We start from the raw sequence: 72089 nt of genomic DNA on the forward strand, positions 1-72089 counted from the left end.
TATGAAAAAAAATAGGAGGGAAAGCTTAGCCTGCGCTACGGCGGCTTGCTATTCCCAGGAAAGAAAAGAAACAAAGACAAACAAAAATGAAAACAAACATGAAATTGGTCACAGTTCACCCAGAAGGGCACAGATCCGCAGGAACTGAACAAGTGCCTTTGTCACCTGTCTATGTTGTGTGCGGCCTAGCAGCGTATAGCTAGGGAAAAGTTCGAAATCCTCAAGCGAGCGATGCGCGACCGTAGGATAAGACGATGTTGGCGGTAACGGGTGCAGTGGAGCAGCAAGTGCGGGATGTCTCCTTCAACGTGTCAGGTGGGGCAGTTGGGTGACGAAAGGTGGCCCATCTTAAAGAGGAGCAGTGGAGTCCGCGCCACATTCAGTAAGAAGCCTGTGCTGAAGCAAAGAATCTTCCTCACATCAGAGAGGCTCATTCAAATAGCCAGTACCACTTATCTTGTTTCCTCCTCTTGAAAGTCTTTGACACAACGTGGAGGTACGGAATTCTTGAAGATGTTTTTAATAGTGGGATCGAAGGGGATACGTAAAAGTGCATCGAGGATTTTCTGTCTGACCGAAATATTTCGCGTTGGGTTGGGAAATGCACTCTCAGATGTCTTCGTACAAGAAAATGGAGTTGCTAAAGGTAGTGTTTTGAGCGTCACATTCTTTGCTGGACTCTCTGGCTACTGACTAGCCCACTCTCCTCCACAATACGTTTGTTCTTACTATAGAATGTGTTTCTTTAGGTTGATGTTATAGTATATGTTTCTTAGTGGATATACTATCCACTTCTGCTATGTTACCAGCCACGTTGGGATCTCGGGGAACGAGCTATAGCTGACGCAACAGCTGAATGAGCTGTAGAAACCAAAGTGCATGTCACACATGTACCCTTTCAAAGTTACCGACCAGTGCTTAAAAAGGCCGTACTCTCGATATGGCGGGAGAGATGGGATACACAAAGACACAACAATGAATGAATGGAAGAGCTGCCACAACGAAAAGATCGGTTCTGTGAGAACACACTAACAATATTACGAATTGGGCACTCACATTTAACGCATCTTCACTTACTCCTATAGGCGAACAGCAACCAGAATGCCAACGCTGTTGTGAACCTCAAGCCATCATTCATATCCTTCTGACATGTCCATCGTACGAACCCCATCGCGTGATCCATTTCGCCATATTTTACTGACATTCCATCCCGTTTCATCCATCTCTTTTACTGGATGACCAAGCAATCGTGCCCCACATCAATGTCTTCAAGTTTTTAAAGTCCATATGGATCTCATCTTTTAGAGAAACACGCCAAGTCTACTCTTCGTAACATTTAATTCATCAGCACGAAAGTAGTCATTAAATTCACGTTCAGCACATAATCGTCATTGATTTGGCGCTCTTTAGCCTTAGCCGCCCTTGCGCCATTAAGCCATCAGATACACACACATCCCGGCAAACCTGATGGGCTCGCTTCACTGTCACCACTTCGTTACAACAGCAACATTGCGTCTGCTCGCTAAGTGAGGCGGTGGAAGATCTTCTGCATGGTTGCTTCTCGTACGTGCGATATGACAGTGCAATGAAACAACGCTGCACAGGAGACCGGTACGGACGGTCTAACACGTGCTTTGTTTTACTTCATTCATTCTTTGAAGCATACAAACCAGCGTTCGGTTTGTTGTTGCATTAGCGAAAAGGCACATACCATATGTCCCATCTTTCGGGCTTGTTTTCAATCCAAAGAGAGCAGCTTGTCGTGTTACAGGTTGGGACAAAAGTTTACGGAACAAGCGAGCGGCGTACTTTTTCATCGGTGCGACACCCTAGCGGCTGCAGGAAGCGGGTGAGTTGACTGTTTCAGATGGGTGGAAGGGTACGCTGTTAGCGACACACAGCGGTAGCTTCCACTTCCCAAACACAACCAGGCGATACCGGAACTACCGCTGTGTCTCTGGCATCGCACGCTTGCACCCCTCCGAAGCAATGAACTCACCCGCTTCCGCCAGCCGCTAGGGTGTCGTACCGACGAAAAAATACGCCGCTCGCGTGTTCCGTAAACTTTTGTCCCAACCTGTACAAACACAGAAGGCCTGTTTAATGCCTCAATAGCCTCAATTGCTTGCAGTGTTGTTCCCGTTACCGAAATGTGGTATCGCGATACCTATAGTCGTTACTTGATTAGAAAGTAACGAAGTATCGATATCGATACTTCTTTTTTAAGGTACGGAGTACCGCTACCGTTACTACTAAAAAAAAGTAACGCCATACTTTACCCGATACTTTTGCTGAATATATGAAGAAGTTGCATGAAATCTTCAACACCGAAATCTATCTTACGTGAGCACTCCATTCGTATAATAGCGAATCCAGAGAAGACAGTTTAACAACAGAAAAGCAGAATGTTTATTATGCAGCTTGGAGGCTTTGGTTGACTTTCAGTAATAGCTGGCGCTCAAAGCTTTCGTCTGTCCGCGCTAGGCCGCTAGGCGGACCAGTCACAACGAATAGAAATACAAAATATGATTGGTGAAGAAAGGGCGGGAGCACAAAAGTATTGGTATCAGGAACGATAAGCATATCGCGCTACCATAAATTTGTAAGGGAAGTACTTTTGCGATACCGCTTGGAAAAAGTATCGCGATCCGCACTTCGATACCGAAAAACAGTATGGATTACGGTAACTGCGTCAATTGTAACGCCGTTACGTACAACACTGGTTGGTTGCTTGTGCGCCATTCAAATTCCAATCATTACCATCATCATCATCATCAATTTCCTCTCACTCCTTCACGACGTAAACATGCAGAGTCGTGATGTCGCTTGCTTCAGCCAATCGCTGTAGACGATTTCAAACACAGGCGTTAAATTGCTACTAGTGGTATCACGTGCGACTTGGCGGACAGTCCCCATAGCTACGGCAGCCCAAGTACGTCACTGGCAGACTTTTAACCGGGGATTGGAACCTTACTTTTTTTTTCAGACGTTTTCAGACGTATGTTCATGATCGTTGGCTTGTATTAAATTTACCAGATCGATATTTTGGATTGGGCCGGATTCCGCCACAGCCTTTCCACGTTCGGCGCAACGGTATCCAATCCAAGTCGCAAGTCGCTTCCGCTTCCGTTCTGCTCCGCGTGCCATATACCGTGTGCGAAGTGTGTTTATTTTGTCTGCCATCACCTGTGCGCTTGGATTCTCTAGGCAGTATCGTTCGGTTTAAACCTTATGCTGCAACATGAAACAACAGCGCAGGGAACTCGTAGGTGCCACCGTTCGTAACACGCTAGGCCTACCGTATCGATCATGGCGGCTCACATGTTGAGATGCTCCCCTTCGCTAGCGTGTTTTCTAGTTATCATGAGAGTTCTATGCTTAGAAGTCGGCCCGGAACGCACATTCCCCCAGGGCGTCAGTCGTGACGTTACCCACCTCTGTGAGGCAGACAATGGCGAGCCCTTTCACCATCTACCTTTTTCGGTTCGGTTCGGGTTGAGGTTCAGGCATATTGGTTCGGTTCGGGTTCAGCTCCGCAGCAGCGCAAAATATCGGTTCGAACCGGTTCAGGAAAGTGAATTTTGAGCAGGTTGTTATTCGTTAAGAGCAAGCGCATCCTTACGATTCTCGAATAATCCAAATGTACATTCGTTGTTGTGGTCGACACATCAGTGGTTCACCAGCAACACTGTGTTACAGATCTGCATATCAGGTGTAAGGTTACGGTAGCATAGTGTACTTTCTCTGTTCACTCATCGTATACACCCTTTTACCTCCTGCTCAGGGACTAGCAGTTATTTTCCCAGCTCGAAACATTATTTACAGAATAAGATAATTATGACGAATGTTTTCAGCGCCGTTCTTCATGGCAAGTGTTCGTCAGCGGTAGCTAACGGTCACCGAACTCACAAAAACAAGAAACAGAAGCAACTTCGTAATCGCAATCGTGCCACGTAAATTACATAGCGTGCACGCTCACTGTTTGGTACAGGCCCGTTGGACCAAACGGCGCCTTCCCAAACGCGCACTCAAACGCTACTTTTTCTCATTTGGGAGCAAGAAATTTGACTCGCCATAGCACGATCTCCAACACAATTGTGTTTAGAATGCAATTTCAGCTTACATTTGGTGTCCGAAGCACCCGATGAATGACCGGTGTTACTTCAAGCGGTGAAATCGAGCACCTCCGGACCTCTAAACCGCACGACTGAATTACCGCAGTAGCTGCGAGGAGGAAATACCTCGCGCACATGGGTTGCGTCACGAAACGAATTCAGTTTCAGTTTCTTGAAACGAATCCAGTTTCGGTTTCGAATATTTTGGCAATGCGGCTCAACCCGCTGTGTGGTTCCGATTAGAGCCCTGGACCATCCGCGGATGGAAGCGGATATCCGCAAGATACTTGCGGATTCGGATGAAAATGTATCACTTCTTGCGGTGTGCGGATCAGATGCGGATGACTAGAGGTCGGATGCGGATCGGATGCGGATGTGAAAGCAGCGGATCGGTAGCGGATCGGATGCGGATATACCGCGTGCTATAACTTTTCGACCAGCAATTTATTTGTATTGTGCGCCGACAGCCAGCGCATGCTCGGGTTCACCTTTGACCATGCACGGCCAAGACGGGAGAGGAGGCATTCCGGCATCTCGAACCACGCGAGCACCGGCGAGGTAGTGTTCGACACGTTCCAGAAGTCTCTCCATATCGCGTTTGTTGAAAGGTTTACCTTTGCTTGTCGTCGTGCGACCTTCCGTGACAGCATCGAGGCATCCGATATTATACCAGCATGCTTCCTGCGGTGTTTACGCGTCCTTCGAAACGTGCGGATTTTTGCGAATCGGATGCGGATGGTGCGTTTTGCTCAGCGGATCGGATGCGGATGTAAACTGTTCTGTATGCTGCGGATGCGGATCGGACGCGGATAACGTGTGCGCGGATGCGGGTCGGACGCGGTGCCAAAAATCTCATCCGCGCAGGGCTCTAGTTCCGATCTCTGATGACGCACATTACGTCGGAACCGTTTCGCGAACCGGTGACCGTCTAATTTTTTTTTTTTTTTCGGTTGGGTTCCGGTTCAGCGAAAGATACGGGTTTTTAGGAGTTTTCGGTTCGGGTTCACTTGCGGATCCGATCCCTGCTTTTAACAACTACGTCACGTCCCTCAGGAGATCAGGCTTTGTTTACTCTGAAAAAAAAAAAACTCTCCACGTTGCGGTGATAAAGCGCGCACCGAAGAAACGGGAAATACAAGAGGGACGGAACTGAGTTATTACCCTTTACGCCATTATTACCCTTTACGTCCGCACTAACGATCTTCTCTGTAAGCCCACCCACCGCTTTCACTTTGTGGAGTCAGTCGCCAGATCTGCCATCTTCGTTTACCTTTGAACACATGAACCTTTCAATGGACATTCCTTAACGTCATTAGGGGGCATTTTTCAACCGCGTCCTATTCACCGAAACATCGGAACCATTTTAGCCGCATTTCCTTTCGCATTACTACGTCGCGAACGCTTCGACCACAAAACGTAGCTTTCTTTCAACGTTTGTGTGTAACCTTTTTTTTTTTTCATAACTGAGCAAAAGCGCATATCGGCTACTGGGTGAGCCGCACCTGTCACGGCGTTCTAAAGGTATCCACAACTAAAACTATACAACAAAACTGTCACAATATTTGAAAGCGAAACAACAACATGGACTACAGAAGCGTTTCACCGCCGTTTCAGAAGCCAGCAGAAAAAGCTGAAAGGAAAAAGGAAAGCAATCGACAGCAAATATTCGGAGCATGCGGTCGAATCTCCTGGTCACTCGCGGGGATGCTTCGCGTTATGTGAGTTGCTTTTTCCCCTCTTTCGATCGAAATGGAGTTCAGTAGTGAGACCGATCTCCACCCAAACCGTGTTGCACATAGTTGCGCTATATCAACCGCTTTTGCCGTTTGGCTATGAAAGTTTCTTTTGGAGGAAAAACGTTCTGGGTGGTATTTTGATAGCGTTATCGTGCCGCAGAAATATGTGTCCGACTGAGTCCTGCTGTGTACCGTTGTACTGCGACGTTGATTTCGAGCGCGTGTGGCTTTTCAATACGTTCCTTCCTGTGGGTGTTTGTTCTGTTAGGTGGAAGCGGTACAGTGGTTTCTCTTGGACTTCATGCTGGCAGCCATCCCAGTATGGCTGCCTGTGCTGGCGCAGTGTGTACTTTCTTAAGTATGGGGCAACCTTAGGGCAGAAGCAGGAGGTGGTACATGAAATCGCTTCTCAAAGAATTACAGGATATGTTTCAATCAGGAGCTCTTGAGACTTCCTGGTGGTCGTCAACTGTAACACTTGGTAGCTGGGGATGCAGTTCAACTGTTTCTGGTACGGCGCGTTCCTGGTTCAGCTATGGTGGTAGTTCAGCTGTCCGATATCGACCTCGTCGCCGCCGCTGCAGTTTGTTTGATGTGTAATTAGACCCAACCCGCTACAGAAGAGCCGTGAAGAAGGCCTTTTATGGCAGTTTATTTTTCTGCTAGCAAGTTGGAGATCCTGAAACCTGAGCTTAGAGTCCGCGAAGGGTCTTTGGACGAAGCGACGTCAACGTTGTACTTCGACGGCTAACTTGTTCCCTTGCAGCGCGCTCACACTTTTTTTCTCCTCGTTTTTCCAAAATATAATTCCTTCTTCGGAACGTTTCGAACTGGTACAATGTAAGTTTTTTTTTCTACTGAGAACCTGTTGAATGTTACTCGTTATATGGAGAATAGCATTCCCTATTGCCTAATGTACAGGCATTCGAATCTATTTAGTGTCTGTGTAGCCTGACGATGGAAGTGGTTTACCCTTGGTGACAAGTATAATTACGCCTCCCAGGGTATCAATGTTTTGGACAAAGATCGTGTCAATGCGCTCTGTGCATGGTCCTCATTCTTATCACACCTCGCTATGTCACCTAACCTCCCCTGATACTAGCGATTGCAGTTCCTCTATCTCAGTGAACATGATCGTCTTAAAGAGGCACTAAAAAGAATTAAAAAAAACAAGTTCACTTCAACTTACGTTACACGCTATGTTAATTTCGTACCTGTTATCATAATTCAAAACTTTGATTCCGTTACGGAGCTTACAACCGAAATTATACCGGACTCTTTCTTGCTTCGGCGCTAAGCAGTGGACGTCGTTTCAGCTCGTGCATCGGTGTTTTTAGTCCATGCTGCGCGTGCACGCGCGTACCACGCCATGGAGCAGACCCGGTGAAAAACATGGTGCGCTTTGCGAAGCGGACTGGCGTCGCTGTCCGAAGGACGCGAAGATAAATGTTGTCAGTGGAACATTCGCGAGAACTGTTGTGGGCTACAATTCAGTGAATCGGTATTGAAAAATGCAGCAGTGCGCATCATGCCGCGCATATAACGGAACGCTACGATCGGACCCGTTCCAAATCCACATGCCCACGATAGGTATGCGCGCGCTTTTCCTGCTGTCTCATTGGATGCCGCGAAACTTTGCCTCCTGGGGATAGCGTTCGTTGCAGCCAAAGACGACTCTGTTTTCATTGCGTTTTCTTCTACATGGTAGCGCTGTGTGAAATAATTTTGCTTGCATTGCACTAATTGAAACACGGACTTTCATTTGAGAGCAAGTTGATTTGCATTTTAGTGTCCCTTTAACTTGCGTGTACGCCTCGACCAAATACAGTTGAAACTTTTTTTCTGAGCAGCTCTTGTGCTGTCCCATCGACAGGACTTGCGTCACGCTAGAGTTGTCTGCAGTATCAGTGTACAGGATGGCGTCCTGTACACTTATACAGACACTGACAGGAAGAGTCAGTGATGGGCAGTACTTAGAGTGCCAATGAGATATAATTTGCGTGTGTCATGTGTGTGTGTGCGTGTGTGTATGCCTCATATTTTTCGTGGTCCCATCGCACTCATATATTATCCCACATGCACTGAGGTATGGTACCGCAACTGTTGTTATTGTTGTTGTCGCCACCAAATGGTGACACGTGCCGCTGTGCGAACTAACATTGCAATGTTAAAGGGCGAAAAAAAAAAAGACTGAAAAGCGTTGGTCTATGGAAGAGACGCAACACTCGTTCTTCGTCCCGTTTTTTGCACTTGCACATACATTGCCGTTTTTTCCTCCTCAACGTGTACAAGCTTGCCTAGGTTACTGCCCTAACTCGGTTGACAAGTGCTTTAAAGTACCATTTCCAGTACTTTGTACTTCACTTTAAGTAAACTTAAAATGTGGTACCTTATACTGTAGATCCAGTACCATTGACGCCTGGTACTTTGCAGTTTATTTACAATTTTGGGTACTTTGCCCATCACGGCAAGAGTATATCACGCAATCACTTTTCACTCCGCCATCATCATCATCATCAACAACATCATCATCATGAGGCCCACAGAAACTTTACGCGGCTTCTGTACTCGGTGCGATCTAGTACAACAGCGGCCGTCATCCAAGTCGAGATCATGTTGCCCACTTCACTTGCCTTTCTTTTGATTCTATTTTCGTTATGGATTGGCGCACTACCGCCTTACATGCTTGTGAACCATAAAACTCCGATCATCATCGTCATCATCGTCTGCTGCTCCCATTTTCACTCTACAGCTCATTAACTATGTTGATCAGGAACTAAAACGTACCGAAAACAATATGCAACGTTAATTTGACACTGCCATTTCTTTCAGTCACAGCTTCGGAACACTGAGAAAGTACTGAGAAAGTGTTCCTTCGTGATATTACAAGCACACGCATCGAAAGCCCTGACACTTTGGTCCCACTCGTTCTCCCGTTGCATCATCGCTCTAACCATTCCCAGCATTCCAAGCGAGCATATGTACCGCTCCATTGTCCTCCCCTATTGCCGTCGGAACGCCCGTCGGTCGGCTACTGCACATTCCACTCATTCGATCCGCCACTCCATCTCAAATTTAAAACGCGATTGAAGCGGTTCGCCGAAGTTGTAATTACATTTCGGCGTAATCCGAATCACCCACGATCGACGCTGCACCGCCTTCTCGAGACACTAAAGCAATTTTCCTCAGCATCGAGAAACAGACCCGCATGTGCGTCTGGGAAACATGCAAATGATGCGGCAGGCCTCCAACTCTGCCTTCTTTCCCCAGTAGTTAAGCCATTGCACCTGCGGCCTATTGCGTAGGGTATACAGCTAGCCTTTTATGTACAAGAATCCCTCGGGGCGTAGTCTGCAGCACGCGAGTTGATCTGCCCTCGTCATGGAGACAACGGCGCTGTGTGCGGAAGCGATGGTATGGGCGTATGAAGCACGCGGCTAAAGTTTCTTCGCGTTAAGAGACTTGGGAGTTGTGCCTATCCCTGCTTTTCGCGCTTCTATGAGTGTGTGTGTGTGTGAGGGCGTGCGATCGAGCTATGTAGTCGAACAAAACTTGATAGTATGCAGATGTTAGGTTCGAGTAGATTAATTTGTGTACTTTGCAACGCGTACAACTTAGCTTCGTTGGGAGGTTTTAAAATGTGGTCACTTGTACAAGTAAGTAGGCGAGCAACCGGGATTTGTAACACAAAGTTTGGAGTTTGTATCAGTTGCATGGGCCACGTTTGGGAAACGAGTCAGGGCATCGCTTATGTTTACATGACAGCAGCAGATTGCGAGAATGTACTACCTTTAGTCGTACATTCCTCAGGAACGCGTTATAATGACGCAACGTTTTCGATGAAGTCCAACGTATTGACGTTTGTGTCAGTGCACTCGATTTTGGTGTATCGTGATGATGCTGGTGGCATTCATTACAGTAATCATTTTTTATGCCATGTTAAACAATAGTTGAATAATCAATTCATAACCATTAATTCACCTTGAGCACACATTCGTCATTGATTCGGCTCTTTTTAGTGTTATAGTTGCCCTTGCGCCACTAAACGTTCAACTACACACATAGTCATTATTACATTTGGGCTCTTTAATAGTCACGTGGTTAATCATTCCAAACTGTTGGCAATAGACCACTACCGAAGAAACGTCACATTGACGTAATCATGACGTTGGTATACATAGCGAAACCGAAACTAAAACAGCTCGGACGGCAAAACACCGTACTTTTCACAAAGCTGTATTCCTTCACGAAGGTCAAGGGTCGCCTCTTTGTATTAGTGGTACACACATATGAGAGGTTACGATTTTAGTTGCTTTGGTGTTTTCATTCGCGTTCCCGGTCCACAGCGGGAAGAAAAGAAGGCTCCACCCAAGGGTTGGTTGCATTAGAGTCACTAAATAGGGGTACCGAGTATCGCATTCGTTTTCCGCGCCGGAGCCGCCGTTCAGTGTCCGCCATTGGGCCGATCGTGTCACGTGGTTTCTCCTTCCAAGAACGCCCCGTCCATGTTGAGTCCCCTCCATCCAAAACCGGTTTCCTCGGTTGTGAGCTGGCTCGACTGGGCGCTGTTCCCCGGCGGAGAAGGGGGAGGTTGGCGTCCCGTTGCTAGGCGACGCAGCCACGCCGGACACAAGATGGCGGTCTCGCTCGCCGGGGCGGCTCAGTGTCGCTACTCTATTCCCTATTTAGTGACTCTAGGTTGCCTCGTTTCGAAAGTCAACGTCGTAATCCTGTGCGGAATGTGGTTTTTCTTTTTCGACTTACGCTGTTTGTATAGAGACACCACGGGCACTCCGAGAGAATAAACTCGTGCACTTCAGAATCCTGATGATGGAAAAGCCCGGTAGCCATCTTTAGAGAGGGGTACCGAAAAGGTAGGGTTACCGGTCGAAACAAGGTCATACAACTAATAATATGTAAGGATTTACAAAAAAAAAAAAAAACTTACAATATGACAAACTATATTTAAACGTCCTGAGGCAACTACCTTCCTATATTTAAACGTGGCTTCCTTGCGACTTATTGATTTTTTTTTCTATAGTAATTCCAGTCTACCAAGTTAGCGGCGCTGTCATACCATCTAACGTAACTTCTTCGTAAACGGGGAGATGTCTATTTAGCGGAGCGATGTTCTCCATGATCATTGAAACGGCTCTGACTTTTCCTTATTTCCCGTGCTATCATGTGCACGCCAAGGTCCCCTACATGTCTACATGTCCCCTACATGTCCCCTACATGGTAAGAATCTCATCTCTTTAAAGTTAGAAGAGATTAGAAACCCTAGCTTTTACCTCTATAGCAATAACAATTTTTGAATCATGAAGCGCATATTTAAGAATAAAAAATGCACTGGGATGTCATATTTTTGCACAATTTTTTCTTAAATTCCGTGTAAGCGCCGCGAAGCAACTGTGGCTATGAGCAGCGTACGGACGTTGACAGATGGATCGGGGACAGCAGGAAGGAGTGGGGGACAGGCGGTTATATATGCGTCCTGGAGCGGACTTCAGGGGGAACTGTGCCGACATACCTCTGGAAAGTCTTCGAAAACCCCAGAGAAAACCTGAGACAGCACAGCCGGTGCCAGAATTCGAACCCGTGTCACCTCCCAGTGTCGGCGTGGAAAGCGATCATCCTAACCACTATGCTATGGGAGTTGGTTTGTGCAACAAGCTATGAAACTATGAGTACTCAGTGTGTAGCTCATCCTACGACCGACAGCGCCTTCCCCGCTCGCGATATCAAATTCCCTCACCCGAGAAGCTTGAAAGGGCTGTATCATCTAACAAATGATCATTCGCTATTTTAAAGGGCTGAACAACTTTCAAAATAGACCGTTAGGGGTCGTTACCCTGTTTCACAAGGCGTAGCTGCTGTAGTCGACGCAACGCATACATTAGAATACATTTCCAAACGTATCCCAGGGAATATAGTACCTTCGCATGACGCAGGACGTCGTTAATCATTTCCTCATTTCGTTTCGCTAAAAACGTTGCCAAAAATATTCTGAGAAAGGGTAGTCTTGCGCTAAATGAGAGCTTTAACTAAGGAACATTTCAAGTTTTAAAATGTTTAAAACAAATAATTTACCGGTGAAACGAATCTATGAAGAGATTATAAATAACTGAGGTTGCGTTATACTGTGGTGTGGCAATCGGGTATATATTGTCACGAAGCGAAATGGGTCGGCGAGTCGTCGAATAAACAGCGAACGGTTTATTAGACTACTTGGTAGCAAAACACAAGAGTGATAGCTTTCTGAACACAACTGAGTCCAAAGAATGAATGCTCCAGCTTGGAGCGCACAAGCATTTAAGCGTCGCGCCGAAAAGTCTAGAAACAGCACGTGCATTTGCCAGAGAGCAGGCGATGTGTCTGGAATCTTCTTGCTTCTTCTTCAGCACGCGCCGGGATGCGATGTACCGTTTCGTGCCTGCCCTGGAAGTTTCTCGAAGATGATTCGTGGCAATATCTAATGGTATTTCAAATGTAAAATTCTACACTACACGCAGAATGAAGCAGAATGGTAAAATAACTCGGTCCCCCCCTTCCCCCGATTGCTCTTGCATTACAACACCGGTAGGCCTCAGGCTTCAATGAATGTTTGCAGTGCCGAAAAAATTTTTTTACTGCGAAGCTGTTACACGTTGGGTTGCGTAGGTCATTCAGAGGAACTACCGCCACCTGGGGTCACCGGGCATTTTACAGCGGCAGCAGTTGACGGGAAGGCTCCAGAAGATCGCCGTGTCCGTGTGCTAAAATCCTCCTCGCCTCTGCGCTCCAGAAAGAAGGAAACCAGAGTGACAGGTGCGCGCGCAGGTGTGGAAAGGGCAAGCGGCGTTAGAGAGCGGTGTCTGCTTGCGGGACAGGAGCATCAAAAGTAAGCACACATTAGGTAGTTGTTAGCAGGGTTGCGGAGTTGCCACTCCGGAGTTGGAATTATTCTAGAAAGATTCCAGATTTATCACAGCTCGGAATGGAATTGGAATGGAATGGCGGAAACTGTCCTAGGAATGGAATGGGAATGGAAGTAGGCAGGTTTTCGCAGGAATGGAATTCGAATGGAATGGTCTGGGCGCCCCCGTGGCTGCTGGGCTAGCCAGTACGGTTACCGGTCCCTTTTCTTTTATGGATGGAATTAACGGAATGGACTGGGGCTGCCAAGCCCATTCCAGGAGTGGGAATTGGCCATACCTTTTCATTCAGAGAAACTGAAAGAAATGGAATTGGTGGCCCCATTCCGCAACCCTGGTTGTTACACATCTGAAACGTTCCACGGAAACAAAAAAAAACAAAAACAAAAAAAAAAGCTTTCAGATCGAAGACCAGCAACGTGATGCCAGCCACTGCAAATGAATCAGGTGCTTGTCGTACCCTGTTTACGGAACTGTTATCGTAAATACATTCCTCTCTGCTAAATCTCTTGCAATCCTTCTAATCCTTCTAAATTTCCCTACTGAACAGGCGTCGCATTAATTAAACAAACGACAGTGTGCAGCGTGACGCCACGTCAGGTGTGGATTCCAGGTGTGGAGGGCAATACGGCATTAAGGGATAATGTCTTTAATAACCTTGAAGGAGAGTTGAGTTGTGGGCTAGCTGGTTGTGCGTGGTGGAAGGGAGCCCCGAGGCAAGAAAAAAAACATACAAAGAGACGTTGTTGTCCTAGCTATGCACGTCTCTTCCTTGCTTCGCAATTCCCTTCCAGTAATTAATAATAACTAAATAACTGTACTCTTTGGTGCACTGCCAAACGCGTACGAAATGCGATGGCATTGCAGCAGACGAAGGGCGGTCCATGCGCTGTGACCGTAAATGAAACCGCAAACCGGACCATATAGGTCGGGATGGGCCTCGTCCAGGCAACGTGGGCGACATCACGTGAGACGCGCTGTGCAGCTACACTGAACGATCGGTGGCACATGGCCGAATGGGTAACAGCGTCCGCTCGTTGGTGGTATGGCCAAGGTAATGCGGAAGATTCGAATCCACCACCGACTGTCGACTGTATAAGGTTTTCCCAAGGTTTTCTGGCAGACTTCCTAGACGAATGACGGCACAGTTCCCCATGAAGTCAGACCAGGACGCACACCAAACCACTTCCTCCCACACTCCTTCCTGCTGTCCTCTCTCCAGCTGTTCACGTCTGTGCGGTTGGTTCGAGGCGCTAACACGGAATTTAAAAAAATCACACATTACGGAGTTTTAGCTCATCGAATGCGTTCCCCGGAAGCAAAACAAAAGTAATGTCATCGTCGCAGCCAAAATGGCTAACCTGTTGGAAATCGCAAGACCTTCCGTGGTCGTCTGTATTTTTTTGTTTTGTTTTATTATATACGTTAGTGATTTCTAGTAATATTTACTCGGGTATCGATTCTATTGTTTTTTTTTTGTCGTCTTTTTTCCCCTTAGGTGTCATCGTTATCGTTAGAACACTCTGGCGTACTGTCGCTTTTGTTTGGACTTTACACCACCGGACTTTACACCACCGGACTTTATGACCGTAGTTGTCGATGCGCCAAAAAGCTCGAATCATCATCAATAACAACAACAAATCACGTTGTGCCTGTGTAATGACATAATGCAACAGTACGAATGATGGTACTAGCATTGCGATGACTGAGATAACAAGGAGCAGCGGCGGTGACGAATACTGAGGATGATTATGCGTGTATATCATCAGCTGTATTTACTTCGCTTGTACTGCACGTCGAACACTGAAGAACGAATAACAAATCCAATTCAAGGCAACCTACCCCTCAAAGCAACAACCGCCCTTCCCAGTACCTTAACGCACAAAACGGAGCTTTTACTTCATGCGCAGAGGTTGGGAACCATACCAGAGTTAGCATACCGTTCGCTTTCCGAAAAATTAAAAAGATACAGGTATAGCGTTCAACAGCGTAGAACAAACGCTTTGATTTGTTTGCTGATATATTTCGTAGGATTCAAGGCAAGCATCGATGTATATAATATAAGCCATGAGGTACCGATCACTCATCCCAGGTACGAATCAAAAGTGCCCTCTAACAAGGAACATCACTCCCTACTGAACTGTCATGGTCAGTGTAACCTTCGTGCCGCAAAACACCACATCATCTTCGTCATCGTCATCAACAGCCATAGAAATAAATTCATTTACGACATTTTATTATTATTATTAAAACATCTCTTCGGTTGTCTCGTTCAGGGGGTTGCAATGGGTCATCTTCCATAACCACCAGCAACTTCCGCAGTATGTCCAGATTTTACCCTTGATCCTGGATCTAGACCAGGTAAAAAGACAAATATATATACAGGGTGTTGCTTTTTATCTGCAACAAATTTTCATTAAAAAGAGGGAGTTGCCTTAGGACACTTTTACTATTGTCGTTGGATTACTTGACGTGGCTGTTACTACGAAGCCATATTTTTCCGCAATTAGGGGACTAATTAGTTGAGATATTTCTATCAACTTTTTTAATTATTGACTTTAGGGAGCACATTGCAATTGCGATATTAAAGCGTCCACATCATGTGCTCGAGGCACTGATGAAGCACGAAAGTAATCACAGTGCGCGCTACAGACCTAAAGTATTTGACCGCTGTCTACTGTAAACCGCAAGTGGTCGGCAAAAGAACGTCAGCGGCGTTGATATCTCCGCCCTCACATGACGTCACAGAAAAACGTCATACGCGATGTAGGGAACCCTTATCGCGGTTTGTTTCACGATCTTTGTTTTCTATCTCTTGTTCGCTTTCTTTTCTTCCTTCATGTGTTCGGAATCGCTCACCGTATCACTCCACTCATTCTGCTGGGCACGGCTCTCATCATCCTTCTCCGGTGCGACAAGCGCTGATATGTAGCGGTGGTGCACAAAGCCCCTCGCGAGCAAAAAATAAAACAACAAAACAAAGATCGTGAAACATACCGCGAAAAGGGTTTGCCTGAATTGCGTGTGACGTCCTTCTGTGACGTTAAGTGAGGGCGGAGATATCGACGTCATCGTCGCTCCTTTGCAGATTACTTGCTGTGCACAGCAGACGGCAGAAGTAAAATACTTAGGTCCGTAGCGCGCTGGGATTACTTTGTGCTTCATCAGCGCCTCGAGCACAACATGCGGACATCAGGCTTTACTATCGCAATTGCAATGTGCTCCCGAAAGTTCATAATTAAAAATTTGATTGAAATAGCTCTGTTAATTAGTCTCCTAGTTGAGAAAAATTACGGTTTCCTAGTAGCTGCCCCGTCGAGTAATCCAATGACAAGTGTAAAAGCGCCCTAATGCAATTCCCCTTTCTATGAAAATTTGTTGTCGATAAAAAGAAACACCCTGTATATATATAGAACCCGTCCTGCAGTAAAATTTCGCTGTTTTAATATCGCAATTGCAATGTGCTCCCGAAAGTTAAAATTAAAAAGTTGATTAAAATAGCTCTGTTAATTAGTATCCTAGTTCAGAAAAATTACGGTTTCCTAGTAGCTGCCCCGTCGAGTAATCCAATGACAAGTGCAAAAGCGTCCTAATGCAATTCCCCTTTTTATGAAAATTTGTTGTCGATAAAAAGAAACACCCTGTATATATATATATATATATAACCCGTCCCGCAGTAAAATTTCGCCACATACTTTTGAAAGGAAGAACTTCTTGCGAAGAAAGGAGCTGTGCATAACCACGAAATTTTTATAACCATTTTACGGATAACATGACCGCCACTAATTTTTGAGCCAATCAGCAGCAGAGCCGCTGTGGCATCTCGGCAAAGTGGGGTCCTTATCGCGTCGCTGCAGCCGCGAATAAATTGCCTTCCATCGGAGACCGGCGCTCTATTGTTTCAAGCAGTGGGTGTTATACCCTTTGCTCAACTTTTCGTTCGAGAAGGCTCAGATATACTGGAACATTTTTATATGTGCATCGGGGATTCCGATAGCAAACAGTAAAGTGTAAAAATGGCAAACTGCACATCGATGTCATTGTGTTGCAGCTGTGGTACCCTTTCGTGACTCGCGTGCTTTTTTTATTTTTGTGTGTTCTTGTTTGTTTGTTTTTTCTTGTTGTTTTCTGCTTACGGCGTAGCTTTTAAATATTGCGCTGTTTTTAGCATCTGTTAGCTTAGCGCTGTGGAGACGACAGACAGCAATCCGAACATAGCTTTGAATAGTTTTTCGTAATGCCAAATCGAGGCGTGATATCTTTGTTTATCTGTGTTGCTTATCAATGGCAATGAAAACTGTACTGAAAAGGACAGATGGGGAACAGGGAGGAGGTGGTTGTAGGAGGCGCTGGGTGTGTTTCTTTGACAACGTGTTCTATAATAGCAAGTTTACAGAGACAGCAGGAAAAGCTTTCGTTGAGGGAAAGAGCGCAACTGCATCCGGTCATAGTGAATACCTACCGTGTCTGTTCGACTGTGCAATTCCTCAACGTAAAATAAGCAGGAGACAACATGTGCTGGTGATAACGGACTTCCATGTTGAAAACCCTGATATTGGAGATAACTGACATGAGATTTTGTTGTGTCCCTCCAGTTTTCCCCAGCCTCAGGGTTTCAATCATGGATGTCGAGCTTGCTAGTTCATACAAGTTACATCGCTAGATGAGTCACCACTGTCGAAACCACATATTACATCACCATATATTTGCCTCAGAATTAATAACATAGGTTTAATCTATACGCAAATGGCGTTTTCGTATATGAAAGAACTGCAGTGTAACGTTCTATTTGTTTCGGTGAGGTGACTGGTACGCCTTATAGTACGACATGTGGTACATCAGAGGATGCATATCACATTGTGCTGCGCCCTGCTGGCTACATTTCCAACCTGCGATCTCTCAGGTATGACATAGATGGGCCAATCAGTCGACCGTTTGATATAGAGGACCGGTTAACTCCAAGCTTCGTGCACTAGTGCGCTTCCTTAAAGGCATATACGCAATGGTCGTCTTCTAATACTGAGAAATTCAACAGAAAGTGATCTCATCTGGGCCTAGCATCAATAGTACATTTGGAAACACGAGTACCGGAGATACATCTCCATAGTTTCCCTCGTTTTATACCGGTTCAGTTAGATTCACTAGCACAAAGTTGAAAATTCCAGCTCTCCAACTTCTCACTACCCACGCATGAACTACAATGTTCTTGTGTTATGCACATTCAGACCACGTGGGTGAAGTTACCCAGGTAGACCCAAGATTCGCATCGCAGACAGCGAGTAATAGACGAGTTCAGAAAATCCCAGAATGCTTAGCGTCGCTTTGAACTGTGGGAGTTTACTAATACGAAAGAAACGGGTGACCTCCAAACTGTTCCTATTCCTTCCCTAACCGGTCCATTGTGCCCGACGAGTCAAGGTCAGAGAAAGCGAGATGTGAAGGATTATTCTTCGTTCTTCCGCCCAGCAAGCGCCCAGGATGCAATGCGTGCGCAAAGACCACTGGGATTTTCTGAACTCGTCTATTGTTACGCATAGATGTGCCAGAAGATGCGACGTATTAAACACCGAAGCAGGAAGCAAGTTTGCTATCGTGACTTGGGACCCCGATGGAAACTGTTTTTTTTTTTTTTTTTTTTTACTTATAGTCATCCAATCATGCATTTGTTTACACTCGATTAAATTTACCTACTTGGAGTCATTTTAGTGCCATGCTTTAGTTTGTTTTTGACAACATTGTACCTACTGCTGAGTGGAGCGTCCATTACTAAGATATCAGTTCTTTATGAACAACACTGGGCATCTGGGCAACTGGTCAACTTGCTGTGTGGGACTGGCACAGAAAATCCGTCTCCCTCAGTTAACATCTCATACTGCAGCTCCGTTCTTGTTATCATATTCACAGCCGGGACAGATAAGGTTCATTGCCTTCAGTGAAGATAAGGGAAGGCCAACGATGGTTTTCTACGAGCGAACCACTTTGAAAGACAAAGACGTCAGGCTGCTTACTCGTCGAAACGCGGAGTGTTGTGATCCAGTTACCACGCAAGATGCTGCTGCTCAGTGGAATAGGGATTAGATAGTAAGCCTAATCTGACGAGTCCATCTTCTTCATGAAGATGTAAAGATAGGACGTAAAAGCGGTACTGCATTGGTATTCGTTGCGTTGCTACCCACGACAAGCACGCTGTCTCATTAATACGCCACACAGGCTAACAACAGAAGCGCGCTCCTGTAAAGCGGGTTTCTCCTCACTAAGCGTCATACTGTGGCAAAGAAACCTTTCCAGTGATCGACTGGGTAAATGTTTTGGTACTCTCGTACTCTTGTAAGTATCGTAAGGGTATTGCAAGCTTCGGAAATGGAGATGGTACTAGTAGGGTGTTTTAGTACATCAGAAGGTGTTCACGATAACGGTTCCGAAAACATGATAAGCCAATCCCACTCTTTCTTTGGAGCGAGTGATATCACATTGCTAAGCTTGGATTTGTTAACTTCTTTTATCGTATCGTCTTCGTAGAATTCTTCCGATGCACGAAAACTCGCTAGTACGCATCCGTGTAGTTTGCTCCAGTCATACATGAAGATAAAACTGTACCAACAATCCCAAATATTTCAGATTTTTTTTATTGTTATTCTACGATATTGGGTACATTGATAACATGACTGATAGGGCAAGCCCTGATATTGATATCCACTTTAGTTCATCTTATTTCTAGTCATTCGGGCTTACCTTGTGGGAATCGGCCCCGCACAGTCCCACACGGGTGTAGGAACCAACCTGTCAAACCCCAACCGCCACGCCGAGGAACACCGAAACCAGTTGCAAGAACAAAACGACACATTTATTAAAATGCTCAAAGAAACAAAGACCGCTCACTTCCTGTGGAGTCCAAACCCTCCGACACTGTCAGAAGCACAGTGAAAAAACAAAAAAAAACAAAAAAAAAACAGCAGGCAGTCCAATCCTCAGTTCTTCTCCGAGGAGCGAACAACCGCTGGCCCCCCAATCAGTCCATCTTCGCTTCTTATCTATCTTGATAAGACCGTGTACTGCTACGGTTATGCCGCCATGCTGTGGTGCGCCCTCCCCCTCCCCTCAATTATCTCACACGTCAGGAAGGTCCAGCAAATCGATCAGCGTGTCGTCCCTAGGACAGGGGTCAGAGGGTCCGACGAAGAGGTGCGGCTGGTAACGTCGAGGACAGGTAAGCGAAGAAGACCGTCTCGATGGTTCAGCAGCAGGTCGAACCTTCTGTGTGATCGTACCTTGCCGAGCAATATTCAGTTCAAAATGGGAACGCAACCCGACGATTCGTCGTCGTGCTGAAGCTTCCGAGACCTGTGCTGCATCGACTTTGGCGACTCTTCTTTCTGTTTTCTTTTTTTCTTTTTCAACAACTCGTTTCCACACGCGGGACACGAAGGTCACAGCTGCCTGCTGCTTTCTCGCAACATAACTGTCGATGGACTTCGACGCTGAAAGCCTTCTCGTGGATCTTGGCAAAGGTTGGAGTAGGCTGTGCCTTTGAGATGGCTCTTGTTGAGGACGCGCGGGATGGTGTACAGGGTACGCCTTGGTGGTACCGAAGTGCTGCTCGTGCCCTGGGGGTCTTCGCAATAGTTTGGCGCTGGTTTGGCGCAGCACGTAGTGTCTTTTGTAGAGGAATGTCATCCGTGGTCTTTTTCCTGTCGTCCTCTGTCTGTACTGGACCAACGGGCGTGGTGTTGTACAGCTCGGTCCTGTCACACGTCAAACTGTAACGTAGAGGATGGAACGCAATGAGACGAGCTGATCGTTCCGACGCGTATCACGGGAGGGGCGCAAAAAGCTCGCGCGCATGCGTTCGTTCCTTTCGTTGCGTAAATCTCTGCTGAAACTCTCTTATACCTGGAGTCTTTACGTCGTGAGGCAGCAGTGATCATGAGTGACGCCGCAGTGGTTGGTCTGTGGATTAATTTGGCACATCTGAGTAGCGACGAAATCTCAGCACACTGCGCTTGCGAAAGACGACGAGTCCAAACTACTTGCATGACACCGCCAAGTTGCTGCGTTCGGATTCGAAAGCTTTTCCGGTCTATTTGCCTATCAACATTCCGGGACAGACATTTTAACGCACGTGCGTGTTTCAGGATTTTTTAAAGCCTGGAATGATGCTCAACAAGGTTAGTGTGTCAATCTGCTGTCTAGGCCGTACAACTCAACTGCAAAATCGACATCTATGCTGTTCTCATAGCTTGTTTTATGAAAATTCAATAAAGGCTAGAAAAAAAACCCTGTAGACTATAGCCATAATTGCCTACGCGTCATACAACCTTCAATTACCATTGTCACGAGAAGATTTCTCAAAGTTGCAAGAAAATCCTGAACAAGAAGCATACTGTGAGAACCACTGGAACCAATAATCCAAGTTGTGCGTACAAAACACGGTTGCTACGTACATGAATATAGGACTTGCTCATTTTTCCAAACACATGCTGATGTCTCCCCTATAAGCAAGTATTGCAGCAAGAAGTAGGTCTATAACTCGCCCAACATGCCCTTCAAACAAGTTACGGAGATCAGCCTCAGCGTCTCCCACTCCGAAAGGGGCTGGCACAGAAAATCCGTCTCCCTCAGTTAATATCTCATACTGCAGCTCCGTTCTTGTTATCACATTCACGGCCGGGACAGATAAGGTCCATTGCCTTCAGTGAAGATAAGGGAAGGCCAACGATGGTGTTCTAAGAGCGAACCACTTTGAAAGACAAAGACGTCAGGCTGCTTACTCGTCGAAACGCGGAGTGTTGTGATCCAGCTTTCACGCAAGATGCTACTGCTCAGTGGAATAGGGATTAGATAGTAAGCCTAATCTGACTAGTCGAACGGGGAGTTCTAATCGGATTGTAAACCGGTAACTGTGAATGAGTTTGGTGCGTCGAGCATAAAGGGGATTCGTTTATATAATGGCTTCTGAGTTGTTTACTTCTGAAATATCGTCCGCAATCCGCAGTGTGTACGTTTGCTAAAATTGTTCCATTGAGAATTTAGTACATTCTGAATAAGCCTCATGGATATTGGTCACTACTGGCGAAGCTTGCTGAAGGCTATATGGCATCCTAGGTTATACTGACTGTGTTCTAGCGAATGCAGTCATGCTGTAATGCCTAATATTTGTGGGGCTAATAATACACGTTGTAATACTTCTTAATTATTAACTAATAATTATGTCGCGACTACTTATACAATAGAAAACAACGCGTATTTATCGCGTATACGTATATGTACGACTATACGTATATGTCAGTACTGGTTTCCCAAAAGGTTCCATTTTAGAACCACTATTATTTTACGTTAAGGACTTGCCGGGCTTCCCATCTGAATCATGTTTTCTATAGGCTGACGACACAAATATCTCCATCGAAGCTGGCGATACGACGTCTCTGTTTTTAAAATCAAATCATGTACTAAATAAGCTTTCTAATTGGTTACCAGCAAACATGTTAGTGGCTTATTATCCGAAATCTTCGTATGTAATAGTTCACCAGCGGAAACGCCCTGCCTGCTCCATTGGCATAGTGGCTAGGATGATCGCTTTCAACACCGAGACTGGGAGGTGACACGGGTTCGAAACCTGCCACCCGCTGTGCTGTCTGAGGTTTTCCCTGGGTTTTCCGAAGACTTTCCAGGCGAATGTCGGCACAGTTCCCCGTGAAGTCGGCCCAGGACGCATACTAACTCCCCTGTCCCCCACTCCTTCCTGCTGTCCTCTCTCCATCTGTCCACGTCTGTACGCCGCACATAGCCACAGTTGCTTCGCGGCGCTGACACGGAATTAAAAGAAAAGAAAAGAAAAAGAAACACCCTAATAGTGACAATGAACGACTCTTATTCGGAAGCTATCCTCTAAAAGGGGTGTTTAGTGTCCTATTTCTCGGCATCATCATTCACGAGAACCTTTCTTGGCACGAACATATTAAGTTTGTCCGTGCTGAGGTTTCCCCAGATTTATGGGCTCCGTCACGGCTTCGCAATTTGGTTTCTATCAGCACACTACCTATACGGTATAATACGCTCTAATTTACTCCCCATATTTCATATTCTCTCGAGGTGTACGGTGTAACATATGAGACTAATCTGAACCCATTACCCGTGACTCTTCGAACTGTAGTGAGTGTGGCGTTGTAGAGGACGTAGAACACCTCCTTCTCAGGTGTCGGAAATACGTTGATGCTAGAAGGGGTTTAGAAGCGAGCCTCTCTCGTGTGGACTCCCGAGCCTTCGACATCGCGAATCTGTTAGGTCCTTCGTCGCTCGACAAGGCGCTGAATGTGTGCTGTGTGTGCCCTCAGCGATTCCGACATCTTACACTCACTTGGTCGAAACTTTTGAAATACATGTTCAACTGCATCATTTTAACTATCTCATCTGTCTGTACATTCTGTATGTAAGTGTACTGGGGTAGCCAGTTCGACTTCGTCGTAACTCCCATCCCCATTTTTCCTTTACCACATCATCACCATCACCATCACTCGTGATGCAAAAGCGAGCTCTTCGAATAATACTACCACTTCATCCCCGTAGCTCAATAACTTTTGCGTTCTCATTGTTCAGTTTGCATAGCATATGCAGCCTAATTCGACGCAAAATTGCCCTATTGATACACAACTTATTTTACTGCTCCCACTTGGACATCGCTACACGACCTATTCTCCAATGAATAATGCTATAACACGTTTCAACAGCTTACGCCACCAAGTAACTTACTTTAGCTGTAATGTCTGGAATGCATTGTCGCACGAGATAAGAGGCATTGCCAATTTTAGCCCCTTCAAAGGTAATGTAAAAGCACATTTTCTTGTATGCACATGACATGACGTTGTGTCATATTTTGTTTCCCATGCTTCGCTCCTCTGCTTTTTGCTTTTGTACTTCTTGCTTTTCTATAACTTTCCTTCTTCTGTGTTTTCTTTACTAAGACAGTGTACTTATAGTATATTAAAGAGACAATAATAATAATTAATATATTATATATTATAGGTGTATATCATAGGGACTGTATAACAGTTTCAACCCGAACAGTCCCGTTGTGTAATCAGCGCCATGACTGTGCATACAGAATAAAGATGCATTGATTCCTTACTCTCCATTGATTCCTTCTGGTATGAGTGATCTCTTTCTTCCAACAGGTCCAGTCTCCCGAGCTCAATGCCCTTCTATACAGAGTATCCCAGAAAACATGTCATTGAATTATAATTAAAAAACTACACCACCTAGAGCCATGCAGTCACCGGGATTTGTTCTCACTAGGTTTTTGCCCCCTTCCGATGCGAATGTTGTGTAACGTAAGTTTTTTTGCGAACTGAACTCGGAAATTTGCCAGGTAAAGGTCACTTTTTTAACCCCACCATTATGAAGAGCGTGTTTACTCAAATACACGATAATTGACGATAATTGATAATTGAACTGAATTAATTCAGGAGCTATCCCATCGGAAAAATTAGCCGAACATTATGCTTTTTGGAGCACCCCAACATAACGCGCGACGACTTCTCGAGCGCAATCGCTGTGGGTCTTACTAAAGGAGGTTGCAAACCCAGCCTGCAGCGTGATAGTAGAAAAAGTGTCAGTTCCTGAAATTGGGAGAGGGAAGGCATGATCCCAGCGGAAGCCGGACGCGATAAGTCGTGCCTGTCTTATGTCTGTCGACGATGCCGGTGTGGGCTGGGTTCCTAACCTCCTTTCGTCGGACTCACAATGATTGCACTGAAAATTCGTCGCGTTATTTTCTGGGAGCTCCGTAGACCATGGTGCTCGGCCATTTTTCCCGATGGGACAGCTTCTCAATATCCCTGTCAATTATCATTATTACGAGTAAATTCGGCACGCTCTTCACATTGGTGGGGTGAAAAAGTGACGTTCGCTTCACAAATTTCCGAGTTCAGTTCGCAAAGATGCACATAATTAAACTTACGTTACATGACATTCACATCAGGAGGTGGAAAAAAACCCAGTACCACGGTCCCTTGATAGCTTTCTGGTCATGCAGCTCTATCAAAAAGTTGGCCTAGGGTGATGATGATGATGATCTGGGTTTTTTGGCGCAAAAACTACTAGGGCTATATGCGCCAAACAACAAGGTAATGTGATGAACCCAGTTAAAAATCGAAATGCTCATATTAAAACAACTTGGCTAGTGGTGGCTTAAAAACACATGAAAGCGTAAGAAAAGAGCTCACTGTAAAATTCACAGTTTGTTAAGATATCCAATGTTTTTAAAAAAAGTTGGCCTAGGGACAACGGGAGCCGCGTGGCGGCGCCGCGATCGGAACCCCGTAGAAGCTGCCGCTCGGGCCAGTCATCGGAACGGCAGATGGTGTTGTATTTGCGCTTTTCCAAACATCCTACAAGAAAATTATTTGTTGCGATGGCTTCCTGCTACGTTGCAGCAGCTATAATGCGAATAATCATTTTCTGTTCGACTTCAGTTTATGCGAAAAACTGCTGCCGATCACTTCGAGTGGCACGATGTATTGTCGCGAGTCTGCTATCTTCAAACCCTCAACAGGAGATTCTGGCGCCGTTTATCTGCATAGTGCCCGGCGGTAAGGTGATCCGTATACCTTATTTAGCGCGTACAGGACGGTTACTCGCAGACGGTTACTGCGCCCATGACGGCGTGCTAATTCACGCGATCGGCCGATCGCAATCACACCAGTCTCTTTCACGTGGTACCAGATGACTTAATCTCAATTGTTGCCGCGAAGCTGATGAAGATAAAAGTACAGTTTCTAAAAGGATCTCGACTGACTCAGACATGTCACGAAATTTAGCCGCTGTGTCCTTGTCCTTCGTCTCTTGTTTTAGTCATCTCGTGTCGACCTCATTTCTTTTCCGAGGCTGAAAGGAGCCGCCATGTGTTCGACATGCTTGCGTGAATCAATCTCGAGCAGCATTTTTTATCCTGCCATGCTAAACAACTTTAGTAATGCGTACTTTATTTAACGCGTAGAGGACTTTCTACAGTCAATCGCAGACAGTTCCATGCCCGCTTAGTATTTGACGCGATCGGTCGATCGCGATTACACAGTTATTGCACCAGTTAACATCCCTGGGAGCCAAATCAGCTCAAAAGACCCAGTTGCTTCTGCAATTTTCGTTAAGATTCTATCCATAAAAGTATTGAGTTCGTTGTTGGTGTCGACGGCGTACGCTTTCTTTTTACGGGGACGTTTCCCTGGGCTCGTTGTCTGACGGAACAGCTACGTGGTTTCGGAGAGCTCAGATACGACGGGCAGCCGTCGAATATGCGCGGCACTGCATCTTCTCGAAGCTTTGGCTTTCCACGCTTGTGCAGCACTTTCTCGCTTTGATGACTTTGATCACTTTGATGACGAATTCGTGCTTCTCGAAGTGCTTCGACCAGGTGCTTCTCGCAGACACATGTGTAAGGAGAGTCAAAACTGAACCGCCCTCCTTCAATGCGAGGAATGGCACTTCTCACGCTTGTCAAGATCCGCAGGAAATACGAACATGGATACCTTGCCACCACCCGAATACCCAGAGCGACATTTCGTAACACAGCATGTTTCTGGCATGCTGCTAGCACACAGTGATTACGCGACAACAGCCGAAACATGTGTATTGCAATGGGAGACGCAGGCGTTTCCCTCCCGGGTTTCGATGGCAGCGCCACAGCGCGGGCGCTCCGGTCCCTGGGCAAAGCTTCCCGATAGAGTTACGGAGAAGCTGCGTGACCAGGAAGCTATCAAGGGACCGTGCCAGTACGAACAAATGTCGTTAACCCCATTATTCTATGTGGTGTAATTTTTTCTATTATAATTCAGTGACACGTTTTCTGGGACACCCTGTATATGCCAAACCATACCAAACAAAACCGGTTGTGTCACTGAAGCTCCCGTGCTGGTCGGTCGAAATTAGGGTGTCCTTTGAATAGCATCTGCTTAAAAAAAAGGAAAAAAAAAGAGAGGCCATAATGAACATATTTGTATTTATTAGTAAACATGCGGCGTTATTGTTCGAAAAAGAAAAAAAAAGGCGGCACTTTGGTTCGATCACCTCTCATGTGATTACTTCGAACGTGGAAATGAACACTTTATGCTGATTTCGGAAACAGATGGAAACAATTAGCTTCTTTTCCGCAATGCAATGAGCAACCAATGGCCGAAATTTCTATCGAATACATTTTTCGCAAAACATTGACGTGGGTCATCCTTTACGTTTCGTTTTTCTCTCCTTTTCTATAGCAATCTGATAGTTTTATTTCCTTAAATTCCCGGGAAAATAGGTTCCACTGGGAATACTACAGCTGTAACTCGACAGCAAACCCATTCGGCAAATTTACGGCCCGCCAGTTTTACGTTAAGCGCCGCTGGTGAGAAAATGACCGCGATTTCGAATGCAAGCGACTCCTGCACCAAGCGGCAAATTCCTGAATTCCAACGGGCTACCTTCCTGACAAGACAAAACGCTGAGAGGAAGAAGCACGGAGGGAATTGACAAAGGGGGCGCGAAGAAGAGAAAGAGAAGCAGGGGAAACTGCGGGAGGAGGAGGAGGGCGAGAAATCCTTATGAATGAAGACTCATTTGTCAACCATGATGCGTTTGCCTCAAACAAAACTCTCTGATTTCCGCACCTTCCTTTTTTTTTTTTTTTTTTTCACTTGGAGAACTCGGCTAGTTGTTTTACTTTGCGCTCCAGCGACTGGGGATCCTTGAAATGGGGGGAGGGAAGCAAAATTGTTCGGGGTTGGATAGTTGTCGATAACGATCAGAATGTTCGATCGCTTAATCGTGTCAGGAGGAAAAAGAGTCGGTCGGGAAATGGGTTGTTGCTGGCCCAGGTTCTGGCTTTTGAGTGTCCGGGCATGGGTTGTTTATGTTTCTGCCCGGACAAGTAGCCTCCTTTATGGTGTCCTCGAGTGCCACCGTCGTGTTGAGTGGAGCTATTCTTTCTTTCTGTACGAGACAGAGGGAAGTGCAGGAGAAGTAAAAATGTCGAGAATGGGTTTGTAGGTAAGGTTATGTTGTGCGCGTCTGCTGGGTGAAGGCAGTGAATTATTTTTGCGGTCGTTGAGTGAGGTTGGCAAAGTATTTTGTGTGTGTGTGTGTGTGTGTGTGTGTGTGTGTGTGTGTGTGTGGCCATAGTGTTTGTATCGTGTTGTACAGCTATCGTAAGGGTGTTGTTTTGTAAGGCAGCAGTTTCTACATTATAAAGTGATGAGTTCGACACCTGTGTTGCATAAGATGCGGGTATGGTTTAGGAATTCGTCGTATACTTCTTCCTGTGTTAGTTGCATTTACTTTAGTAGTTACTGCAGGGCAAGTTACTCGCGTTGAACTTCAAGCTCACTAATGCATGCGTGCACGGGTCAAGTAGATTGCCCTCATTCAAACGTAACGTCACTTCACGTCTAGCACTACAGTGCACTGATATACGTGTATACATTTAAGTCAGTCAACAAACAAACACAAATAATAGCTTACATTTCATTACTAACTTGCAAATACTTTCCGCTCCTTCTATGGGCTTCACCATTGCCTGTGAGTATTAGCGCAGTTTAAAACACATTATGTCACTATGTCGTGAGTTGCTCCTGCGGCATTAAAATGTCAAACATCATCATCATCATTGTGTCATTATGACCTTAGTTGTCGATGCGCCATAAAAACTTAAATCATCGACATCATTATCATCATCATGTAGTAGGCACACATGTGGCAGATGCTGCGCAATGAACAGTGAATAGCCGTGATTGGTAGGTTGATTATGAGTGCAGTGCTTCAGTTTCAACCACAGCTTTATCTTAATAACATAACATAGTTTATTACATTTAATCTATAACATTTTTAACATATCCCATAGTTTTGCGTTTCCTGCCCAGAGTTATCTTCGTCGGATAAAACCAAAAAAGATTATTAGAATCATAATCACTCTACCCTCTGAAGGACATTTTGTAACTCGTCCATAAGACGTGTCTTTTGCACGACTTTCTTAAAGACACAGGGTTTTTAAACTTCGTGTGACGTTGACATGTTTTACTGCTTAACCTGTTAAACCCCAAACTCCCTGGTCTTCTGTTTTACTTCATTAACCTCCCCCATTCCTTGGCGCATGACGGTCGTCGTTGCCCATGCGCCCGTAAAGCTTAACTCATCATCATCGTCAAGGCAAGACGTGCAAGTTCGGGTACCGTCGACATCACGCTGGAAATCTGGAAACCATGGAAGCGCTTCCGCCAACAGACTGCGTCTCGTGTATGGCGCGCCTTTCTTCGTCCACTCAAGAGGCAACACTCTCTGTGGCTGAGTCTACAACAGCTGTAGCCACATCTCACATTGGTCATCCTCCCGGCTCCCCGCCTGTTGACGAAGCGATTAGCGGCCAACCATGTATCCCCGCTCCCTGCGACAGCGTTACCGCTACACACACGAGGCAACCCTGCCGCGGCCGCCCGGTAACTATGAATCGTGCGGTTCGCCTGCGACGAATTAAGGGCTCAACGGGACAGGCTCGGGCTAGCGTGGCTTGGATAATGAATTTAAGTGCTATACAGAATATACGGCGAGCGTTTAGCAATCGCGGTTATCATATTATGTATGTGTTGCGATATTCTTGTGCGGCTTGTGATTTCTAGTTAAAATTAGGAAACTGTCTCGTAAAGCAATACAGGGTGGGTTTTCGTCCAACCAAGAAATTCTGCGATCAAAAGGCGTGGTCGGCTCGGTGGCGAGTATGACCGAGGGTTCCGCCGATGTGGTGGCATGAAGCCAGTGTTGCCATTTTTTCTCTGCTTGGAGTCGCTAAACTGGGCTTCAAAAGTCGCTAAAGGTTGCCAGATTTAAAATGTAGGTGCGTAATTATGCCAAAAATTACTGTCATTGGTAGCTTTTAACGCATTATCTCTCTTCCCAACATTTTGACTAACATCTATGGAGAGGCTTTCTGGCTACATGCGATGTTCTACAGATTGGTGCCACTAGTTAAACAATTTGGCGTTATTTGGTTAGTGGCGCGCACCGCAAAATACGAAATTCCTACGTGCTCTTCTTGCACTGTACTTTGCGCCGACTTTGGAACCTTTAAACGTGAAACTATGAAATTTATTTCGACTTGTTGACGACCATGATATACGGGAAAAAAAAATATTTACTTGTGCATTGAGTACTCAATGCAGTTGTTGTGCACTGACGGCTTTAAATGGCAAAAAAAGAAGAAAAAACAAGAAAAGCGGATAGTAGATGAGATCAGATGAAAGAAAAAGAAGAGAGATTATGAATTCAATAATTGTCAAAAAGTGGATATGACAGCAAGGACTGGAAAGCTCATCCCCCATAGGCTCCTTCACCTCTTTGTATCTGTGTATGTACGTACGCATACACAGACATACATAGAGACACATACATTGAGACTCACCAGCTTCCGTGGCATAGTGGTTAGGATGACCGCTTTCCACGCCGAGACTGGGAGGTGACACGGGTTCGAATCCCCGTACCGGCTGTGCTGCCTGAGGTTTTCCCTGGGTTTTCCGGCGGACTTTCCAGACGAATGTCGGCACAGTTCCCCTTGAAGTCTGCCCAGGACGCATACTAACCCCTCCGTCCCTCACTACTCCTTCCTGCTGTCCTCTCTCCATCTGTCCACGTCTGTACGCCGCTCATAGGCACAGATACAAGACCGGGACGGGTGCTCGTGCGCTAGAGTGTTATGTCGCCGTAGACCTCGCCGGCAACATGGAGACGTAGGACTATGCTAACGTCGTTTATTCCATGGAACAGAAAAAGAAAGAACATCGAAACGAGCGCACACGCTCTTGAAAATCCCGATGGGGCTGAACCAATGTGTGCTATATTGGACATATACAGGGTGTCCACGCTAAGTGTGAACATATTTAAAAAATATATATATATATATATATATATATCACTTTTTCCAAGATGAAATCAATTGCAATATAGCATATGCTGAAGGGCACTCCCTAGCAGGGCATTAGCAAAGTCCAAAGGTAATGTCTTAATTAACTTTCATTAACTAACTTTTTAATTATAAAAGCTACAGAGTTGTCCCAATGAGAACATCTGTTCCTTTCGGTCACCTGATATCGTAGCCGTTTTCAGAACAAAAATCCGTTCCACAGATCCCCCGCAAAAAATTAGTGAAGGAACGCCATTTTTTTCTTTATTTCGTTCATTGCGCATCTTCACAGACGCGTATTTCCTTCATCCCCAACGTGAAAGGGGAAAGGAGCACAGTGCCGCCTCATGCGTCGAAGATGAGCTTTAACTTGCGGAAACAAAACAAAAACAAATGTATCGGGTGACTCTATCGGAACTGGCCTTATCTTGGGTTGCATTTTCTGTTTCCTTTTAATCTTTTTCCAGGACGCGAGAGGCGATAGTGTGCTCCTTCCCCCTCTCACGTTGGGGATGAAGGAAATACGCGTCTGCGAAGATGCGCAATAAAGAAAATAACGAAAAAATGGCGTTCCTTCACTAATTTTTTGCGGGCGATGTATGGAACGGATTTTTGTTGTGAAAACGGCTACGATATCAGGTGACCGAAAGGAACAGATGTTCTCATTGGGACAACTTTGTAGCTTTTATAATTAAAAAGTTAATTAATGAAGGCTAATTAAGACATTGCCTTTGGACTTTGCTAATGCCCTGCTAGGGAGTGCCCTTCAGCATATGCTATACAGTGAACCCTCGTTATTATGACCCCCGTTAATCTGACATTCACGCTTTATGACCGAATTCGTGGGGAACGGCTTTTTCCCCATGTAAATCCTTCCCGTTAATATGACATTCCGCTTATCGGACTATGACCGAGATTTTTGGGCACAGCTGGGGTCAAAGACACGTATTATCCTCCCGTTATTATGACCGCGTCACGCACCCCTTTGAGTGGCTGCTTAAGTTTCTCAGGAACAAAGTGACACAGTTAAAGTGGGGGGCAAAGGATTAGGGTGACTCAAGGCGTTGTTGACCTCGAGATTACTCATACCTCTTCTCGGATTGCTAAAGCAGTGAAGCACTGAAGGTTGCCTTTATTGTTTTTTGAGCAACACAATGACATTAATATAGTTTGCGTGATCAATAATACTCTTGTACAGTTACAAAAGCTGATCACTGCAAGCTACTCCAAGCAGTCATTGCTGACAGACTTTTTTATTAAATAAATTGTTGTACAGCATCATGCGTACGTTTTGTTCTGCCGTGCATGCCCTCTGGTCCCCACTGGACCGCTTTCTCGTTATTATGACAATTCGCTTTATGACCAAAATCTGCGGGAACGGAGGCGGTCATATTAACGAGGGTTCACTGTATTGCAATTGATTTCATCTTGGAAAAAGTGATATATATATATTTAAAACATATGTTCACACTTAGCGTGGACACCCTGTATAACGTGCTAACACGGAATTTAAAAAAAATGTATTGAGACATACTGTGTGATACATAAACGAATAAATTTGAATTTTGAAAAAAGAAAAGAAAAAAAAACTGCAGTCTTGTAGCATGTAGAATTTAGTGCAGAACCTGGTATGCGCCAAGTGCAGGGCACTGATGCGCAGGGTTACTCCATGAGCCGAGAACTTTGCACATGTTAAATGGCCTCTGATCCATCAGTTCAAGTTGACACTTAAAAACCCGTCGCTCGCATACGCTAATACCAGTATACGAAAAAAAGTCGCTAAATTTAGCGACAAAAGCGCTAAAGTGGCAACGCTGCATGTTGCTCGGAGGAGGAAGTGCATCGTGGGTATACCGACTTCACAAGGAACTGTGGCCGACATTTGTTTTACAGCGTCCGAGGAAACCCCAGCGAACACATCCAGATAGCGCAGCCGGTGCCGAATTTTGTACTCTGGGTCACTTCCCGATCTGGAGTGGACGGCGATAACCTTTGCCACTAAGTCACGGGAGCTGGTCCGCACGTACGGGAGCGTGGTAGGTTAAATGCAGTCGTTTAATTACAAGGGTGATACTTTTAATTAGGGATGTGCCAACCGAATCCTGCGAATCCTGGAGTCCTGGAATCCTAGACAGGGATTCGAGATTCGCGAATCGGAATCCGAGTGCCCAGAACCGCGAATCGAATCTTTCGAATCGACCAACCACGTTTGTTTGTTTCTTTTTTTCAAATTGACGCCTCCGGAGTCCGCCGAAAGCCTCATCGGCCACCAGGTGTTTTCTCGTTTGTTTGTTCACATAGCTCTGGACTGAAGGAGTTCAGGCAGGAACTGTTACATTACAAGTTTAAAAGTAATCTGGTTTTGCGTTTAATTGTTGCTTAGTTTTATAGAAATAATTCAGATTCGAGAATTTATGCATTTCTTGTAGTCGATGAACAACATGTTAACTAAATTACTTTTAAGGAGAATTATAAGGGTATATTTTCTCCTGAAACTGAAGCATTATTTAATTTGTTTTTTTTTTTTTCTTTCGTTAAACAAAGGCATCATATTCTGCTTCAAAACGCTTTTCACCAGAAGCGATTTTTTTCCTAGCTTTTTATACTCTTTTTTTAAACAAAGGATTCGAAAGATTCGAGATTAGTGAGATTCGTGGATTCGTAGAACCTTCCTTGGATTCGGATTTGGATTCGGATTCGATAAATTCTGGATTCGTCCCATCACTACTTTTAATCCGCCTTCGAACATAATCTGCTATACGTGTAACCCTGAGGCTGTTTAAACACGTGCAGCTCTATGGGTGGCTGACCACGTAGCCAATTATAAATAATGCGTGACTGCGCACATAAAAAGAAGAGGAAAGGGTTTGCACGCAACAGGACGCACGTTCGTGGTGCTGGCTTGTGTAATGGGGAATATGCGGTGTACGTTCTCCACGTGCCTCGTAGCTGCGCTCCATAATGGAAGGAAAAGCCAGCATGATAGTAATATTTTAAGTTTATAGTCGGCTTTACCTCTTGTTCATCAGCTATACAGTTACCTGGAAACACCATGCACTCAACATAACCACATACCCGGTTTCTGATTTTTTTTTCTTTCTCTCTTGCGCTGTACTGCATAAAAAGAGAAATGAAGCACTAAGATCATTTTCTTTTTTGTCGCCTGCTGTGATTTTTCCCGGATGCACCTACCGTCCTAAGCTACACCATATACCCCATTCAGTTTACTGCCTACATCACATCACTGCGATTAAAGCGTCAGAAATCGCAGAGCTGACGCACGCGCTCGTGCATCCCCCTTACCCCATCACTTAGTTAAATCAAACTTTCCCTGCATACTCCACCATTAAAGGCGAAATTACCCGCGAACGACACGCGGCGCGTACCAACAACTACCTCCAGAAACGATCGCCACTCTTTTCTTCATCTTCTTCTTCTTTTCGCAGCAGCGGCACAGCAGGAACATCTTCCCGCCGGCACTTAATAGGCGACCTCTGGATGCCCATAGCAACCGGGTTTGCATCTTGCATTAGCGGGATGGAACGGAGAAAGTACGCCGTTGTCCCTCGCAGCAATGGACGACTCTTCCATTACACTGGCGAGCTGCAGTTTAAACAATTGACCCCCGCCTCGGCAGTAAATAGCGGGCCCGCCATTTCATCCTTCATATTAACGGCACCTCCTGCGTGGAACATAGTGCATCCATCCTGATTACCACGACTGCAAAGTCCACCCTGTTTCCATTAGGCGAGACTGTCGCGCCGTCTTCCGCCCTAGCGGAGGAGACTGCGCCGTGTAAGATGGGGGCGACTCATAGCGGAAAAACGAGGAATCACAAAAGAGAAAAGGTGGTGCTATAACTTAATGCGAGTATGGTGGTATGAGGTTCGAGCGAGGGAGGGGGGGGGGGGGGGGGTGAAAACGAAATGAACGAGTCACGTCGTGGTGAATTCTTTAGGAACAGTCGGAAGGTGATCATGTGTTCTATTTGTGTTTTGTTAACTGCCTCGACGCGGGCTTTTATTTCTCGTTTTGGGTTCACTACGGAGCGTGTTTTAAGCGTCGCCGGCGCGTAGACTCGTGAAAAATTCAGGCTACAGAACAGTTCCATTGGGCAATTTCAGCAAGCATGCTGAATGATAAACAATGTGTTCCGAGTGGTAAGTGGCTGGAGCGCAAGACTGGCGTAAACCTTGGAAGTGGCTTATACGATATACAAGAATCAACGAACTCTGAGTGAGCGGAACAAGCTCTCGTTTACACGTGTTCACTTACGACGGAATATTGCTTTTCTGGTCTCATCAATACTTCTTGCGAGGCTAAGCAACATCCTGATCAACTGGAAATTCTCGTTATCCTATAGAGAGTGTGGCACGTTTTGTGAGCTTCAGCGTGAGCTGTGCCGAAATACGGAGTGTTCATTTTTATCCGTTACAATTTTTTTTTATAATAAAAGTTAGGTACAGCTACACAGATGCCGTTTTTGCGAGTGGGTTTTGCGGCCATGCGGACATCCTCTGGGAAGGCAAATGTAACTACTGGGCAATTAATTACCTAAAACTCATTAATTAACTTTGTAATTACATGTATTCGGGAATATCCGAGCAGAATTGGGCGCAATCATTATTTAAATCCACCCACTTTGTAAAAATCCTGAAATCAGCACGTGCTTTGAGATACAAATCGTCTAATTTTGATACCGAAATGAGCTGAAACCAGCACTGCGCGTCGGTTTTTTTTCTTTTCTTTTTTTTTTTTAGAAGACGGTTATGACCAGCTTCATGTTTGACTCGTTAAAAGCATCGTTGGTGGTAGCTCCAAGGCCGTGCTGCAGACTCGGAGGTGGTGTGTTAAAGGGACTATCGCAGCCGGGAACGTATGTATGAGACAGATGCTAATGTTCGTCACCGCTTCACAGTCAACTTTGCAGAGTTTCTCTTCCGAAAACAGCTTACATATTAAACCAACGAGTTTTAAAGATTCGCACTTCCTCTGCAGCTAACCCCATGATGACGCAAGCCAGGCACACCAATGGGAGCGCAGCGCAATACGATTGTCTCAGAGGTCGTCTCCTTGGCGCTCGCATCGCAATATATTAAGTGAAAAGCCCTCGGTAAATACGCCAGTCTTTCGCTTACCACTGCACGTTCTGACGTGACCATGTTGCGTGGAACACGGTCGTACGCTCCTGGCTGTACGAACAAGTCCGACGCTAACCAGAAACAACATTCTGCAAGCAGATCACAAAGCAGACGCTGTGTCTCAGTATTCCGGTTCGCCGTCGGCCTGTCAATCGCCAAGGCTATCAACGTCCCTCCCTGATTGGTCTTGTCCGCGGCAAAGGGCGCTCACTGATTGGCCTTGTCCGGGTGACGTTTATAGAGAGGGAATCCTGGAATACTCTCAGTATGTGTCGTCTGCTTTTGCCAAGTGTTACAGCAAACGGCACAGGAACAACGCCGCCGATTCGCGTAGGATTTTCGGTGTTAGTATCAGTGATGAACGCGGAGTAAAATGGCACCGTAGTTTCGGAACCGACCAGGACGGATGCGATAGTCTCTTTAAAGGGACATAATTTAAACTTTTTGTTAACGGACTCAATGCTATCCCTCCATACAGTACGCGCATTTCACAAGGCATTGAAGCTTACAGCTTTCCTGACTACAGCACACCTGTGCTAGAAACCAGTAAGAGAATTCCTCCTTGACAGTCGCCTTAGTGAAGTACGCCTTAAAGGGGCACTAAAACGCAAAAACAACTTGCTCTCAAATGAAAGTTCGTGTTTCAATTAGTATAATACAAGCAACATTAGTTCACACGGCGCTACCGTTTAGAACAAAAACGCAGTGAAAACAGAGCCGTCTTTCGCGGCAATGAATGGAATAAACAGGAAGCCACGATTGGGCGGCATCCAATGGGACAGCAGGACAAGCGCGCGCTTAACTATCGTGGCCGTGTGGATTTGGAACGGGTCCGATCGTAATGTTCCGTATATGCGCGGCATGATGCGCACTACTTCATTTTTCAATACCGACTCACTCAATTGTAGCCTACAACACTTCTCCCAAATGTTCCACTGACATTTATTTTCACGTCCTTCGGACAGCGACGCCCGTCGGCTTCGCAACACGCACTATGTTTTCCGCCGGGACTGCTCCATGGCGTGGCACGCGCGTGCACGCGCAGCATGGACTATAAAACCCTCGATACACAAGCTGAAACGACGTTCACTGCTTAGCGCCGCAGCAAGAAAGAGTCCCGTATATTTTTGATTGTAGCTCCGTAACGGAATCAAAGTTTTGAATTATGATAACAAGTACGAAATTAACATAGCGTGGAACGTGCTTTGAAGTGAACTTGTTTTTGCATTTTAGTGCCCCTTTAAGGCGCGTTTCCAAGCACGCGATTTGCGAAGCGACGGCGACAGGGACAATTTTTTCTGTTGCGCGGAGGCAGTCTGTTCAGCGCAGGCGGTAGCAATAACAGGTTCATCGCTACCGTATCGTTTGGTTGTCGACATCGCTTCAGGTTCCGTTCGCATATAAATCGTTCAACGAGAAGACGAGGCATGGAAGACTTGTCGCTGCCGCTGTCGCTCTTGCAGATCGCGTGCTTGGGAACGTGGCTTTAGTTGCTCGTACGCCAGAGAAAGACATGCACAAGGTCACACCGGTTAAATAACAGACAGTGGTTTTAGGAAACCGGTTGAACGCGTCCGGTACGATATGTTGGGAGGGATGGGAGCGACGCGCATGCGCTTTACCTCGGGGGGATTATCCTCTTCCGCGCAGCGATCCTCATGACCGCTTCGAGGTGACGATCGGTTCGCTTCCGATCGTTCTCTTTCGGAGGATCCCGAACGAAGCTGAGAAATGGCCGACTGCGACGCGATGTATTTCCTCTATATTGCAGCAGCCGGCTATTACGCGGATGGCGTATTGGTTCTTCACAAAGCTCCGTTCGCCGAGAGTCTGGTATTGTGTTAATATTTCTGGGTCATCGTCTTTCATACTAGAAGTCAGAAAGTCGGTCGCCGTAGTAAATATCCCAAAATACCGCTGCCGCCATTTTGAATGGGATTCAATTTGGGGATGTTGCGGTTCCTTAGAACTGTTCAAATATACCATTTCGTAAATTGTACAATATCTTATAGGTCGAATATACGTATGGGAGTACGTTTATTATTGTTTTGTGAAACAATCTACATAGCGCATGGGAAAAACGTTTTCCTTCTATTCTTAACAAAGGAAAGTTCCACACGTGTCGCGGCAGTTCCTTCTCCTTCCGTCCCGGTTTCTGGCAAGTCTCCGACCGGTTCCTTGCCACTGGACCACGTACAGGTCGAAAGCATGCACCGCGCCGTTTAACGAAAACTCCGCAACTTCCGGTATGTTTTCAGCGCGGGAGTTCATTATGACAACGCGGCGTGGTCTGTCCGTAGCCACAGCGCGTCGAGTGGAGAGGGAAGGAGAGGGCGCGTGGAGAACGCAACGCGCAACGAGGCACCGGCGCGCGCGTCCGTCGGCAGTGCAGCTGTGGTGGTGGACGGGTTCAGACGTGTCTACGTGGGCGCGACATGGGTTATGAAAGCTGTGCGAAATAGCAGCAGTGAAAAAAGTCTGAGGTTGGGAGGCGGCGCCACCAAGCTAAATCGGAGGAAGCCCGAAAGGCTCGTTTGGCTGCGAATGCTGTCTTGCGCTAGCCTTGTGTAGGGTCGTGTGAACGGGAGTTCCCAAAGGGCTTTTTAGTTCTTTTGAGTTCAACTTTTTCAGTCCCAGTAGTGGTGTTTTATCGCTAACCTTGTTTAGCCGTACATCCTATACACACCCGAATTAAAGCCAACTGATCTATACAGATTCTCTTAGCTCCCACATGCCCTGCATTCTGCTAAAAGCGCTGAAACCACGACAACCAGGACAACACAACACAGAGCGCTCTGTGCTGTGTTGTCCTGGTTATTGTAGTTTTAGCGCTTCCGTAGAATGCAGGTCATATACCAACAAGCCCAGATAGTTGATGTCTTGTCTCTACATGCAATTCAACAACTCACTATAGGATGTTAACGAGATAGGCTGTTACCATCCATGGTAACGAGAGCGCAGATCGCACTGCTACAGCTGCTCTTTCAGCTGATGTGGTCACCTTTGACGTGCCATTTCAAGACATAACGTTGGTGCTAAAGAAAACAATGAACAAAAAATGGCAGCAGCACTGGAACACACTGAACTGCGACAGACTCCACACGGTTAAAGGTAGTGGAGGAAGCTCTAGACGTATATTTAAAAATCGTTTATACGAAGTGATTTCATCTCGCCCTTCACTTGGATCCCCAGATCTCATGGCCATGGCTTCAACTGCCATGGTTTCTTTTATGCCGTGTTTCATCCTTGCTTCTAAATGTGCTCCATGTGTGTGGCGAAGAAAACGAGCTGTCGTAAAACTTATCAATGTTCTTTGCCGATAGGAACATAATTTACAATCACAGCCGTATTACAGTCCATCACCAACAGACACTAAGAGGTTACATTCCACAACTAATGTGACGCCGACCATGTACGCAACGGCACGCTGAATCGAAAAACAACACACACCAAAACATACGTACTCACGATGTCGACATAACACCATGCTTATGTAATTAACTCCCTCAGACATAGCGCCACGAGAACAGCGTGATTCCGCTTTAATTGTAGTTACTATATTTCCATAATCCACTTCGCTGCGGGATGAACACCGCATCGAGAGCCCCGTCTCAACTGCATTATCTCTCGGATGTAATAGCGCACATCACTTTCACATTATCTTAACTCCATCCATTAGAAAAGAAGAATCGAATCTCCCCACGACGACGACGGACAAAAAAAAAAAAAAAGAAGAATAACAATGAAGAAGATGATGAAGTAAAGCCGAACATATTTTAAATGCAACAAAAACAGTGCAAGTTCGATAAACTGTCGATGGCAAGTGGGCCATCCTGTACAAGTGGTTATTCCGAAATTCAATTAGACGCTGTCGCGTGTACTGAAAAAAAAGAAGGATAGAGGGAGGAGGATACTTCCGCTAGGCGGCGCGAGAGGCGGCATCGCCATTTTCTTTCTCGTCATCGATTCCCTCTTTATCTCTCGCACTCCCGCTGGTTCACGTTCACTGGGCTCATTGATTTCTTTGTCTAGTGGATATGAAAGTACCATTAAAAAATCTTTCGAGCGTCCCCGTTCCCTTCAGGAGGAAAATGTCCTCGACAAAAGTACTATCTTCCGACGATATTTGACCTGGCAAGACACTGTCGTTGTTCGTTTCGTCTTTCTTTTGCGAATATTTGTGCATACGCAAAAGTAGAGATGCACATTATTGGCCTCGTTCTTCCAGCATTTTCCGGTGCAGTTTCCCTTAGTGTTCAAGAAAAGGAACCTTCTCGTTTCGTTTTTATCTCGTTCTTAGCCGTTTCTGCTCAGCCTGAACAGGAGCGATAAACAAGTTCCGCTCCTAGCGAAGCTTCCGGTATGTATCCGCAATTGGATCTGCTTTTGGTGCAGCGGTCTAGCCGTCACCGCGACGAGATATACACGGCAAGCTCAGTGAGCTTAACCAATGGTTACACCAAAAGCATCACTTTGGAACGGAACTTGCTCCCTTTCTCAAGCAGTTACCAACACTATTTGCACCTCCGTCTTCATGTGTAGTGTTAAAACAACCCAAACAACACAGGATATCCTCTGGATATACGAATAATGTCCTAATGAATTCGTACGTCCGATGGATATCACTCAGATATCCGTCGGACATGCGAATCCGTTGGGACATATTTCGTGCATCCAGAGGATATTCGGTGTTGTTGGGGAGGAGATCAACATTTCTTTTTTTCTTTTATGCTTTCGTCAACAAAGCTTTTGGCACCTCGTTTGAAGCCCGATGAAAACTTGGCGGTCGCTTGATGGACGGTGCTGTTTACAAGACAAAGACAGAACTACAGCACTCTTTCGTGGGTTCCTATACATGAGTTACTTTTGAGAGTTAGCTGTCTGCATAGCAGCATTCTAGAGAGAACAATTAATAATTGATGCACAGGAAGCATTGAAATTCAAGTGATCGCCAACGTTGTACATGCGCCATTAAAAGTCCAATCATCATTATCATCGATCGCCAATGAGCGAAGCCTATAACTGCGAGTACGGAATGAGTACTCTAGAGGCACTTCACACCTTACTAAAGCACGCATATATGTCCAACTGCTACTGAAACTGAAAAACAACACTTTTATTTTACTGATTATGATTGGGGAGTTTCACCGCCAGGGGCGATACGCTACCCCATTGCTGGCGGTAATGTGATGAAAATGAATAACTAAATCGCACTATCCCACAGAGCGTTAGTCCTGACGTTGCCCACCTGTGTGAGGTCGACAACGGCGAGCTCTTTCACCAGTACCACCACCACCAACTGAAACGACACCATCTGAAACGTTATTCTTGCACTGCGCAATACTACCGGCTAACCCATATGGATGGTAGTAACGCATAACTATACGTGGTTACATCACGAGCTGGTCCTTCATATAATTGAAACTGCCTATTGATGTTGGGGGCCTACAGATTGCTGATCTGAAACAACTGTCAGAAGCACATGCTTTACATGGAATATATAGGATGTTGGATGGCAAGGACATCGCACAGCAGGTGACAAAATTTTGGCTGGGAATAAACATAAGACATTTTCGCCAACACGGGATAGATCATAGGAGTCCAATGTCGGAATGGCAGCCAGCAATTTATGAAGCAGGGAAGCACACTTTGCTGCAATTGAAAAGATCAGACAAGAGCAAAGACTACAGCGGAAGCTCAGTCGCTGAATTATACAGAGATCTGAGGGGGAAAGAAATAGAGAAATATCCATCTACAATAACAGCGGAAGCTTGGAAAAGAATTCTTAGTTACTGGTTAGAAGGCAAAAGAAAATCATTCCTGTGGAAAATTGCGCATGAGGTCATACCAGTGAGGGACAAGTTTTATCTGTGGGGTAAAAGCCGCAGAAGAGACTGCGAGCTTTGCGGTCAAATAGAAACGGTGAGGCACGCCGTCTTCGAGTGCAAGGTACCGATGTACCTGTGGTCCTGTTTTAAGAAATATTTTGGATTAAGTAACTTGACATTTGAAGAAGCTATGGGAATACATGTTGGGAAAGTAACCAAAAGACAACAGAAATTTTACATGTTAGTAGCAGTCGAAATCGCATATCAAGCTTGGGTAAACAGGTGTAGAGTGGTGCATGGTGGTGACTGCTGGGGTAAAGAACGAATGAGAAATATAATCAGCTATTACGTACGAACTTGGCTTGGGAGGGAGCGGTTAAGGTTAGGAGCAAAAAACTTCTCGAAACAGTGTCAGTGTAAAGGGTTCAGGGTAGTGGAGGGTATTATTAAATTTAAATTGGCAGATTAGTTAAATGAATTTAGAATATACTACCGCCGCAAGACAAGGAGGAGATCTATCGGAATTTTGGGGTGAGTTAACTGTAAAGCACAGGAGTGTTGACGCTCTTCTGAAGCACACGATACAGCGTTACACTCAAGTGCAAAAGCAATGGGGCAGAGTTTTAGAACTGGCCTCAGTTGTTGACTTGGTTGGGGAAAATAAAGCAAATCAGTAAATTAAGGATATAGGGAGTGGTAGGCTAAAAGATAAGGAAGATGGGCTCACTAATTTTGTGACTCATCTAATCAGTCAACAATACAATACCGTAATATGCCAATGTACATATATACCGGAGAGGGCCCCTTGATAACGCGGTCTGCCCCCGGGTGGGCCGTGTCTTTGAATGGCGCTGCCGATAACAAGGTCGTCGGGGCAGTATCGCTTGCAGTACCGTTTCCGGGAAAGAATTTTTCTTTCGCCATTCCCTTGCCATGCCATCTGGTATGTAAGATAGAGTTTGTGTAAAAGAGTCTACGTCCATAGGTAGCTCTCTTGCTTGATGACAATACACACTTACACAGGTCCCCCAAACTCACCTCGGAAAAGCGTGCAACGAAGAAGGCCGCCACTAGATACCCCACTGTTGCCGTTCCGGATCACTTCAGCGCGCTAAGTTTAGCGGCAAAATGTTTTTGTTGTTTCTGCGAATGAATCTAGTCTTTATATGTCCAAATAAAACGCGTATAACAACTTTCTGTGTCGTGTTTCACTTTTTGGTCGCATTTTTAAACGTGTTGAGCGATCGGAAGGATCTAGTGCACGGCTGCGTGCATCACATGGCGTACCTGTCGTACCAAGCGCCGCCACTGGGCGCCGCAGGCGCAGTCGTCCATTTCTCCTTCGGTGACTTGGCCTGGCTTAGATTGTGCTTCAACTGGATCTTTAGCGCGCTACAATCAAACGCAAGCCAACGTCTGGTAACAATGGGGTATCTAAGGGCGGCCTCCGGCATTGCACGCATCGGGATAGGAACAAATATATGGGAAAATAGCGACCTTGGGGGACCTGCACTTACATGCCATTACATGTCCTTCAAATCCGCATAAGCGGTGGAGAGGGGCAAGTGGGAGCTGATCCCTCATATACCAGAGAGGGGGCCCTTGATAACGCGGTCCGCCCCCAGGGGGGGGGGGCGTGTCTTTGAACGGCGCGGCCGATAACAAGGTCGTCGGGGCAGTATCGCTTGCGGTACTTGTTTCCGGGAAAGAATTTTCTTTTTCCATGCCTTGCCATGACATTCTCGATATTTACCTTGACAGTAAGGGCGGTGCTTCAATAGAAGACAACACACGTCATTTTCCATGTTATAGGTAGCTGGTTCACCTGCTTGATACAGAACACAATATCCCATGTTGTATATCCTCGTAGGTAGGCTCCCCGCTTCATGACAATACGACCATATTCCATATTCTACTTTCCGTATTATATTTAACCACATTGCCGCCAGTAACGGGGTAGACTATCGCCTATGGCGATGAAACTCCACAATCATCATCATTAAAATAAGTTTGTTGTTGTGTGCTCTCCTAGGTAGTTCTTCCACATGATGGAAATACACATGCATACATTCCTCCGACAAAGTGATGGAGCCATCCTGGCGAAACGTATTAGATGTCTCCGGGGCCCGTGCGACGTAGGGCTTGAGGCGGAACACATGGGCAGACTCAGTTGAGTGGCGACGACGGTTATTTGGAAGGTCCATATTTTGAAAAAGGTAGGTGACGTAAGAGAGCTAGTGACCTGGTCACTTCGCAGGGACCAACATAATGAAATAAAGATTTCAGACTTACAGACAAACAGGCAAACTTAAGCAGAGGAACCCACAGCCACAGCCACAACTGCCCGGGGCGGTAGACGACGTTCTTCATATCGATGTTTGATCGCGGCTTGGACGTCCAGTGCTCCTTGTGTATAGGCAGCAAAAAGACAGGGACGATGCTGCCTATACACAATGAATGCGTACCAACTACCCCGCCTCCATACACTTGTCCAGTTTTCGAAAGCGTGCTTGCATCCGCAAGGACGGGGTTGGCAAGGTCAGGGATATAAGGAAAAACCTTGTCGATGATATGCATTGGTTCACGTCCATATTATAAGATTAATGGGCTGAACCGCGTTATCGACTGCTTGGCGGTGTTATTGCACTCCACTACCTGAATTTACCGTCCCGACCCGGCCCGTACACGAAGCCATTGAGTTTTACCCAACCCTGGCCAGACCCGGCTGCCGAAAATAAACCCGGTCCGACCCGTACAAGTGGCGACGGATGCTTATCCGACCCTAACCCCGGATGCCGAAAAAACCCTTCCCGGCCAAGGCTCGGCCCGGAGTTGCATAGGCAAATTTGTAATGTGATCAGGCCAACAGGTCCAGTCCAGTTGTTAGAAACATAATACAGCAGAAATTACAAACAACTGGAACGCGCAAGCGGGAAGCCCCCAATGCGATTTGCGCTCCTGGAGACGAGACATGAAGCCGGCCGAACAAACCACTCTAAGGAAGGGCGTATATACCACCTACTATAGCATGCTTCTGCCAATGACCTTTACAACTGAGCCTGACTGCAGTACATGGATATGCGTATACGCCGTCCCTTACGCTCTCCCTTTTAGGAACATGGTGGCGTCGAGTCCCGCGCGCCTGTCTACGCATGCACTATGCGGTTCTCTCTGCGGTGCACGCCGCGGCGACGGCGAGATCCTCAACAAGGCGAAGACGCAGGAAGGGGAACCAGTCACTTAGTTGCTTAGCTTTCAGAACGAATGTTGATGATTAAATTTTGTGAAAGAATGGCTCACAAAAGGTTGGGTCCAGCTAATGCTCCAGAACTTTTAGACTGAACCCAAGCCCGGCTGGCGCCCGCCGTCAAAACATCTTTGGGGCACGATTTTGGCCCGCGGGTCGGACCGGGCTCGGGTTTGCGAGTCAACCAGGCCCTTCGCAGTGCACTTCGCGGTGTTGCTACCGAAGACAAAGCAGCGAAGCATGTCGTCGCAATTGCCTTGCCGAGGTGAAATATATAGAGTGATATCATATCTGCTAGTGTGCGGTTGAATCGTTCGGTTAGCCCGTTCGTTTGCGGGCGATAGGGCGATGTCAAACGGTGAGAATGTGGAGCGGAGCAGCGGGAAAGGACATCTATAAAGGGACTATGAAATGATTTTCGCAAATTCCGAGTACTCCGCCGGAAGCGGTTCTCATGATCCCTCACTATCATACGCGCATCGACTTTTAACCGTATTCAGTGCACCGGGGGCGCAGTTCCCACGCAAAAATAGCGGGGCGTGACCGCCGCACACATCCCTTCGGAGCGGGCTTACGTCACCAACATCCAGTCCTCTCAGCGAATTGTGAACGACCGGGAGCACACAACCCGCGGGACCACTTGGGTGCATGGTGTCTGTTTGGACAACAGCGGCGTCGTATATCTGCCGTCGAAATCAGTAGAAATATGGCGAAACGCAAATTGCCAGCGACGGAGGAAGAGATTATATGCAACTGACACAGCGTCTAGGAATCGTTGCGTACGCAGCAGCTCCCAAAGGGCCACCGACACAGACATCTGACGAAGAAGCAGCAGCTCGGAGAGGAGAACGTACTCCGGTTACGGTGCTGTTAATCAACGGCTACATTACACTTCTGGTAGGATTCTTTGTCAACGATTAGATACGATGTTAGCTCCAGGTCATTAAAAAAAAAACGTGTTAGCGCCGCCAAGCAACTGTAGCTCTGAGCAGCGTACAGTCTTGGACAGATGGCGAGAGGGCAGCACGAAGGAGTGGTTGACAGAGGGGTTAGTGCGCGTCCTGGGCTGACTTGAAGGGCAGCTGTGCCTATATTCGTCTGGAAGTGCCTACCGGAAAACCCAGGGAAAACGCCAGACAGCACAGCAGGAGTGGGAATTCGAACCCGCGTCACCTCCCAGTCCCAGCGAGGAAAGCGGCCACCCTAACCACTAAGCTGGTCTCCAGGTCAAATTAAAACATATTTAATGGCGAAGTTTGCAATCTTGCTTGCAAATTGTGCAGTTTGCTCGCAAAAGACCGTCCGCGAATCGGCAACATCCCTTGTCTATGATGTCACGGCCGGTTCGCCTCGCAGGCGGGTCGTAGCAGCTGCCGTTCACGGCCGTGGCTAATATCTAATATTTTCGCTATTTGAACGATTTTCAACTTTATGTTTCACAAGATGATTGCTTTAGTACAGAGGAACGAATTACAAATGATCGTAGGATTGTCAAATATTATTTCATGGTCCCTTTAAGGATTTTTGTGAAAGATTGGGAGCCTCTGTCGCTTACGAGTGCTCTGGGTGCTCCGTGTTCGAGTAGTCGATGGATGAAGATGTTTGCAATCTCGGTTGCCGTATCTGTTGGAAGAGTTGTGGCAACGACGTATCTGGCGATTACGTATGGTTGTATTGAATATGATTGTATCTGGTCGATTGCAGTTACAATCCATCGGTTTCCAGGAACATACAACGGAAGTGGCACGAAGAGGTCAGTCTCGACTCTTTCGAGGGATGTTATGGAGGGCGTAAAGGTTGAAGCTCATCGAAAGAAATAGTAGCAGACTTTCGTTCTTCACAGATCCGACAGGATGATACGTATTTCTGTATGATTTTGTAGAGTCACGGCCAGAAGAACCTGCGACGAATCCGCTGGTATACGTTTTGAAAAAGCCCAAATGCCTAGCTGTAGGGTCATCATGAAGTGTCTTTAATATTACGTTTCGGAGATAACGGGGAACAACTAGCAGAAATCGGGGGTCTTCTGGGCAGCTCGTTCGGTATAGTGTCTCATTGTGCAGCACAACGTGCCGGCTTCTACGGATGACCTTCTTGTCTCTCGACTGAATGGCGCCAAAAGATGACGAATGAGTGTTCCAGCTGCCTTGTTCACAAGGAAAGTTCCGTGAATCAAGCTCAGATAATCATCAGCTTCCTGGTGTTTTCATTCCGATTTATACCATACGGTAAAGGCAAATTCTTGGAGCCGTCGCGCCCAGCGCCCAAGATTACCAGAGGGATATTTCAACTTTGCAAGCCAGGATAGAGCATGGTGATCCGTTGTGACAGAGAACTGCCATACAGAGGTAGGGGAGGAGTATCGCAGAAGCCCAAATAACTGACAGGCACTCCTCTTCAGTTGCTGAATAATTATTCTCCTCTTTGGTCAATCTCCGGCTGGCATACAGAAAGACGTACGCCATTGGTGCACCAGAATGTATCTGTGCTAGGTCTGCACTAGTCTTGTGCCGCTAGCATTCGTGTGTGGTTCAGTCAGACCTGATGGACTGAAGTCCCAGAATCCGGGCACTCAAATGTCACTTCTGATTCGGAATCCCATTTGATGGTTGTGTCCCAGGAAGGAGAGATGTGAGAAGTGCTGCAATTTGGGAGGCATAGGAGTTAAATCAGGCGTTCCCCAAGGCTCTGTCCTGGGGCCTTTATTATGTCTCATATACATTATTGACATTTCACGTAGAGCCACTGCTCCGGAGTGCGCCTCTTTGCCGACAACTGCGTCACTTACAGATACATCAACAATCCAGTTGATCGAACACTTCTCCAGAACGACCTTCAAGCTTTAGAGTCTTGGAGCTACACATGGCTGATGCCACTTAATCTGTCTAAATGCACATAACTTCACGTTGGGAAACATCAAGACGTCTACCCATACACACTGAGCGGCACACCCATCACCAAGAGTTCATGTCATAAGTACCTTGGTCTTCACATTACGTCAACCCTCCCATGGCATGCCCACATAAACCACGTTATCAATGAGTCGAACCGATGTCTAGGGTATCTCAGACGCAACCTCAGTCACGCACCTCGCCAAGTGAAACGTTTTGCGTATACAACGTTCATCCGTCCAAAACCGGAACTTACCTCATGCATCCTCACCAATCCTTCCTGTCTCGGTCCATCGAATCCGTCTAAAATCGTGTCGTTCAATTCACCGCCAATGACTACTCCTCTTCCACTAGCGTCACCGGTTTGAAATGCAGTTTTGATCTCGACCTTTTAGAGCACCGCCGAACTATTCAAACGCTAGATTTTATTTCAAAACCGTTTCCATTCTCCTCTGCCTCTAACCTCTTACATTCGTTAAGCTCACTACACGATAAGGCGTGTCAACCATTCTTACAAGTGCGAACCAGTTTTCTGTCACACCAACGCCATTCCTTCACTCCTTCTACCCGCGCTCCATCAAACTGTGGAATTCATCGCCCGAAGGTATCGCATACATTCGTGATCATTCATCCTTCAAATCGGCAGCTGCGCATCACCTTAGTTCGCAGCGCACATAATCATCTTCATATTTTGTATTTTCAATTTGGACGCTTGTCTATAGACTGTCTGGCTTCCCAGCCACATTGATTATTCGGTGATTGTCGTAATAGCTTTCTTTTGCATTTCCTTCACCCGTGTAATGCCTTCTGGCCTTTGGGATTCTAACAATAAATAATTAAATATCCCTAGATCTCTACATATCCCTAGATAAATTGTCGAAAGTATGGCGATAGTACAAGGAATCTTCGAAGCTCTTTATAAAAAGACTCTTCTAGGAAAATTAGCGACGTCTGTCACCTCGTCGCGATCTGACGATGTTCCGGTAGCTGATGCAATGTGGCCAAGCGTGTAAATTTCTTCAACGCCATAGTGACACCTTTTCGATTCAGCTGTAGGCCCGCCTTCTGGAACGCTGTGAACACTAATTCGCCGGATGTAACTGGTCTTGAAACGTAACGGAAAGGACCACTACGTCATCCAGGTAGAATAAGCAAGGCTTCCATCGAAGGCCTGTCAGTAGAGTGCCCACCATCCGCTCGAACGTTGCCGGAGCATTGCAAAGGCCAAACGGCACGATATTAAATTCAAATAGTCCATCGGGGGTTGTTACAGAAGCAGTATTCGATCTGTCGCGTTCAGCCATCGGTACTCCGCAAGTTGTGGTGTAGTTTACGCTGCAGTTCATTTTGGTTGTTGTTTTGTGCTGCATACCAGCTATTTGAGGGAACATAAAAATTTTACACCGCATTTCGATATATTGGGCAATGAAATGCCTGAACGACATGGGTCCGGTAGCGAAAAAGTAGCCTACAAAAAAGAAAAAAGAAAGCATTACCTTTATTTGGTAGGGGTATCACGTTACTTTCTCAAATTTGTAGCGACGCTAGTGTTGCTCTACATTTGAGTGGAGTAGCCGTAATTGCTTGTCCACCATAACAACTCCAATCATCGTTATCATCATTGAGTAGAGTAGCGTGAGCGGTGTTCCGTTACTCAGTTTTCGTAGCTGGTGCAACACTGCTAAGAAGCAAACACTAAATAGGCCAATTGAATATTACGGGTAAACGATTTCTACCTGTGAAATATTATTTCCCTACCAGCCTGCACTGCCTGACTTAAAGGTGTTGTGACACTTTAATAGTTGTGGTTTATGCAGTGTCATAATGCATGTATTGTATTGCATCCAGTGATTCCACGAATCGGGAGCATCCGGAATGCAGGGCTATATTTGTACGTGTGGTATAGGCGGCAAGATACAAAACCCTTGAACACGCTTCCGCGGCGAGCTCCGACGTGAAAGGGTCGGCCATTCCTATTGGTTCTCGTAAGCACGTGGCGTCACCAGTGGCCGTCCCACTGGTGGAGATGTTGGCTGTGACGTGACAGTCGCACGAGCATGGCCAATCGCGGTGGCAATTTTCTACGTTTTTGTTTGTTGCCCACTTCGCTGTTAACCTTGGAATACACGTTGGCATCGATGTAAATAACAGACTTCTGCTTTATCAGGTATAATCAGAATCGGGCTGCCCGGTTCTTTTTCAAACAATATTCACCTTACACCAGCGTAACCTCACTCAAGGTCCGAGCTGAGCTCACCGACCTTAAAACACGTCGCATGATTCAGCGGCTGTCATTATTTCACAAGTTCTATCACTCTCCCGCGCTCCGCAGTAGTTACATCCGCTCCCCTTCTTACCTTTCCTGCCGCGTTGACCATCAACATAAGGTACTACTAACTCGGTGACGTACAACATCATTCGAGGCATCCTTCTTTCAACGAACATCATCAGATTGGAATAGACTCCCACGGCATATTGCAGAACTGACGGATCATATTCAATTTACCAACGCATTAATCGCCGAGTTCACTTGACCATTGTCGCTCCATGTACACGCACATCATTGCTCTCTAACGTAGATATATTCTTTGCTTTTCACCTTGTTATAATCTTTTTCTGTCTGCTGTCTTTTTTTGTGTGTTTTTTTCTTGTTTTTTTAGTCTATGTTCATTGTTTGATGTACAGTGCCAGTGTGTTGCTCACTCCCTCATGTAATGGCCTAAGGGCCCCTTGATGGACCAATAAATAATAATAATAATAATTTAAGGCGCAGTCTCGCAACTTCTTTAAAATCAATGCTGAGAATGATAATTATCCCGCGTCACGCACAACTTATTTAAATATGCAGTAAAAAGCAAGGAAGAAGGCTACACGTAGACTTAGTCCACTTCGCATAAAAATATATTTGTCTCACTATCGGGTAACCCTGAGTCCGAACCGCAGTGAAAGAAAAAAAAAAATGCGCGTTCCGCAAGAGAACGACAGCTGTAGGTGTTGGTGTGCACATGATAGCCGCCTGGAGAGTCCGGCTGACAAGTCCTTTCGTCCAGCGCAATTCAATTAGCCGGGAGCCAAGAAAGTCGGAGGGAGGGAGAGGAACAATCGGTAGAACCTTTTAACAAGATGTGAACCCTCCGACTCCCCTGGCGCGCGTTCGGACGTAGCGAGAAGGTGCCGGGGAGGACAGTGCTGTTGAGCGGCAGCGGCGGCGGCCTGTCCAAACAGGACGGCCCTCCTTGATTCCCGGGAGAACGAACGCCTCAAAGCAGGGACCGCGGCATGGGAGGAAGAGCGGGATTGCTAATGAACTCTACGCTTTTGTCCGCTTGATTGAAGTAAACGCCTTCTTCGATGTTCCCCGTGACTTCGCGAGCCACTCTGTACTCATGAAAGGTGCATCATTGCCCGCTATTTTTTTTCTTCTTCTTTCTTTTGGGTGGTAAATGAAAGCGTGATATTATGCGAGTATCATTGACGTTTATGACTTTCCTTTGAGCTCACAGTATTTTTAACCCGATGTTGAGAGTTCGTAAGGCTCACTTCGACAACAAATGTGTGGCGGCCCCGACACGGTGACTTTTTTTTTTTTTCGACTTTGTCTCCGTTTTACTCCGGTTGACCTCGTCTATTTTTTTCTTTCAGGCTTTATTTTCAGGAATATTTTCCTTGGAACGTGTGGTAGTATGTCTCTAAGAGGATTAAAGCTGACATTGAAGCTAGGATTCTTACTATTGATATTCTCGTGGTGGTGGTGGTGGTGATCGTGGCGATGAAAGGGCTCGCCGTTGTCCGCCTCACATAGGTGGGCAACACCACGACTGACGCCCAGGGGGAATGTGCGTCCTGGGCCGACTTCTAAGGGAACTGTGACGGCATATGTCTGAAAGCGTGTGAGGAAAACCCAGGAAAGACTCAAGACAACACAGCCGGCACCGGGATTCGAACCCGGGTACATCCCAGTCTAGGACTTGACATGGCCAGCACGCTAACCACGTTATTCTCGCGGATGTTACTAAGGCATTTAAAGTGACCAAACACGGTATACTTCTGAAGCTCGAAAGACGTGGAATCCGTGGCACACCGCTTAAGTTATTACGCAGTTACCTGAGTTCGAGACGGCACTACGTTACAGCAGGAGCTCGCAAAAAGGTCACTGCTGCCATTCACGTTTCGTCTTAATCTCCATAAGTTTCTTTTCCTCCTTTTTTCTTCGTTCTAATAAATATATCCCTCGTCCCCGTAAGTTCTTTACTCACTGTGTAGTACGCGTTGATCAACTCACATATGTCCTACGCCATACGATTTCTAATGCAACTTCGCCCTCAGGAACTAGTCACCTTCGCATTTACACGATTGCAAGTTCATGACAGGCATATAGTCTTGTCAACTATCGGGTTACACTCTCATGTACACGTTATACTATGCTCCAAGTGAAATTTCTCTCGATTCATCCAAGTGTCATACTGTACCCTACGCTCTTCTAAGGGGTATACGTGTGCGTTCTAAAAAGTTCTCGGCACGAACACACTTCCAGATATACAAACGCAATCTCGTGACAGCGGAAACAAAAGAGCGAGACGATGATGAAGAAGAAGCGAAATTGTAGGTTTGTAATGCAAAGTGTTCGTCATTGCTCTGATTATCAGCAGAATCATGTCTAGGCAGACCTACAACCAACCGACCTACAGACCAGCCTACAGACCGACAACGGCAAGCCCTATCACCACCACCACCAGACCTTTCCTTTTAATAAATGTATACCCCCCCACACACACACACACACACACATAATGTCTACTACAACGGTTGAACTTCAGACTGTCATGAAGTTCCTGGCCGTCCAGAACAGAACTCCAAGGAAAATCTATGAGTGCATGATGAAGACATTAGGTATAACGATGTGTCATACTCAGCCGTGAAGAAGTGGAGTGCCTGCTTTCAGCGTGGGGATTTTGACACTCAAGACTCCGGAAGATCAGGGAGACCTTCAGCGGTGTAAACATCCGAAATTGTTGATTGTGTCGTGACATCGTTTTGTCAAGTCGGCGAATCTCGGCTAAAACAGTTGCGGAGCCGTTATTCAGAGGAAGCATTGCGTTCGTCATTCATGCAGAGTACGGTATACGGTAGGGGGGGGGGGTCCTTCGGGTTTGAGCTGTCTGCATGCCTAGATCTGCGGCGCGTTGGTCGGAGAAGGAATAAAAGGCGGTACCGGAAGGCTCACACGTCTGGTTCTGTAGTTTTCTGCAAAATAGCCTTCCGTGAGGGTCCACTGCCTTGGAGCGAGGCGACACACGGGACGAGAGAACATACACAGCGAAGTCTATGTGTATGTTGTCTCGTCCCGTGTGTTGGAACCGTGTCTCGTCCCGTTGTTGTGATGGGACCCGATAGCAAGCCTGTGGGGATCCCATATATTACTCCAGCCTTGCCAACGGGTGAGGACTTGCTCGTCTCTACGATATCGTCTCGCATGAGCATCGACAAATAGGGCATCCCGTCAAAGTCAGCGATGCAGAATTCCGTATGCCCTTCGCTCCTTTCGGTGAGATAGGTCTGTGGCCTGTGATGTGCAAGGCACACCATGCCAAAGGCTTTTCAGAAATCGGCCACCAGGATCCTACTCGCTGGCAGAGGCTTCATGACGTGCGCCCAGACAGGATATGTGAAAAAAGGTCTGCCTTTCCACCGTCGAACCCGCGCAGCTCGATGGAGGACCCCAACCTTGAGAAACCATCGGGCCGCGAAGCACGAGCGCCCGTGGCTGCTGTCTTGTCTTCGACAGGTGAGCCGGCAATTCAGTTTGCGAATTAGGTCAACGAGTACGGTTACGACTCTATCCACAATACAGTACCACCTTTGTCCTGGGGGTGCCATATCGTAGTGGCAGCTACAGGAGCAGCCCGTGCACTCGACATCAAGGCGTATGCAAAATGCACTTATATCTAAAAGAGAGCTCAAGTTTATCCTTCCATTAAATAGTACATGATTCATGTTCCTTGACTCTGTATTTATGTTTTGCTGGGTGATAAAAGTTTTGTACCCTTTGGGAAGGTGAACATGTTTTTTTTAGAGACACTGGGTTTTTAAAGGATATATGATTTTAATTACTAAAACTTAAAATTCATGTTACTCTCTGCGTTCTCGCCTTGATTTCATTTGATTTGATTTTAAGAAAGAATAAAATGGAAATTTTGGCTTCACTAGTGTGAGGCCCGCAACTCCACATCACTTGCACCAGTTACTTTGGTGGAAAACTCCTGGAATGATTATGCCAATGAGGATGATGATGATGATGCCTTGCCTTGATTTCTGTTTGTTTGCTTGCTTGTTAGTGTTGTTGTATACAGTTGCAAGTTCTCCTTCACTTGACAATTATTGCGTAAATATTTATTATTGCTTTTAGGACTGTATTACGGGGCTCACCCTAGCAGTTCCGATGTCCTGTTTGCTCTCCTTTGCAAACTAAAAATATCCTTATTCAATCCTGTATAACCCATACACTTCCATATCATTCACGTATTTTGTTTCTTTCTGCCCCTTTCAAATTTATCTTACACATATGTACCTCGAGCGCAAGCACATAATTTCTAAATTTAAGGTATGGTGGGGCAAAATGAGACATAAATTTGTAATTGAACGTGATTTTTTTATTATTCGTGTTTTTCAAGAAAACTAGCCATAGACACAATCTCAGGGGTCTAGCACTGTAGACGCAGAACGAACGTAGCCGGTCTAATGTAAACACAGAACAAGCAATTCAAAAATGCAGATTGTCTCATCTTGCCGCAACCCCTAGGGGTAAGACGAGACATCGCGTGGGGCAAGATGAGACAGGCCGTGGTAATGAACTATACAAATTAGTTTTTGCAATTCAAGCAGACAAACTGTAGAGCTTGTAGGTCTCTACAAAACCCACCGAGCCCATCATATACAGGATGTGCAATAAAACCACAGAGAACCCTGTGCTATTTTGCTCCCCCGTCCTTTGCAAACAAGGTCACGCCCGTCTGATGTGTCGCTGGTCGCTCGCTTTTGTGTGCGCTTCTGCTTTACTGGAAATATTCGAGGAAAGAGGAAAATTTGCTGGAAAATCTTAAGCAATATGGAAAAAAAGAAATATCTGAGGAACAAGCATAAAGCCACCTAATAGTTGACTTATACGTTTCTAAATTACATGAAATTTAAATTACATTAAATGGTCGCATCTTGCTCCGTGCATATAATCAGATGCATTGATTTTTCTGTTGAGCACCGGATAACCAAGAGTGCCCATATTTTGTATATACCTAGATGAATGAATAAAGAAATAGGATGTGAAATTACATTGACAGAAAAAGCCTGCGAAACGCTGTTGCACAGATTACAAGAAAACGGACTTCAGGAAATCGCCCCTTTTTTGCGGGTCTTTGCATTCCAGGCAGAAGTAACCGATTTTTCTTTTTTCTCTCTCTTCAACGCATACACCAATACGTACAAATCTCACGCGCAATAAAGCGGGCATGTAGAGCCACCTATCAGTAAAGTTTCAAGTGCATGGAGCAACGCGTCCCTGAGACAGGCTGCGTCGAGCAAAAAATGTCGCACCTTGCCCCGTGTTCCATCTTGCCCCAGCTTACCGTACACTTGGAAACTATCGTATTAATTGGAATAAATGATCCACGTCACTTACTACGGAAGGCCATCCATTCTGTACAGCCACATCTGCGTCAAAGGAGACTTCTTCGCGACTTCACTCAAGGGGAAAACTGCGTTCGTTTAAGGATATTGTCTCGGGGTCAGCGTTCCCAATGCCACTGGCAATAAAGCTGCTGTGGAAGAGATATATGGGTCTATGACACGCCAGCAAAACACGGAAGTGGCCATCGCAGCTCTCATTGTTCTCGTCACTGAGCGCCATAAAGTAAGCATGTGGTACGAGCGGCTGGTCCGGTTTATTACCGCAACAGATCGAAGCAACATATGGGCGCTTGTTTTGCTATGAGAGTCACATGCAGGAGCTGCACTCTGCAGCCTCAGTTGCTCACCCACCGTAAAACTCTAATCATCGTCATGGTCATCACCACCACCACCAACACCGATACACAACTGAATGTCCTCTTGTGTACGGATGATTTTCATTCTGCATGAGACTTTTGAAATGCTAGTCATAGTCTGTTTGTTATGTTTTCCACTGATGACTGCCGATAATGAATTTGAGTTGTGTATATAATACTGGATCAATTTCACACCTATACGGTGTTTGATCCTTTTAGCTCGTGCCGTTTAACGTATATTAATTACTCCGTTTACATCTCTACGGCATTATATTCCGTACGAGCTGAGAAAATCAAAAACACTTGAACTTGATGCTTTATTGACTTGTAGCGGCGGAGACGTCGTGTCTGTTACACCGCTGTGGTCAGTGAATTGTATACCCGTTACCGAAATATGATATCGCGATACCGATACTCGTTACTTGAGTAAAAAGTGGCGAGATGCTGATATCGATGCTGACGTTTTAAGGTAACGAAGTACCGCTACTGTTACTTAAAAAAAATACGCGATACTTCACGCGATATTTTTGCTCAAAATACAAAGAAGTTACATGAGATCTGCAATATCGAAATCTCGCTTAAGGTGACATTCCAGCTGGATGATAGCGAACTGGAAGAAGACAGTTCTGCAGCAAGGAAGGAGAAGATTGATCACACGGGCTTAGACACTTTGGATGACTTTGAGCAATAGCTGGCGCTCAAAGTTCTCGTATGGTAGCCCGCCATAGTTTTCGTCTGTCATCTTATAGTACGCTTTCCTGCAAGCGTGTCTGCACAAACACTGAACGGACGTTCCGCTGAAGCGCCATAGAGTGGACTGCTACAGGCGGGCAAGCGACAATGTATAAACGTAAGAAATGCGACCGGTGAAGCAGGGGTGGGGGGCAGCGTATAGGTGCCGGTATCGATATGGAGATCGCATTACCATAAATTGTTACCAGAAATACTTTTCTTATGTCAATTTTAAAACAGTTTCGCGGTCCGCACTTCGATACCGAAAAAAGTATCGATTACCATAACGGCGTTACGCCTTAGTTGTTACAGCCTTTTAGTTGCTCGTGCGCCATGAAAACTCCAATCATCATCATCATCACATGCAACACTGCCTGTGGTATCACCATTGCTATCTTCTTTAGCCATAAGACACGCGGTTTCATGCAGTGCTGAGGAGGAGGCGGTTGTGACACTCTGATAGGTGTGATTGATCGCGTCATGCGAGTATTGCACTGCGCCCCAAAGTATCGGCGAGCTTCCGTGTCAGCCTCTGACGTCAGAGGACCCCAAGCCTCCGCCATGGCCACTGGTTCTCGCAAGCACGTGATCTCTCCCGTGGCCTTTCACTGACGGAGCTGAGCGCCCCGATGTCACCGTCGGATGAGTTCCGGTATTCGCCGTGCCTATTTTCTCATAAACCTTAGAATGCAGTTTCACGTCGATGTGAATAACCGTCCTTGGCATTTATCCAGCATAAATTTTGGCTCTCGCTGTTACGCCATAAAAATTCTAATCATCATCAACTTTGGGCGGAGTGTCCGTAAAACTATGCTGATAGTCAAGCTGCAGTAACAGTGTGTCACATGGCGTTCGTTACTAGATCACAATATGACCTACCCGTTTCGACAGAAAACGCTAAATCATCAATACGTCGTTCATGTTGCAAAAAAAAAAAGGAGAAAAAGAACATAGAGTAACAAAGCATACCAGTTGGTAAGGGAGCACTACAAACCCCGTCCGTGAATTATATTTCCCGTTTTTCCTTGCGCCGAAATGTACCACAAATACCATGCGTTCCTACAAAAAAGAACAATAAGCATGCAACTAATCTTAAACACCCGTCGGTGGTCGTTAAGCAGCGTCAACACGTTCACCAGAACCGACTGATTCCATTCGAGAACCTATTCTAAAATGAGCTCGTGGCAACAATGCTATTTCAACCAAGATGCACGTTAATTGACTTCAGCCGAGGCGGCCAGTGTAACCAAACCAGCCTTGTTCTTGAACTAGATAGAATACATATCGACGTGACCGTGCCCGTAGACATAGGAGCTTCACTTGCTATGATGGCTTACATCTACAATTTTGCCGCTAAGTTGCATTAATCAAAGGAAAAAGTGGTTGTAAACCGCTTTTCACCAAGTTTCATTGTGTTCTGTGTAATTCAAGCATCCCTCCGAGGCGAGAAGCATTCCCTGAAACCGGTAATTCTATTTCAGCACGTGTCGACACCTACCATCATGCTGTACAACTGCGTTTTCCTTCGCATAGCGTAACTTAGCCGCAAAGTTGTAGATGCAAGCCGTGATCGTGTCTCTTGGTGCTTCATATGATTCCAGAATACTTCTGAGGTATAAGGACCATTCCGTGAAACTGGTAAATAAGAGCATCGTAGCTTGTTACCACTCCCTCACTCCGGAAAGGGATACCTACCTTTTTATTTACTGAACCTTTGAATTTCGTTTTATTCTCAACTCTCAACTCTTCACATTTTTACGAGTCGCAAAACACCGAGTGAAGCGAGCAGAGTGAGGCTTAGTCCTTTTTCTTGTAAGTCCTTTTACGCGGAAGTACATACGCAAAAATTCCGGAAACTTTAAATAGCAGAAAAACAAAAACAAAAAATGAAAAGAAAACACGAAACGTTTCTTTCTCGTGTTCTTTTTCTTTGTTTGTTTTTCTTTGACAGTTGGTAAAATTAAATTTGCGCTCCTATGCTACTTAAATTTATTAGCGGACATTTGAAAACAGAGCGTGGTGTACAATTATGATTATATAAACTATGCACATTTCATTTGTTTGGCACAGAAATACAAGGTATAACTAGCTGGATCTACGTCACCCTTAGGACAGGGCTTGAATTGAATTAGCAAGCTCATAAAGTTATGTGGAGACGCGTAATTACCGGTCACCGGTTACGGCTTCATGTGCGGTGTTGTGGAGGATGTCGAGCACACCTTAATGTCCTGCGTACGGTACACTGAAGCTCGCCGCCTTCTCTGAGCTGGCAGAAGTGGACGGTCGTCCGTTCAGTGTCTCAAACGTACTTGGGGGGGGGGGGGGGGGGGCCTGGTATCCCAGTGTCATGCACTGGGCATTCTCCGCCGTGGTGATATTTTTCCGAGACATTGATGCAGAAACATGTTTTGAAACTACGGGTATTTGTGGGTTTTGTGACAACTCTGTGTTTGCAAACGGTGCCGGCTGTGCTGTCTGGGGTTTTCCCTGGGTTTTCCTCAGACGCTTTCAGACATATGTCGGCACAGTTCCCCTAGAAGTCGGCCCAGGACGCGTATTTCCCCAGGGCGTCAGTCGTGACGTTGCCCACATTCGTGAGGCCGACAACGGCAAGCCCTTTCGCCATCACCACCACCACCACCGCAAACGTTTTTTTCTTTTTTTTTTTGTGGGGATCGCCACTACCGCCAATAATCATCATCGCCATCATCATCCTCCTCATCGTCGTCATCGGGAATAGCCGACAAAATAATCAGCAGCAGCAGCATCATTCCAGGAGTTTTACACCAATGTATCTGGTGCAAGTGACGTGAAGTTGCTGGCCTCACACTAGTGAAGCCGAAATCTAAATTTTATTTGTCTTTAAATCAATCAATCCATCACCTGTACGTTTGACTTGCTCAAACAGAAGAATATGTGTGTGTTGATATTTTTGGCCTCGTTGTATATATTTCGCAGGTTGGAAATTTCGGAAATTTCTTTCGCCGTCGAGAAAAAACGGGAAGGAATGCTTTTTGTTGTTGTTGTTTTTCTTCTTTATTTTTTTTTTGTCTCGCGCTTCTACGCCCAAGTGTCAACCTAAATTTCGATATCAAAGTCACAAGCTCTGTTCCGAGCCTTTTCAGCGCCTCAGTGGAAACGTCGAGTCGAAACACCACCCACGAAACGATTACGCCTAACTCAACATCCGAGTCACACGCAGAGGCTCACAGCGTGACGTGCACCGGGATGAAAACATATTCTCGCCAACCCACTGTTACTCCCTCGCACCGCAACACTAGAAGGAACAACAACGAAAAAAAAGAAAAAGATAGCTCGAGAGAGAGTCTGACCCATCCGAAATCACTCACCCTTTTCTTGTACGAACAGAAGAGCGAACGGCCAAATAACAAGATTGGCCGCACGTATATATTCCTCACTTCCACGAAGAAGGAATGGCCGTGCAAACTCAATTCAGCCTGGCGAGCATCTCTCTCTCGCAGCCAACACTCCGAGAAGCATATATATCGCTTTTCCGGGGGGCTACTCAACCTTCTAGACAGTTTTAATGCACGCTATAAATAAGCGACTGTGAATCTTCGGTACAATTACTCGTCTGCAGAAAGTAGGAGAGCTCACCCGGCCGCCTTTGTGTACGTGGACTGTGCATGGCTTCGAAGAGAAGCAGAAGGCCCTTACTTCTGGCGCCTGAGATATACGGTATGCTCACCTACTGCGGTGTGTCTGTTGTGCTTTTGTAACCGAACGGAAAATGCTGGGAATGTGGCCCCTCATTTCGGCTCCTCTAATCGGGTTTCCAGGAGATCGCCAGTCTCCGAAATGCGTTAGTGTTCTTAGCGCGAGGCTTAACGCAATTTGCCGTCTCGGTTTCGTGCTGGGCAAGTAGTTTGAGCGTTGGAAGCACGCATCTGCTTCGGCGCAGTTTGGAGGGAAAAAAGGCTTAAGGGGAGCACGTGTTCTCGAAGAATGGATCACTTGCATGCGTGAGGAGCCGTGTCGTATGTCTTTCTTCGAGAGTGGAAGAGACGGCGTTGTTGTGCTCGAGGAGGAACAGGCTTTATATGGCCGGCCGCATTTTGTGTTTTGCACTAAACGGAAGAAGTGCGAGATTCACGAGAACTTCGAAGGAAATATCTCGCTTAGAAAAAGTTGCTCAGCTAGTGGTCTAACAGCGAATCCAAACGGCGAACACTGACGACTTCGTCAGTTTATCTGTTCCAAGCCCCAGAATAGTTACTTTCCATCACTTCCGCCTTCGTATGTGTAACTGACAGAGCCGTTTCATAACTCTTTCTGCAGCGCATAAGAGTCTTACGGGGAGAAGAGCGCAACCGAGGACAGATAATGAAGGAAATAGACGAGACAAGCGCTAACTTTCAAGCAGTTTATTTGGGAAAATACCAAGTACGCTTAGATACCTGCGTGTGCGCAGAGCGTCATCAAAGACAAGTCTTGATTAAAACATAGATAAAACATGTTCATGCTTACAACATACTATCAGTGAATTTAATTTCACTGTCGAGCAGGTGTATCCAGGTGTCACTTACGCATTTCTTTCCCCTCTTTTTGATATGATAATGAAGTACAACGTGGTTGTGGCGTGTTCTGTACCTAACAAACTTTCAGGACTATATGCTCACTTACACGACGAAACAAACACACAAAAAATGAAGAACGACTAATGTAATTGATGCGGCTGAAACGCGTTAGCATTATACATATTCTCTTCAGCAAACAAACGCAGCCTCATGGAAGACTGTTGGAGAACGTTCAACACACGTCCGACCTCTTCCAGGTGCTAGGTGCAACTGGCGACGGCCGCGCACCGGCTGCACCGCAGTATCCTGGCGCTTACGTCGCTTTACACACATAGGCTGGTTAATATGATGATGGTGTTCGTACCACTCAGTGTCTGAGGTCGCATGTAGGTTGCCTACCAGCATACAAGTGCTGGTCACCAGCATACATCTGAAGTGGAGGTGTTGCTTGTGCTCTATGCAGACTGTAATCATCCTAATTATCTCAGTCGCTTTCTTCTTTTGATGATTTCAGTTTTTGTTGTTGTTTTTTTTCGCCGTCTAGTGCCTCTTCGCACAGAGAGATTAACACCGACACTTTGTTGAACTCGTTAGCTCCAAAAAATAAATCAAAACTGCACTCTTAAAAAAAAAGGTGTACTTTAACTCCTTTCCTTGACACTTATATCACTCCCCTATTGGAGAGTAAAATTACCCTCAAAATGGAGTCTCCTCACTCCCTTCAGACCCTTTAACTCCCTACTGGAGAGTAATATTACACTCCAGTAGGGAGTTAAATGATCTAGAGGGAGTGCGGAGACTCCTTTTTGAGAGTAATTGTACTCTCCTAAAGGGGAGTGATATATGTGGCAAGGCCAGGAGTTCAAATTCAACCTTCTTTTTTTAAAGAGTGTGTAGACAAGAATTTGACAACTTACTTCTCCCGCGCAAGCGCAGTGCATGCATGTGCTCGTATTTGAGCGCAGAGAGGCGATCATCTAGCCGTATTTCCATCTTTTTTGAATACCAAGAAACTGAATGCGCATATTCTCAGAGGGAGGCTCCCCACAGGTGTATCGAGACGACGGCAGATGTCATCGCTCTTCATTTTTCTTTCGCCCTCCCCGCTCAAAATCGAGCCGGCAAAACGCAGCCTGTCATATAGTCGCGCTATCATTCTTTATTCCACGCAAAGACGTATCAACTTTCATTTTGCGGAGGGTCTTCATCCTTCCCGCACAAATATGTCTCTGCCCCGTTCCTATTATCTCAAGATATATCCGACACTCCCATCTCGCTGAAACATATAGGCCCAAACGTACCACGCTGGGATAAAGTCCCATTCGGATTAGCGGCCGCGCGAGCTGCTGCAGGAAGTCGACGACAGGTTGTCACGACGAAGCAAAAGACGGGCGGTCGATGTATCCACTGAGGGTATACGTTCCATAAGGTATACAGTCGTTGGGAAGATCCTCAACCGGCAGAACTCAATTGGATGTAATAAGGAAGCATCTCCATGTCGCTGTCACTCATCTCGTCCCCTCGCCCTCACCGTTCTGTTGTCGGAATGGATGAAACACAGTGGACCGTGAATGCGCCAGTGTATAAAACCTATAACGGCACAGAGGGGATGAACAGCAGTCCGGGCGACGTGGTGGTCTGTATGTTGCCTGGTGCTCGCCCGGTGGTAAATGTAAAGACTCGGAGGCATAAGGCGCTATCATATACACCTGAATGTTTTCGACAAAGTCTTATAGTTCAATTATACAGCGTGTTCGCTTCTATCCGTCACGGATGTGTTTACTTAAAAAGCTACGAAAGCTACACAGATGCCGTTTTTGCTGGTGAGTACTTACGCAGAGGCGGACACCTTTGTGAGTACAGACTTGTAGATAAAACTGAAGTAGCAAATTTTAGCCAATTGTAATTGAAAGCCAACTCATGCAAAAGATACGGGCTGAAACAAGCAGATGTGTTGAATTCCTCGGGGGCCAGAATTCGCAGTGGCTGTATCCAAAACTGAGATGAAAGTGGTCTGAGAGAGCGCTGGAAGCAATACCCAGTGATGGCCAGTAATTAACTACATGTAGTTAAACTACTAGTTAAACTACCTGATTGTAGTTAAAAAGTACTTATCGACTACTTGCAGAAATATAGTGACATCTACTAGTTAAACTACTATTTTAACTAGTTAACTACAGTAGTTAGGTTACTGAAGGCGCCAACTACTTCCGATTTTGCCGCAAGCTTTGTATTTGACGATCGTAGCAATGGCTTGAGCCAAAGTTTATTATTGCTTGTGATTCATATTTAGATGTCCAAGAACAATACAAGGGATTGGTGTTGGTGGACAACGTTAAGTAGTTATAGATGTAGTTAAACTACATTGCAGTAGTTAAAAAAGTAGTTTTAACTACTCCCCCGAAAAGTAGTTGAACTACTAGTTAAACTACTCAATCACAAAGTAGTTAGTAGTTATAGTTAAACTACTGTAGAAGTAGTTAGTGGCCATCACTGGCAATACCTCACTTTAGTCAGAAGGTCACGTGCGATGATGGCATCATTGCGTCATGACTGGATAATCACGCGCCGAGGCAGCCGCCGGAGTGATATCACGCTGTTCTTCCACCATGATATTCTTTTTATTTATGTTCCGTCCATCCGAGTGCTGCGAGCCTTCTGTTCACTGCAGTACGACAGGCGCAGCTTTGCGACGGCAGTAGCTTTGTTGTGTCAGGGAATGTGGAAATGGAATTGAATGAAGGCAAAAGCACTATGACAGCAAACACTGAAGCTCGTTATATTCTTTTTATCTTCATTATAAGCACTGGGTAACCCTGGAACCTTCGGTAACACCGTACTCTCAGGTGTACATTGATGGGAGGAACATATCTGCATGGAACGTGTGCAGATTTGTACGTGACTTTAAATACTCTACTCAAGATACGGTGTCTTATATACTTTTTTGAGCAACTTGGTATCTTACAAATACTCTTCAAAAACAGTATTTATTATCTTACCTTAAATACTATTTGCTTTCATTTCGTTTACGGGAGGCAGGAAAGTCGGAAAAAAATTAAATTTCGTCTATTCTGGTTAGGCGCTATTGCAACTCACACCGTGAAACACCCCATCTCATCGTCATACTTTATTATTGTTGTCACACCGTGCATACACTTCATCTCATTTATTCCAGGGTACCCTCGTCATCCTCCAGAGTAGCCTGCAATAGTCGGTTTAGTGGATACGCGGGACGATGTCTTGGCGTGAAGGTCATGTCGGTGAATGCCCGGGAACGAGTTACTTTTGTGAGTATTTAGTACTTTACTCGGTTGTTCTTTTTGACCTGAACTCAGTAACTTAACTTAAATACGTTGTGTGTGTGTGTGTGTGTGTGTGTGTCTTGTACAATCCTGAACGTGTGGCCACTACACCGTGAGTAGCATTGGGCTGTGGCCAAACAGTGACATGTGCTTCACGTAGCTCATCTTGATTCGTAGCGCGTAAGGCAGTGAAAGACTTGGAAAGAGGCCCGTGGGCCATAGCGCATGTGAAGCAATTCTCAGTCAGAACCAGCTGTACAGACACCAGTATCGCTTACTTGATGTCAGAGAGCAACCATACTTGTTACATACATGTAAGTCCAATGCAAAATTCGTAACCTTCTCTTCTGACACACGTTCTCTATTTACCATATATGTCTTATCTAAACCGTCATACAAACTGCCCCCCCCCCCGCCCCAGTAAATACACACTTCCATCATTTTCTACTTGACTCCCATATTCAAGATAAATTCCAACTATACTTTGCAGAAACGATCAACTACACAGCTACAGGTTGTTTTAACACCGTTTCACACCAGATATTAATCAATAATCCCGTCACGCGTCCGCGATCAGCACCGCAAGAATATTACAGTACATCAAATACCACATCTCCCTCTCCCGTATATCACACCTCCTTACTCCTTTCTTCCCCCTCCCCCTCCCGGAAATCCCGATATACATAATCCTACGGTGGAAAACAAGTGAGGGAAAATGAAGATCATTCATCATCCCCGGAAAGTCCAGCGCCGTTGCCCCAGCAACTAAGGTGAGCGGAGAAGAAGAACTGTCTCGTGAAAGAAGGGTATACGGGAAGCTAGCTTTGAGGAGAGTGTTTATATTTCTGTTGGGGCTGGGACGTAGTCTAGCATAAAGGGGATTTGTTAGGGATCTACCGGGACTCGGTCTCGCAGGATTCTGTCTTCTTTCCGAGGGAAAAAAAAAATAAGAGCAACGTCGAAGAGGGACGTTGTGTCAAGGACCCTTATTCCGAGAGAACGCAGGCGGTGCGCGCTTCAAAGTCAGCGATTTCGTTTCATTTTGTATCAGAGCTTCAGTTTCTGGGTGAAATATATATTGCAGGCGAAAGTGGAAGGAATTGAGAGAGTTGGCGGTATATGGGAAACAATGATAGTCGCTCTGCAGAAGGAGGGATGAGGACCCGATGGTGCCGCGCGATATAAGCTCTGTACATCATGTCAAAGGCAAGAAAAACACAGCAGGACGAAACTTGGGACACGTCCCCACTCTAAGAAGAAAGGAATAAATTTGGGAGCAATTAAAAACTCTACTCCCCTAAATTGCAATTGCTCCCTATTTTAATCCCGTGACACTGAAATTTGCTTCCACGTACTTCAAATACTACCCATACTTCACTAGCACTGGAAAGTTGGGCAAGTTGGTGACACATAATTGAACAACGGGAGAGTGCTTGCAGGGGACAGACACGACAGTGTCGTTCGCGTCTGTGTCCTGTACGCACTCTTCATTTGCTCAATTACCAAAATTCCTTCAGTGCATAAGCTTGCGTGAATGTAGTTCGGAAAGGGACTAACGCTTGTGGCAGTGCGTCCGGTCCACAAAAAGGACTAAAACTGCGCAAGGGCTCCGCAAGAAGACGAAGGTTCAAGAATATTCGCGAAATTTGGCCGATCGCAATTAGACCATAGATAATTCGGAACTGGTTCACAATGAGAGTTCTAGCCCTATGATGTAGAATGCAAAAGATAGCGTGAAAAAAAAAATCCATGTGGACTCAGTAAAGGAGAACCGCACCTACTCTCAAAATTATGGGATTTGAAGATTTCTAAAGATCACCATTTCCCCTTAACCCCCCCCCCCCCAAAACCACTTCACCAATAAATCTTATCGTGTACAGGAGCATTCGTCCGCCGTGCAAACACAAAAGACACATCTGTCACGGAAATTACCTTTTAAATCGCCTTCGCCGTATTTCTCTCAACGATAAGGCCAACGCAAACACAACACGTATTGATTTCATATTATCCAACGCACGAACGCGGACAACTTTTATTTTCACCTGCCCGGCAGAAAAGGCCGAATGCTTTTTCTCAGTTCCATTCTCTATTCTGCACTCTGTTCCCACCAGTCCCAGACGGCTTGCGCGAGAGAAACTCTCAACAAGGTCTGCTATCTCCAAAACAGAGCCGGCAAAACGAATAAAGGAAGTGGCACAAACAAGGCAACCCGGAGCGACGATCCGTTTTCAACAGTACTTGCTGCTAAGCAAGAAGCCTCGGCCGTGTGTAAATTCATTTCTGCTTAATCCACGGAGGCAGAAGCTCTGATGGGCCCCCGGAGAGTTTTCTCCGTGCGTCCCAGCGGAAACTATTTCAATTTGTCGCAGGTTTCATGGTCGATTCTCGGCTGCTTTCAACGCGTGGGGCTCCCGTGAGGCCGGAGTTATCACGGGGAGCCCAGGCAGGCGTTTTCACGTGTTCCGGTTGCGATTTTTAAGTGTTCATATTTCGAAACCTGTCAGCGATTTGTCTCTCGTTATCAACGGGAGAGATCGAAGCGTGTTCAGCTTGTGGCAGCATGTTGCGAGTTCAGCGACGTAGAAAGAGAGATCGGTGTAGACTCGTGGAATCGAGAGGATGTATATCGAAGTGGTGTAAGGGTTAAATATGGTTAAAATGTGATGAAATCGCGATAAGAGTTTAGGAATGTGATGTCTGAGCGTTGTAGAGCAGCGCAGAACGTTGTAGGGAGAGAAAAAGATTGGGGGGGGGGGGGTAAATGCTTGTCCTACCCCTTGTGCTCTCGTGCGTCGCGTGCGGAATATATCTGAACGAAAGGGTGTAGGAGAAGCAGAAATCAATCTAACTAGAACTACACCAGCATTTCCGCCTCCTAAGCCAGAACTATTGGACCTTTACATTACGCCGTTATCCTGGCACTTAACTATGTTCTGCGAGGCTGCATAAAGTCTGCAGTTGTCTACACAGATTGTTTGAGCTCTATTAAAGCCTTTTGTAGCGTACACAAATAAAAGCGTTTTCATGGGCAACGCGCACAATCCTTAGCCAGCATGGCAATCCTATTCCGCAATCCTGTGCTGAGTGCCTAGCCACACTGGTATAGGGGGCAATGAATTAATTGCTAATTCATTGCTCCCTATACCAGTGTTGGCTAGTGCAGCTGCAGCAGCCTGGTCTTTTCCTGGTCTATTCCGTAATCCTATGGGTGCCTAGCCACACTGGTATAGGGGGCAATGAATTCATTGCTAATTCATTGCCCCCTATACCAGTGTTGGCTAGTGCAGCTGCAGCAGCCTGGTCTTTTCCTGGTCTATTCCGTAATCCTGTGCTGGGTGCCTAGCCACACTGGTATAGGGGCAATGAATTCATTGCTAATTCATTGCCCCCTATACCAGTGTTGGCTAGTGCAGCTGCAGCAGCCTGGTCTTTTCCTGGTCTATTCCGTAATCCTGTGCTGGGGGCCTAGTCACACTGGTATAGGGGGCAATGAATTCATAGCTAATTCATTGCCCCCTATACCAGTGTTGGCTAGTGCAGCTGCAGCAGCCTGGTCTTTTCCTGGTCTATTCCGTAATCCTGTGCTAAGTGCCTAGCCACACTGGTATAGGGGCAATGAATTCATTGCTAATTCATTGCCCCCTATACCAGTGTTGGCTAGTGCAGCTGCAGCAGCCTGGTCTTTTCCTGGTCTATTCCGTAATCCTGTGCTGGGTGCCTAGCCACACTGGTATAGGGGGCAATGAATTCATTGCTAATTCATTGCCCCCTATACCAGTGTTGGCTAGTGCAGCTGCAGCAGCCTGGTCTTTTCCTGGTCTATTCCGTAATCCTGTGCTGGGTGCCTAGCCACACTGGTATAGGGGGCAATGAATTCATTGCTAATTCATTGCCCCCTATACCAGTGTTGGCTAGTGCAGCTGCAGCAGCCTGGTCTTTTCCTGGTCTATTCCGTAATCCTGTGCTGGGTGCCTAGCCACACTGGTATAGGGGGCAATGAATTCATTGCTAATTCATTGCCCCCTATACCAGTGTTGGCTAGTGCAGCTGCAGCAGCCTGGTCTTTTCCTGGTCTATTCCGTAATCCTGTGCTGGGTGCCTAGCCATACTGGTACAGGGGGCAATGAATTCATTGCTAATTCATTGCCCCCTATACCAGTGTTGGCTAGTGCAGCTGCAGCAGCCTGGTCTTTTCCTGGTCTATTCTGTAATCCTGTGCTGGGTGCCTAGCCACACTGGTATAGGGGGCAATGAATTCATTGCTAATTCATTGCCCCCTATACCAGTGTTGGCTAGTGCAGCTGCAGCAGCCTGGTCTTTTCCTGGTCTATTCCGTAATCCTGTGCTGGGTGCCTAGCCACACTGGTATAGGGGGCACTGAATTCATTGCTAATTCATTGCCCCCTATACGAGTGTTGGCTAGTGCAGCTGCAGTAGCCTGGTCTTTTCCTGGTCTATTCCGTAATCCTGTGCTGGGTGCCTAGCCACACTGGTATAGGGGGCACTGAATTCATTGCTAATTCATTGCCCCCTATACCAGTGTTGGCTAGTGCAGCTGCAGCAGCCTGGTCTTTTCCTGGTCTATTCCGTAATCCCGTGCTGGGTGCCTAGCCACACTGGTATAGGGGGCACTGAATTCATTGCTAATTCATTGCCCCCTATACCAGTGTTGGCTAGTGCAGCTGCAGCAGCCTGGTCTTTTCCTGGTCTATTCCGTAATCCTGTGCTGGGTGCCTAGCCACACTGGTATAGGGGGCAATGAATTCATTGCTAATTCATTGCCCCTATACCAGTGTTGGCTAGTGCAGCTGCAGCAGCCTGGTCTTTTCCTGGTCTATTCCGTAATCCTGTGCTGGGTGCCTAGCCACACTGGTATAGGGGGCAATGAATTCATTGCTAATTCATTGCCCCCTATACCAGTGTTGGCTAGTGCAGCTGCAGCAGCCTGGTCTTTTCCTGGTCTATTCCGTAATCCTGTGCTGGGGGCCTAGTCACACTGGTATGGGGGCAATGAAGTAATTGCTAATTCATTGCTCCCTATACCAGTGTTGGCTAGTGCAGCTGCAGCAGCCTGGTCTTTCCTGGTCTGTTCCATAATCCTGTGCTGGGTGCCTAGCCACACTGGTATAGGGGGCAATGAATTCATTGCTAATTCATTGCCCCTATACCAGTGTTGGCTAGTGCAGCTGCAGCAGCCTGGTCTTTTTCCTGGTCTATTCCGTAGTCCTGTGCTGGGTGCCTAGTCACACTTGTAGAAGGGGCAATGAATTAGCTCCTAAGACATTGCCCCCTATACCAGTGTTGGCTAGTCTGGCTGCAGCAGCCTGGTCTTTTTCCTGGTCTATTCCGTAATCCTGTGCTGGGTGCCTAATTACACTTGTAGAAGGGGCAATGAATTATCTCCGAAGTCATTGCCCCCTATACCAGTGTTGGCTAGTGCGGCTGCAGCAGCCTGGTCTTTTTCCTGGTCTATTCCGTAATCCTGTGCTGGGTGCCTAGCCACACTTGTATAGGGGGCAATGAATTAGCTCGTAAGTCATTACCCCCTGTACCAGTGTTGGCTAGTGCAGCTGCAGGAGCCTGGTCTTTTTCCTGGTCTATTCCGTAATCCTGTGCTGGGTGCCTAGTCACACTTGTAGAAGGGGCAATGAATTAGCTCCTAAGTCATTGCCCCCTATACCAGTGTTGGCTAGTGCGGCTGCAGCAGCCTGGTCTTTTCCTGGTCTATTCCGTAATCCTGTGCTGGGGGCCTAGTCACACTGGTATAGGGGGCAATGAATTAATTGCTAATTCATTGCTCCCTATACCAGTGTTGGCTAGTGCAGCTGCAGCAGCCTGGTCTTTTCCTGGTCTGTTCCATAATCCTGTGCTGGGTGCCTAGCCACACTGGTATAAGGGGCAATGAATTCATTGCTAATTCATTGCCCCCTATACCAGTGTTGGCTAGTGCAGCTGCAGCAGCCTGGTCTTTTTCCTGGTCTTTTCCGTAATCCTGTGCTGGGTACCTAGTCACACTTGTAGAAGGGGCAATGAATTAGCTCCTAAGTCATTGCCCCCTATACCAGTGTTGGCTAGTGCGGCTGCAGCAGCCTGGTCTTTTTCCTGGTCTATTCCGTAATCCTGTGCTGGGTGCCTAGCCACACTGGTATAGGGGGCAATGAATTCATTGCTAATTCATTGCTCCCTATACCAGTGTGGCTAGTGTAGTTGCACTTTCAAACGACATTACTCCTTTCGAAATACCCCTGCAAGACATCCGGCCAGCACTCAAATCTTTTTACACAAAATGGCAGAACCTCTTGAACACACAAACACAAAAAAACTCCATTTCATTAAATCTCGCATCCAAAATCATGGAGAGCGCCCAGAAAATCATGTGTGTCGCGTTTTACGATCGAGGTTACGGATGAACCGTATACATTCCTCACCCACGGGTTTTTACTTTACCGAGGTAGTGGTGCTTCTAAAAGAGCTCGCCACCACTACCACCACCATCACCACCGCTACTTTACGGAGAGGAGCCACTGTGGTGAGCCTCTCTCTGCCTAACACATACCCACCCATGTCTACACCATGAAACCCACCGTCGGCATCACTTCAGATCGTTTTATGGACCACCATCATAAACATATACCTGCAACCGCGTGGTGTCGCCCATTGTTGTAAAATCCCGACGTAAAACCCAAATACTATTAGCATTGTTTTAGATCCGCGTAGCTGCTTATCAGGAACGAGAAAAAAAGCGTCTTTTTGTGTGTGTTATCCAACGGCGATGTTTATTTTTTCTTTCTTTCTTTTAGACTAGGACAACAACAACAACTTTATTGAAATGATGATGAGTGGACTAGGATATCTGGGGGGTTGCCTTCCGTTCCTTCCTCAAGATGTGCGAACGCTACAAGTTCGTCCTGTGGTAAGGTAGATCCTGGTTCAAAATCTTAGCAACTCCTAGCATGAGGCTTTTGCGTCTACCTGGGATCGGTACTCCATGCGCTATGGGAAGGTTTACTTCTTCTCTTCTATTAAACTGTTGAGAGAGGTCATCCAGTATTTGGCTACTACTTCTTTTGGCCGTGTCTGGGTGCTTCTATGAATTTATTTCCCGTCACAGTACTCCACACCATCGCGAAAATTCAAAAATTCAAAGCATGTGAAGTCCTGTCGGTGCAGGCACTGCCATTCACACTGGATCCTAGTCTTTCCCTAGAGGTGGAGGGGGATGTCTTTGAGATTGCAGTTATATCCGGCTGCGAGTGAAGCCTAAAAGCCACGTGCAAGTTTCGTTCAACAGTACCTAGTAGTTTTTTAGATGAACAAAAAAAAATGAACTGCACGGTCACATCTGGTTTCCGTTTTAGGATGACGTAAGCATGAGCTTCTGCACGGACGTCACGAGGTTGATAAAGGTCATAGGGGGTTTGTTTTTTGAGATATGAGAAAACATAATCAGCAACGTACGTTGTACTGGATCAGGCGATTAAGCATAGAATGACAAACAGAACATATGCCTCACAACACCCAGTTGCGTACTTCAATTGAAAGATTGCAGTTGAGCAATGTAAGAAGGTATATGTGTTGAGGGTGAGCGCGTGTTCCCGTGTTTCATAGCGTGGTTCGGTACGTTGAAGAGAGGGTAGCTATAGCATGGTAAAATTTTAAATGAAATATTCTCGTTTGAAAAAAAAAATCTAGCGT

Source organism: Ornithodoros turicata, chromosome 2 (genome assembly GCF_037126465.1).
Source record: "Ornithodoros turicata isolate Travis chromosome 2, ASM3712646v1, whole genome shotgun sequence".
NCBI lineage: Eukaryota > Metazoa > Arthropoda > Arachnida > Ixodida > Argasidae > Ornithodoros > Ornithodoros turicata.